Raw genomic sequence first — 72,089 nt, 5'->3', positions numbered from 1 at the left:
GAATTTAACGCAGTGCCTCAAGTCTAAGTATGGACTTGCAGTGTGCCCGCTCTATTAGATATGTGCGGCGTGTCAGCTCTGTGCATACATTCTGTGAAGTATATCAACTCTGGACATAGACTCAGTGCAGGGGCTGAGCTAGAGTGACATGTGCATGGTATACGCGCTTTTCTCAATAGACTGGAAGCAGCGCATCGATTCTGTACTGCATCAACCCAATTCAGTGTACACGCTGTGTAAAGGTTCGCCGTTTTTGTGGATGGAGAGTGCACAGAGTGTGTTGCATGCTTTGGCAGCCCGTGAACTTTACAAATACAAAGCCCTCTACCTCCCCCACCACCCATCAATACACTGGAAAGAGGCGCAGCGAGCACCTTATATTATTACCCTTCTCAACGGCAGTGTACCCGGGGGTCACAAGGATCTTTGGCTCCTGCTTAGCCGGGTAGTGAAGTTCGCAGCTGCTGTGTTTCCCGCCGCCATCAACATAGAGAGAGGACGACACGTTATAAAGAGAAGCAGCCGTACAAATGCACACCTTCTTACTTCAGAGCACAAACAGCGAGAGGTGAAACTACGTCTGCACTGTTTTTAAACATAAACAGTGTTCAATAAACGGATTGTGTTTCAAAAAATAGTTCTTCATATATTCTATTTCTAAAATACACTCTATGCGACATTTTATTGAAAAGTGTTTTGTTAATAATTTCTAACTAATAAATGTGTGAAGTTTTCTTTTTTGTCTATATTCGGCGGTTCGAACACGTCGCAACTACCTCCATACCAATATGGCCGCTCTAGTTGCATACCTCCGAAACCCTAGGTCCTACGTCCATTTCAATGTCTACTGAGTTCGATGTTTAGGAATAGCACGCCAACCCAATGAAAGCCGAGTGGTGGGAATGGCTGCGATCGACTCAAGGTAGATGGAATCGAGCGCCGAAGAGATCGATTAGCGCCGAAACCTCGCTGCACCGGGTTGAAGGAGACGTAAGAGTCCGTGTCAGACATGACATGATAGGATGTTAGAGTGTGAAACTCTAGTGACGGCACGTCCGTAGAATTACGTTAAGCGCTATAAAGAGGTATTTCAGGAACGTCTTGGGTGTTGCAGAATTTACAAGCGACTTTTATATGGCACGATTTGCGACACTTTGAAGTGTGTATGGCAGCTCGTTCAGTTCATGTTTCTGTAAATCCCACATGACAACATTAATCCGTTTTTAAGCCAACACACGTTGATAAAGATGAGCTCGTGTTTCATGTCTTGCTTTCTTTTCCCAAAATGATATACCACACATGAGTTTGTCACACTAATTTGGCAGGGGCCTCATGACCCCCCTCCACCATTTTCAGCAAAGTTACTTCATTGAACACTATACCATGCGTAAAAAACGTAAATTCAAGGAAACACAGGCCAAGTGTGGAAATTGAATCAGTTTAGGAGCGGGCTCCCGATTGTTTGTGTGAATATTTGTGAACCTTTTAATTCACCTATAGTTTTTTTTAAAAGCAATACAACTGTGAGAATCGATTAACGTCAACGGAGCCACTTGCAATAGACAGGAATGAGACATAGTAAGCAAGACACCCTAGCAATGCCCACGGACCGTCATTACAAATCCAGTGCTCGGAAATGCATGCATTTATTAGTGTGATCATGTTGTATAAAACCACCAAGTGTCTCGTCATTGTATGTTGCACGTTGTTGCAGCTTCATTGTGGACGTTTGGAAACACACTGTCCGGCCTCAGAAATTGCCAGTGAAACGTTCTTCCCAAGTAATCTCCAACCATTATGAGACATTTCATATCTTCCAGATGCACACGGAGAAAATCTCAAATTACCTGGAAAAAGACAACACTTCTCAGGGGCAATTGTCCTTGCTGCCCGAATTTCCGAAAGCACATTGCTGTGTTTTCTAGTCTGGCATGGGTTGTTTATTTCGCCCCAATTGGCGTCGAAGGCCACATGCCACACTATTCGTGAAAGGGTAAAAGTGTTTCTCAAACCCTGTTTCATACTTGGTGCACAGCAACACTCGCAAAAAGTTGCAAAGCTCGTGCTCGCGAAAGTTTTGGGTGCAAGGGGTATGTGCGCTAACTCCCGCCAAACTGCTTTGGGCAGTTTTATTTTCCTTTTGGAAAAGAAATTCCCCCAGTCGGAGCACTCGCAACGCGCGCTTTAAACCACCGAAAAACTACTTTTGCACGCTGTCTCGTCAGTCCTCGGTAAACATCGTCTCAATGGAAGGACGCTGCGCAACTATCTACTGAAAGGGGTAGATATCAATTCCCAGTCATACTATTTATTCTTTTCACACCCGCCTACTTTTATATCGCTTTGATAATATCCAGTTTTTATTCCTCTTTTGGAATGTTATTTGTTTTAGCGTGTGGATTATTTGCAATCAGTCAAAACGTTGTACGTTTCCGAATGGTATGCAATACTGCCTTTGTCCTAGCATGTAAAATGTTCTTTAACTGTAGGGCCGGTGCTAGTTTACAATCACACACAACACATATTGAAATTGGCGCAAATATAAAACGGCACATTTTGGGGGATTCACTAGTAATGCGGGTACTTATGAAGCCAACCACATTGCATGCAAAAGTTGGTATTGTTCGACTTTCGTGCATACTTAGTTACAGACATGCGGTTGTTCTGTGGCAGGCAAGTGTGTGGCTTTCTTAAGAACTTGCCCAGACCGACGCTTAAGACATTGATTGCTTCCATCGTCCTAATGATCTGATTTATATATAGCTATTTGCATATGGACTTATGTTGTCCCACTTAACTCCACAATCAGCAAATTGTCAGTATCCTCGCCCCCCCCCCCCGAATACCGCCACTTGAAATAAATACACCCCCGTGTAATTATATTATGAGAGGTCAATGGGAACGAATCGATATTCAGGGCAAGAGTTAAACTATTTTCATAATTTATGAGCACTCTGCTAAAGGTGTAAAATGGCAGAAATCTTAATAGCCCGCCAATGCATATCTAATCGCGGGGATGTTATTCCGTGTAGCAAAAGAGGGGAAAGGCTTTAATCGAACACCGGGTCTTCTGGTATCCGAGAAAGTGTTTTTCCGACAAAGCTGCTTTTATTGATTCGCAATAACGTCCATTTAGGGACCTCCCGTCAGCGTTTTGCAGTTTCGAGTCGTGATCCAGGTTTTCGCTTTGCATAGGACCAGCAGGCACGGCTAAACACGTGCATCTCTGAATAGGCGATGGGAATTGCACACTCGCGTCTTACCTGTCAGAATAAATGACACTTTCCTTCCAACACGAGCCGTCCACAGTATACGGGGTTTTCACATCGCACTGCTATGACGTTGGAACTGTTGCTTGAACGTGTGTATTAACCGTATGACATCTCTATATTTCCAATACTTTGCGTCGGGCAGAGTTTAAACATCAGAGAGGTTGTCTTTGCTCCAGTGTTTTCAGCACGCCCCGGATAAATCGGTTTAGAAGCCATTTCGCTGTGATATTGCGTGTTATTAAACGGCTGTTTATTAAATATTTTGACCACCTTACACAATGTATTATTACCTGGTCCACAAAGAAGGGTCGGCGTGGATCAGAAAGCGATGCGGCTCGGTTGCCGTGCCCGAGCGTTGGCTTCAAGAGCTGGCGGTGTGAGGAGTACACATGAAACACGAGGGCGGGAGGGAAAGATGTATGTCTACCCCCCTCCGTACCCCTGTTCTCCCTGAGCAGAGTTGTAGCGGTGGGGGAGGCTGGGAGTTGCGTGCACGGGATTCTCCAAAACAAACTCCCATGGCACGTGTGCCATATAATTGACCCTAATCTGAGCAAAATGATGGCTGACAGAGGTGGAGATGAAGACGCATCACTCCCTAATAAAGATTATCAGAGGCGGAGGGTGGGGGGGGGGGGGTGATAAGGAAGTTGATTGGTTAACCAGGATTATTGGATGGGTAGACCCTCGAGAAACAAGGCTACTAGAGGTCACTGGGTAAGCGGATATTTCAAAAGCTAAACGGAACTGCCAGGGATGGAGGTGGCTAAGATCACTGGCTGGTCTGTATTGTCAGAGGTGGAGGGGAAGAAAGGTTTTTGGCTAACCTGGACTGTCGGGTGGGGCGATTGGGGGGGAAATGTAAAAGGCCAAGCGGGGTTGTTGAAGGAGGTGGAAGGCAACTGATGAAGCAAGGACGTTAGTGTAAGGTCCCTGTTTAATCGGGGTTGCCAGGGGTGGGTGAAGGAGTCACTGTGTAAGCAGAACAAGGGTAAGCCCTGCCAATTGGGGGGCGACCGGGTTGGGGTGCCGGGGCGCCATGGGTAAATCAGTGTGGCACGGTGGCGGGCCCCACCTGCCCTCCCGACTAACATCAATGACGCAGCGCTTTGTTCTGGAAACGGTGTGGAGCACCAGGAGGGGCGAGTGGGGGTGGGGCAGGCAGTGAACGCTTTTCGGGAATGGGCAGAAACATCACCATCTAAGACCAGCCGGGGATGGGGACAGCATTGCTGCCTCCTCTGTGCTGTGCCTCGCCTTCCTAACCTGCTGGATCTTCGTTTTCCTTCCCATCCACCCTTCAATTTTTAGGGATTTGTGGGGGCGGGGGGAATTGGCAGGTGATCTTATGGGATGGTGATTTGCCCCTTCAGGGTACCCGATGCCCAGCATCGGCCAGTGGTGTGGCCTGGCCGCCTACCCCTGGGGAACTTCAGGCCTGTAGGGCTCAGGTGGGCGGGCTCAGGAGGCATTTGGTGTAGAGCCAGGTTCTGGTGCCTCATGGTACCACTCTCCAAGGGCCTGGGGGTGAAGTGTGGGGTGCTCCTGCCTGGCATGCATCGCTGTAGGACGAAGTGGGCTACCTGACAGGAATGGACCTTATGTGACACTGATGGTATAAACTGCGGTAGATTCATGCTGCCGTTTTTTCTACCTAGAGTGTTTCTTATGATTTGTAAAACATGTTTTTCTATGTTGCATTTTGAGTGTGAAATAATGCAGCCACACTTCTTCCAAAGGCGCCTATGGATATGTTTCTTGCCTATGATTACCGACCCCTGCTCAGCCTACAATCGGAGGTGGGGGGACTAAGACCAAAAGCTAGGAGGGCTCATCAGAGGATTTAGAAGGTTGACACTGGTAAAGCAAGATTGTTGAATGCAGGAGCAGGGAGAGTTTGCGTTATATTCAAAGGTAGGACAGCTGACTAAACCGGATTGTCGTAATTCCAGAGGAAACTGTCACCTAATGATTAGGATTGTCATAAGAGGGGGTACTTTGCTCTTTTCTATGGGCATAGTTGTGTGTGACATGAGTTAGGAGTTCGGGCCATTTGCACACACTGCCATTTGTTTTGCTTTCGCAACGTGCCTGGATATATTACACAGAACTCTTGGCCTTTTTCTCCCCCAGTGCACTGAATGTAAACTCTTTATTTATACCATCGACAAAAGCAATAAATGAATGCAAAAATAATGAACAGGTAAATGAATGTTATACATGTAAAGAATAGAAGAAGTCTAGATAAAATACATCACCATTGACAAAGCAGCAAATAACATCCTCATCTCGTCAGAAGTCACTGAAAAGCCCCGAAACAGTCAAGGAGAGAGATCTCGGCATCAACAGGTCTCGAGCAATGCGTCCATCCTTCAAGGGAAGCTTTCTACTTAACTGCCTCAGTGCCCCTCGTTTTAAGCCCTCTGCAATCACAGGGTGGCACTTTCTATAACCCTCTGACTCTCGAAGTTTCTTCCTGATGGCAGCTCTCATGGGCCACTGGCCGGACTGACCCATGGTAACCTTCAAGGAGCAGAACTCTTCCCTCTCTCAAGAGAACATGAAAACAACTCCATAACTCATTCTCAGTTTTGACAATCCCTGTTAGCGTCATCAGGTACTAGCCAGCACCGGCTTATTCTAGTTTATTCGCGCACCTTCTTTTCAAAGTGTCTTTGGATGAGCAATGAATACTAACGTAAGCAAAGAATAACGCTGAAAACATGTTTACCAGTGGAATAATACGAACAGTGTTGAAAACATGTTTATCATCAAAATAGTTCACCTCCAGTGCAGATTCCACTGAGATATGAAGCCAAATGTCTACTATGGCTTGGTGTGCACCAGAATGCATTGCACACAAGCACCATGTTTTTTTTTAAAGCATTACACCATATCTGAATGGACTTAGTAGAGGTGGAGGGTGAGTACTTGTGTCTGACATACTTGTCAAAGGTGGAAAGTTGGGAAACATGTACCCAGGCTGCTCTCCTTGCCTTTGCAGGCCATGGTGGTTGTAGGTGGAGGTCTCGGCCAGTTCTTGTCATCTCTGGACATTGCTGACAGAGGTGGCAGTCCCTGTTAAGTAGTGTCCTCTGTACATTGCGGTCGAAGGGGAACGTTATCACCAAATTCCTACCCTTTTTTTGTATTGCTGTCAAAGGTGGCAGTATTGTGGTTTCTGTAGATCCCTGCCTCTCTGGGCATTGTTGTCTGATGAATAGATCAAGGAAGACAACCCCTGAATGTTCCTTTCCTTTGGACGTTGCTCTCCTAGGTCCTGATGAGGAGGTCCCTGTAGTTTCCAGGCTTACATGGACATTGTTGGCAGAGGTGGGAGTGAGGAAGACGTATGGAGTCCCCAAATGTAGAGGGTGAGAAATAGAAGTTTGCCACTGCTTTTGTTGTCCTCGCTCAATACTTCAGTCAGAGTTGGGGGGAAATGAGGGAAAGATGGTCCATATGGTTCTATGTTATTTCGCCTCGGTATTTTTCATCGCAGGTTTTTTCATCGGTTTTTTTTCTCGAAAAACTCAGTTTTTTAAAAAAAAAAAAATTTGGGCGGGTTACCCCTCCAAGCCCCCCTTTTTTTTTTTTATTCCCTTGGACCCACAAACATATATTTAATTTTTTAACCCCCCCATCCAAAAAAATGAGTTTTTTTCGAAATAAAAACAGCGATGAAAAAACACGCGATGAAAAATACTGCAGTGAAATGCGTGCATACCATCCATATACTTGCTTGAATGTTTTCTCCGGCCAATAACATTAATTACGATTTATTTCGTAACTTTTAGCCATCAATTATTTTTTACATTTTGATATGGTTTAATATAAAAAAGACCTTACACAAATAGAATCATTGATAACAAAACAATCATATCAGTACAATAAATCATATCAATACATTCAAAATCTTAAAATGACAATTGTATTGATTCATCCAAATTAATAAAAGCCTGTTGTAAAAATCTATATAAAGCAAAAACTAAAGAAACACTATCACCATACATTAAATGAGACCAAGACATGTCACCTAACGGACCTGCCTCTTCAGGAAAAAAAGTATTGAAATGTGAAATTCTTAAGATGCTAAGTGCTGCACAATGGAGAACCACGTTTCTGCGCACCCGTGCGTTCAAGGGTAGGAAGCTGGTTGAGACGAAAGTGCAAATAGATGCTACATGCCTTATTACAAGGAAATATATGTATTTAGGCAGGCATTCCCTTCTCCTAGGATAGTTAGCATTTTCCTTTATAGGTTTTAAAAGACCCTAAGCTATCCAGGGTTTCACACCAATCCAAAGCAAATAGTTTAGACTTCTTCTTGCCTGGATTGGTGATAAGACCGTCCTCATTCGATTGAATTCTGGCTAGGAGTTCGAGTTCAGACATGTATCTTTAAAGGCGTTAATGGAGGACAAATCAACATAAAGAGTTGACTGTGGGAGAGAGAATGTTTGCATGACTAGCCAATTGCCTCCAAGATGCCCTGCAGTGTAAGGAAATCAAACCCAGTTCATGACGTCTAACAGCTTCTGGAATCGACTTTGAAAGTCTCAGGCTTTCTTTCCAAATTACTCCCTGCAGGGTGTCTAGGTAATCGTCGGCTCTACTTTTGCCAGATACAAATTAAGTAATGGGATAAGAGAATATTTGCACAATTTATAATGTAACCTTCTTAACTGTGAAATTAACATAATCCTTCCATTCAGATTTTGGAACCATTCTTGGATAGGTTGTATTCCAAATATCTGATTGAGGAAACTCGCTCCAATCTTTGGTCACCTATCATCCAAAGCATGGTTTGGGGTTTGGTTTTAGTTGTATAAATCACAATTTTGGATTTGGTGCCATTGATCAAAAGATTGTTGTTGACTGCATAATTGAAAAAGAGATTCAGTTTTCTCTGTGCCCCATTGGTATTTTGTCCAAAAAATAAAAAAATCCTCAGCGAAGGCCAGCCAATTTAGTTTAGTAAAATGTCCTAACTTGATGGGAAAAATAGACTCAAGAGATCATTGTCTGTCAATGTCGACGATATACATATTAAAGAGGGTGGGGGCCAAAACACAACCCTGCTTCCAACCAATGAAAGTCTGCATGGGTCTCGACAACGTGCCCTCTTTGTTAGCCTAACTTTGACGCTGGGACCACTATGCAGAGATGCTAACAAGTTGTCCATGTACCAAGGTAAATTCCATGCAAGAAGTTTGTTTCATAAGATGTTCCTATTTACTCTATCAAAGGAACTACGCATGTCCATAGAGATCATCTAAGTAGTGCTGATGGATCCTTTTTTTTTTAATGCTGCTTGGACATGGGCCGTGATAGTGGCATTCGAAGCAGAGCCCATTAAACCCCACCTAAAAACGATAGATTATACCAAGGCGCGTAGCCCATCTATTTTGGTCCCTAAACAACAATAATGCTAATATTTTACTTGATGCGTCAAGTAGGGCAATTGGCCTGTAGTTCAAAGGGTTGTTCGGGTCTCCCTTTTTATAAAGTGGAATAATTATAGACTCAAGCCACGAAGGTGGAAGACGATGAATGGCCAGGATCTCCTTAAACAGCACCCCAAACGGCCTCCACCATAATTGTAGATCACTCTTAATAACGGCTGGAGATAGGACGTCCGGCCTGACGCCCTGGAAGACTTGGCCCTTTTTATTGCCCATAGGATGTCTTCCACAGTCCGAGGATAATCACTGTATGCTCCCAACCTGTCATCCCCATATTTGGCTGGGGGATCCACAACAGGTTTAGTGAACATGGCTGAATAATACTCAATCCAGATCTGCTCAGAAATGGGACCAGCCATATGCTGTTCAAATTTGCCTTTCATAGAATATATAAGGGCCCAAAATCAGGGATGTCATTTGGGGGTTGCTGTGACCCCCTCACCCCCATGCTGCCTCTGTTGTTACCCCTGCTGTCTGCCTTGCGCCCGGGCCCAAAAAATAATATAGTTTTTTAAAAACCTGTATGTGATGGTTTTATTGCAAAAGGCTTAGGGTACTCTTGGGTGCGGGGTCCAAATGGTGTCCCAGAATTACAAGCAGCAAATGTGCTCCAGTTCCCTAGTAAGAGGGCCACAAAATGACACCATATGGAACAAAAAACCCCGCTACATGCCTTGTTGATATAGCCAAGAAATTCAAAGTATTCCTAGCATGTCCCAGGTTCTGTCATCATATGGCCAAATACTCACATCATATGCCAGATATTGCCATAAGATATTGCCATAATATACCCAGTTATTTACACTTAAAAGACGAGGGAAAATGCCAGGGTAATAAAACCATATGCCATGTGTTGTAATATAGAATATGTTCTGGTGTGGAATTCTACTCTTGTAGAATTCCACACCCTGTTGTTCTATAAGTTGTTCACTTACGTGTGGGATTCGAACGGGAGGCAGTTGGAGAAGAGTGTAAGGAAGGTGGGGTCCGCTGGGCTCAGGTTGATCCAATAAAGGAACCTGCACTAAATCCTACGTGTATACCTCGTTACAACACTGGCGACGAGGTGATCAACCTGCACGACCCACATGCCTGAACGAAGCGCCCAGCAGTTTTTCCTCCATGTCCTTCCCAGTGTCGGGTGTCCCCGTTCTGTGGGAGATCACGACACTAGCCAGGCGGCGTCTCCGCGAAGCACGAAGTGCCTCCCAGAACAGACCTCTGTTGCAGCCTCCGAGCCATTGGCTGGACCGTGTGGATTTGAGGGGCCGTGCGCCCTTCACTGGAGGCCTGCGCTCCCCTGCCCTGGGTAGAGCGCGGTGCCGGCACGCTTAGCCCCGCTTACCGGCCATCAGGTGAGGAGGTTTCCCCAAGTGAAGCGCGTTCCTGCTGGACCCTTCATGCGCCTGACTTAACTGGGAAAGGGATTAACTAGACACACCCACGGAGCAGCTCGACCCTTGCTGGTTTCGGCAGCGCGATTGGTTCCCGTATACACGAAGGGAGTGCTCGCGTGCCGATTGGGAGGGGCGTGTCCGTCCTTCAGAGACACTGTCCCCAGACACGCCCGGAACGAAATTTAACCGTTGCTGGGTTGGCAGCAAACTTCACCTCACCGTTCTTGTAACAGTAAGCCTTGCTGGGTGTGAGCTTGTGATCTGCTGTGTCCATTGCTACGTGGTTAAACTCTTGAACTGACATTGAAGCTTCTAGTCCCTGTGGGGTGTTACTGTGAATAGGGTGATTTTGTTTTCTACATCCTCAAGGCATCTAGAAGAACATTGCATTCGTGCACGTTGATTCTGCATTTGACTTGGTCTGTTTCAGTGCCTGACAGATATGCAACACAGCAATGCACACCCCCCAGCCTTTCTCCCTAACCCAGGTGAGCCCCCAATAGCTTGGGATTTGTGGGTAGATACATTTAAGGTGTACCTCAGAGCTGCTGGGGGTGCGAGGTTCACAAACGATAAGGAGGCAGCCTTGCTAAATTGTTTAGGCACTGAAGGACTCAGAATTTTCAGACACCTTCGGGGGCCTGATGTACATGCACCCGCCCCGATGCTGTTCAGGATGTGGTACTGGCCTATGAGACGGCTCGCAGCAAATTGGAAGCCCGTTTTGGAAAAAGGGCTAATGTGGTGCTTGAAAGGTACAATTTTTTTCTCAAGAGCACAGGGTGCCTGGGAGAGTATTGACTCCTATATAACTGCCCTTTGTACTTTGATAGCCACCTGTAAGTTCACGGGTCTCCTAGATGAATACCTCCGCGATCAGGTTATGATGCGGACAAGCAATTCCAGAGTTAGAGAAAGACTGTGGATTGAAAAAGACCCACCTTTGGAGAAAGTTATAGAGAGATCCCGAGCCATGGAGGAATCCAGAAAAAGTGTGAGGGAAATGACAGACAAGAGTGATGTAGTACATGTGGTAATGCCACAGAGGAGTGAAGATTCCAGGAACAAACACAAGGACGCCAAAGCGACGTTTGGTTCTAGGGAAGTGTGGTTGACAGGGGCATGCAGCCGGGTCGAAGGATTGTCCCGCTTCCAATGTAGAATGCAGAAAGTGCAAAGGGAGGGGGCACTATGCCCGCATGTGCAAGAATGCTGCGCCCAACAGAGAGTCCGTGAGAATGGTTGATGCTGTTTGCGACTATGATGATGTCACCATGGTTGGTTATGTAGGTTGTTCCCAGGCTGTTGGTGTGGATGCTAAGGAAGGGTTGCTGTTGAGTGTGGGTCCTGGGAGGAAAAGTGCCTGAGCCACTCTGACAATAAATGGTTTGCCTGTGGAGTTGATGGTGGACACTGGATCCCCCTATACTATGATCCCTCCGGAACTATATATGTCAAAATTCCAGGAGAGAATCACTGATTTATCTCCATCTGACATCAAGCTGTGCGCTTATGGCCGTGTTCCTATTAAGGGTTTGGGTTTTGAGTGGGTTACAATAGAATTTCAGGGACGTAAGACCTGGGGAAACCTCTATGTGGCTCACAAAGGGGATCCGGTTGTTGGATGGGACGAGCAAGCTGCTTTAGATATTTAGATACGCCCTGGAAAAGCGGTCCCCGTGTTGAGCGTGAGTGAAGGTGACAGCAGTGGTGCTAGTCTGTCCGATCTGGCCGTGCCCTTGACGGCAGAGGAACTTGAAGTTAAATTTCCCACAGTATTTACCTCCAAATTGGGCAAGTTGAAGGGTTTTGCCCTCAAGATAATTCTCAAACGGGGTGCCATTCTCAGTGTCCATAGAGTTAGGAGGGTTCCTATAGTGGCTCGTGATGCCTTGAAAGCAGAACTTTCTAAGCTCTCTGAGGCGGGAATCATTGAGGAAGTGGAGTGTTCGGAATGGTTGGCCCTGATGGTGTTGGCACGTAAAGCTGATGGCAATATGAGGATGTGTGTAGACCTGAGAGATCTTAACTCCAACATCTGGGTCGACAGACATCCTTTGACGAATATCAATGAGATGCTCTCTTTGGTTAGTGGGGCTTTGTAGTTCTCCACCTTTGACCTTTCATCGGCGTACCACCAAATAGACCTACATGTTGAGTCGCGCCCCCTTACCTCATTTGTCATCCTTTTCGGTGCGTTCCGTTTTTGTAGAATGCCTTTCGGGTTGGCATCTGCCTCTGCCGTGTTCCAGAGAGTTATGCTAAACCTATTCTCTGGTATCCAGGGGGTAGAGTGTTTTCAAGATGACATTTTGGTTTGGGGTGAGTCTCGTGACAAACATGAGAGTAGGGTTGTGTGAGTGATGGAGGTGCTTAAAAAGAGTGGTCTGACGGTTAAGCTGAGCAAGTGCAAGGTTGGTGTGTCTAGTGTAACTTACCTGGGACATATGTTGGACGCCAAAGGCAATCATCCCAAGGAAGATTTGGTTAAAGTCCTATGTGAAGCCCCTCTCCGGTCAACAAGGAACAGCTGAGGTCTTTTATGGGCCTAGCTGAGTATTATAGCCGATTTTATATCTTCTTATGCTGACAAAACTGTTGGTATGAGGGCCTTACTCAGGAAAGGAGTTCATTTTGAGTGGTCTGATCAATGTCAGAGGGAATTTGAAAAGGGAAGTCGATTTGGCCCCTTCCCTGGGTTCCTTTTGTCCCTCCAGGAAAACTGTGTTGATGGTTGACGCAAATGAGTATGGTGTGGGAGCGGTGTTAGAGCAGAAGGATGGCGGTGTATTCCGTCCTGTGGCTTTTGCATCTAGAGTCCTCAAGGATGCAGAGCAAAGGTATGCAGTGATCGAAAGGGAGGCGTTGGCGGCGGTATGGGCCTCTAAACATTTTAGGACTTTCCTATGGGGTGTTGAATATACCATTCGCACAGACCACAAACCTTTGGTTCATGTTTTGACGACTAAGGGGTTGTCACGGGCCTCATCCAGAATGAGATGGATGGCCGACATGGGTGAATTTAACTTCAGGGTTGAGTATGTTCCAGGTGTGAAGGATGCTGTCGCGGATTGTCTATCGCGTTTTCTGTGTTCTGGTAGTTTTGACGATGTTCAAGAAGTGGTGGATGATGAGCATACTTTGATAGTGAGTGTTGCTCCAGCCGTTGGTGAACAATTGTGGAGTGAGGAATGCACCCGAGACCCGTGTTGATGGATATCAAGACTTCCCTCAGGAGTGGGGTTCAGAATGAGGCCTTATCCAAGCTCTATGGTCATGTTTGGCAGGAATTGTCGAAGGGTCCTTGGGGTGTTGCCAGGGGTTTGAGGTTGATTCCTCCAGTGTCACTCAAAGGGAGGCTAGTGGCTCTTGCGCACGAGGGGCATCTGGTAAGGTCCATGACCAAGAGAAGGCTGAGAGATGTGTACTGGTGGGCCAGGATGGATGAGGATGTGAAGCTGTTTTTAAGGATTGTGCGGGCTGTTCTATTAGTGACCAGAGCAAATCATCCACTTCCGAACCTATCTATCCTGTTGATATTCCTGAGAATGTGTGGTCTAAGGTGGCAGTCGATATAATGGGCCCCATGGAAGGCTTAGCTGGCGGTCTCAGATTCATTGTGGTATTGGTGGATTATACATCAAGGTGGGTGGAGGCCGTGGCTTTGTCTTCCGCGACATCAGAGAAAGTGGTGGGATTCCTTTCCACAGTGTTTGACAGGGAAGGTATTCCTGCTGCTGTGGTTACTGACAACGGGGCACAATTTGTATCCGTTTTTATGCAAGAGTTTTTTGAAAATCTGGGAATACGTCACCATAGAGTTGCATTGTATAATCCAGAAGCGAATGGTCTGGTGGAGCGCATGAGCCGTTTTGTGAAAGGTGCCATACAGTTGGCGTTTGCAAATGACCTCCTGTGGTGTAGTGTTGTTTCGGAGGCTCTTAAGGCGTACAGGTTGATCCCTTCGGCATTCACAGGGTTATCCCCATTCGAGCTGATGCGGGGAAGGAAGCCTGGCTCTAAATTGAGAGTTCTGGCACTGGACGGGGGTTCTCTATCACAGGTTAATATGCAGGAGTTGTTGAGACGGGTGCGTCGAAAGCAGTCGACCTTCTTGCACGGGCAGTTGAAGTGTGCCAAACCTCTTTCTGTGGAGGTTGGTGATCGTGTGGTGATCAAAAACCCTAGGTTTGTAGCCAAAGGGCCTAGTAAATTCATGCAACCTCGTACTGTGGTCAAAACTGGCCGTGGTTATGTGAAACTGGATGACGGAACCAGGTGGAGCCTTAGAAGGGTGGTTGTATTAGATAGGTGTTCCGTGGGGCGGCTGGAAAGTGAGGCCACAGGGGCTAGCGTGGGCGGTGATTGTCCAGGGTTCGTTTCATGTGAGGGTTTTATGGATGGGGGGCTAACCATGTCATCTGGCCCTTCGGTCTCGTGTGATGTGGGTGTTGGGGTACATCAGAGTGGTCACAAGCCGGATGCGGTTCTGATGCCTGTCCAGAATGCGTGTGGCGAGGTTCTGATGCCTGTCCAGAATGCGTGTGGCGAGGTGGAGCAAGATGGTTGTGCTGAATTAGCCTCTGACAGTAGTGCTTCCGTTCCTGTCAAAGTTAAGACTTATCCGGTTAGGGTAAGGAAACTTCCTGCCAAATATAAGGAGTATGTGGTGGGGTCTGTTGCACATTAGTTTTTTTTCTTGGGGGGACACGTTGTACTTTTGTCTCCTTTCAGTCTCTTGCAATATGGTTCTCCTGTTCCCTTTATGCTTTAGCTCATTAGTTTCCCCTCAGGGTGGACTCCGTTGTGCATTTATTCTCTGTTTTTCCTTCCTATTTTCGTCATCCTTCTCTACTTTTCCCTTCCAGTATGGTAGTATATACGGTTTTTAAGAATGGTTGAGTGGTATGGTCTGATTCAGTAAAGAAGGGGTGGGGGTGTTGTAATATAGATTATGTTCTGGTGTGGAATTCTACTTTTGTAGAATTCCACACCCTGTTGTTCTATAAATTGTATAGTTACGTGTGGGATTCGGACGGGAGGCAGTTGGAGAAGAGTGTAAGGAAGGTGGAGTCCGCTGGGCTCATGTTGACCCAATAAAGGAACTTGCACTAAATCCTACGTGTATGCCTCGTTACACCACCATGCTTTGCCATCTAATGTACAGGCAGCATATGTCTAATTGTTTTAAATGTCCAGCTACTCGTATTATTTGCCAGGTGTTTGTCATATTCCAAGCTACTGAAATTCAGCAGTTCCTGCTGCCGGAGTGAAGCCCCTTCCTATACACACTGATATTAACGCTACACATGGTGATACATTCTTGTATGAAATGTATATCATATTACAGTGATATCGCAACCATATTTTTCTTAGTGTACTGAGGAACAAGGCTATGTGATGCCATGTCCTGTTTTGTCACGGGGTGAAAGGTTGCGTCCCATCACTTCCCGTGAGGTCGTGTGATGCCACGTCTGCTAGCCCTGGCATTTTGGTGAAATGACATCCTGGACCAAAATTTATTTAGCATTTTTTTAGGATTTTCACAATATTTTCGTTGTTGTTATTGTCAAATTCAATTTTCAAGGATTTGATAAGGTTTTTGTAACCTTCCTGTATTTTCTTCTTTTTATACTTGAAAACCTCCAAAGGTGCACATTCGCATGACAACTCTCTCAGTAGTCTCCTTATGTGCTTTTTGGCCAAGGCCAACCTAACATCATAGGTGTGTGTGAATATTTTAAGCCCAAATGGCTTTCCTTTCCTAATAAATTCCTTAAAACATCCCAAGATAATTTAGTTGTAGCTTTCAACAGAAAGGAAATCGTCATCAGCAGAGTTATCGCTATCCACAAATTGCATTAACACCTGGCCAAATCTCCTGCAAGCAGTTGCATTCCATTTCACAGTAAGCCCACCTCTAGCAGGAGAGACCATGGCTGTTTTTGGTTGAAAATCATGAAGCTTTACTGATGATTGTAGGCTGAAAGGATTGAATGATCACTGAGCCATGTGTTCTTTACAACTAAAGGTGCGCACAATGCTCTCAAACCTAGTGAAACAAATATCTGAACGATATCGATCCAAGAAAAAACAGTACCCCTGTGCAAGTTGTAAACCTTAACATCAGAAAGCCCGACCCCCAGGTGTACATAAAGGCAGGTCCCAATTCTGCATAAACTAGTCACATATAAGACCTCCAGGAGAGTGACCCAGCAAGGTTAACAAACCATCAGCAGAAAGATCACTTAACCTGGATTCTTCTGCTCAATCTGCATTGAAATCCCCCAATTATAATGTAAGGATGCTCCCGCTCAAGCCAATCTGTAATAATGACTTGTAGGGCTATTTGCAGGTTAGTGAGAGTCATCTTTCCAGGTTTACAATACAGATTTATGAGCAGAGGGTCCATTGCCAGAGTTTCTAGAAAAAAACAGCAAGGAGACCCCCCCCATTAGGAGAACAACCTTCATACAAATCTGCACAAACATTTAAGACAATTGACAGCCCCCGCCCCCCAAAGGGCATCCCTGCTGCCCCTCTAAGAGCCGGATTAGTGAATGTCTTGAAGCCCTCTAGTTCAAAGTGGTCAACGACCATGGGCTCTTGTAACAACATAATATATTGATCTAAAATATTGTTTTCTGTATGAAAAGCCCTGAAAGTATCAGAGAACCTACAATCATTCCAATTTGAAATGTTAAAATTCGAAAGGTTAAAGACTGTCAATGGGTTCTCTTGAATTAGTAAACATTTTTATTGTAGCGGCCAGACATTACCAATCTTGGTCGGGTGCCTTGGCAGGGTCCAAACACGACACCTTATTAACTAGGCTGGAGACATTGCCAATCTGCCGCTCATGTGTTGGGAATGCTGTGCATCAAAAACTCCTTCCTGCTGCACTAATGGGGCAGAAAAGGAGGAAACTTCACCAGGGCTCAAACTCGTACAAATCGAAATCCAAGCTCCTCAAGTTGTTCCGCTGGTCCCAGACCAGCCAACCAAGCTACTATGTTGGAGTAGAAATAACTAACCAATCAATTAGTACCACTCTCTGGAAATGTAACATATTCAATATTACCTGTGTGCAATGATCGCAAAGCCGGAATGGACGAGAAAACGTCCTTGGCACCTGTTCATGGTTATTTCGCTGTTTGCATACACAATATTCTCCCACCCCAAGATCTTTGCGTCATGAGCGCCTTGACGGACCACTTTCGGCGACTGAACAATTGGAGGGGGGCATACAGCCCGTTGTTGCTCCTGTCTTTTCCCCCCAGCCTAGTTGACATCCATAGCATTTCACCCCAAAAAGGAAAAGATGGGGTTTGGGTATCCAAACGCAGTCAAAACCATTTTTTAAAGCCAAGGACATTCTGCTCCTGTCGCGAGTCAACCAGCATTTCACTCACAGAAAAAAGAAGAAAGGTAGTTATTTTCTTCTGGTTTTGTGCATCCACAATCATTTTTAAGGTAGGTGGACTCGTAACATTGGTAGCATTTGCCAAAGAGGTTTGCACACAATTTTCCTGAAGCTCCTATGTGTTTAGATCGATTATTTCCCCTTGATTGGGTAAAGAACGTAGCAATTTCAGAGGCGATTTCCGTTCATTATTATTGGAAGTTGGTAAGTTCTTTGTGGTTTTTTTTTCTTTTCTTTTCTTTTTCTTAAGGCGTTTTCCCTTTCCCTTTTTGTTTTGGACTTTACAGTTTGACAAGAAATGATATCCTGTTGTTTGCAAAATTCCAATCGCATCGCTCCTCCTCCTCACCTCCCTATGGGAATCGAACAGCAGCGCAGAACCACACGACCTAGAGTACCACTCCATTAGTGGTGGTGGGCTGTTCGGTGGAGGACTGCTAACGGGCGTTTGCTGAGTTCCCACAGCCTCAACCACAGTCACTGAAATTTCCAAATCTAGATGGAAACCCACGGTGACCTGAGTCATAACAGGCGACTTTAAGAGATGTTTTAATACAATTGGCACATTATGCTCCACCAGGGGTGTTGCCAGCTCTGGAAAAGATCAGGGGCTAAGCTAATGTCGGGACTCGGGGCTAGGTAGCATTTTGGTTGTAGCTCCTGAGCTTCTATCCGGGGCTACAACCAAAAGACCTGAGGCTATAACCCCCTCAGTCCCCCCCCCCCAGCAATGCCTCTGTGGTCCGCTGCCGTGATCTTACTTGCATTTTCCCGAACAATGTACTTAGTGCTTGAGTCACTTTCGAGACTCAATATTAAGTGCAATGCCGAGACGGATGCTGGCCCCAACAAATCCAAATTTGACAGAATTCTGGAAGTAAAGTAGTCTGCATGACATGGTGTTTTCATAGGCCCTTTCAAAGTAGTGCATTGTGTCAATGAAACGTCCAACCTTATGATATTTCCTGAATCCAAGCCCAGAGTCCTGGCATTTCCCTTCAGGTGAATGGTACACGACCCGGCGGTCAATTCACCAAATCACAACAAAGTCGTAGAAAAGATTAATCTAAAGCAATTCAATCCTGTCCATGTTGTTCCCTACATACGGCACAGATTGAACCTGCACGAGATTGGAGGAGGGTATTGGGTTTTGGCAGTATGGTTCTACATTATTTTGCCGCGGGATTTTTCGTCGCAGGACTTTTCATCGCTGTTTTATGATCGAAAAAAACTCATCGTTTTTGTTTTTTTTGGGGGGGGGGGTTACCCCCCAAACTCCCCTTTTTTTAATTCCCTTTCACCCACAAATATTTATTGAATTTTAAACCTCCCCCAAAAAAAACGGATTTTTTTTTCGATAAAAAAACGGCGATGAAAAGTCCCGCGATGAAAAATCCTGCGGCAAAAGAACGGTATACCGGCAGTATGTAAGCCGTCATGGTTGGAGCAGCTTCTACAGTTTCTGCAGGGTGGGTCACGAGGGCCGCGGGCCGGACACAGTCTCGACCGTTTGACAGAAGCTTGGGCGGCGCCAGCATTGGGCCTGGGAGGGTTGAAGTTTCAGGCTGTGATTATGTCTCTGTTACTGAAGTCGACAGCAGAGTCCCTTGAAAGGATAATGCTGGCTGCGACAACCGTGACTGTTAGACAGAGACCCAAAAAAAAGGAAGGGCGCAGTGTCGGCCTGGGGCACACTATTGTCTCGAGCACCAATGCTAAAGTGGCCCACAGTTGCAAATGGCAAATTCCTTTTGTGACCGACTGTTTGAATAGCACCGCAGGGGGAGTTTTTTGATAGAATATGATGCCAATTGTGTAATTTAAAGAAGATGTATTCTGCAACAATGGTCAAAACTACTAGGCGCATAGTGAAGTAACTCCACAAAGTGGCCCAAATTGGCCAAAAAAGTGGCCCACTTGGACCCAAAAAAACTGGCCCACAGTAGCATTTTTGGTTTGACCATTGCCTTATAGGCCAGACCAAGCCTGGAAGGGAGAGAAAAAAACTGTAAAGGGGTTGGCAGGAGGTGAAAGCGCAGAGTAGGATAAAAGTGAAGGGCCAGAGATGCCGTATATGAATCAGTAGCACATACAGAGCTGAAGGGAGAAACGGGACCAAAAGTGTGAAGCGCGCCAGCCACATACATCTAAGGTGCAAAGGACAGGGGCAAGAGAGAGCGAGACAGAGGGAAAGAGATGGGATGAGAGGTCAAAGGATACATAGAGCCAGACTAAGAAAGGAGTAAGAGAGACAGAGATAGATGAAACTGAAAAGGTGGGAAATTAAGAATGATAGGAGATATGAGCAAGCATAAGGCAAGAGCGTGTGAGCGAAGCTACAGATTGAATGAGAGAAGGGTAGGCTGAGGGAGGGAGTGAGAGAGAGCGAGAGGAAGAGGCATATAGCAGGACGGATAGCTAGAGAGGGAATGAGAGAAAGAGGGAGCGAGAGACGGACACAGAGCTACAGAATTTGCGCATGTAATTTATAACTCGGTCATCCAGTGCAGGCTTTTTGCGTACTGGAAGTTTGTCTCGCTGAGAAGGAAACACCAGAGACGGGGAGTAAGAGAGACGCATACAAAATTGGAGGTGAAATTAGAGAAGAGCAAAAGGATGAACAGAAAAGGGAGATTAAAAGGGGGTGGAAGAGAAAGAACATTGGGAGAGGGTAAGAAAGAAAATTAGGGCGGACGATCTAAGTGACTGAGCCAAAGAGTGAGAGAAGAGGCAGAATGGAAGTGAGAGAGAACCAGGAGACTGCATGAGAGGGAGGGCAAAGAGAGTAATGGGCATAAAGGGAAGAAACTAAACAAAATGTAATGTCAGGATGAGAGGAAAATAAGTGATACGGAAGGAACAGGAATGAGTGATAAAGGACACTAAATAGTAAGGGAATTGAGGAGAAAATGTATCAAGTATGCAAGAGGGAATATGAGAACATAAAAGGGAGTGTGAAAGAGTACGAGTACAAAACGGACATCCAAAGGAGGGAGAGAGAAGGGTGACGGGAGGGATAGAAGGAACAGAGGATGAGTGTGAAGAATTTAGAGATAGTGGAGAGAGCAAGGAATGGCGAGTGATAAGGAATAAAAGAAGGCGGTGCAAATAAAAAAAAAATCCCAAACTAAAAAAAGACATAAGTTTTGATCGGGCCTGGTCCATGCTGTGTAAATTCCATCCTCGGTGATCGTCCACCTGCAAGGAAATAATCTGAGACAGTTGGTTTGATGAGCTGGCTTCTACCCCCCTCTTCATTCCTCTTGCCGCAAAAGCATACTATTCAATTCTTGTAGTGTTGTCCTCCATGGTATGCATTTTCACCCTCCTAGCAAACCAAATGTCATTTTAACCTCCATAGGACACCCCTCAAAAGCATCCAAGGTTGGCCTCCCCATCAAGTATAAATAGGTTTAGTATTATGCATTAGAGTGGGTGAAGGTGGCATCTTGGCATGCCGTCACCCACAGCCAGCCCCTGGGTAAGGGGTTGCTCGGCATAGCACGTGGCTCCCTATGCACATGCCAGCTAACCCCATAACAAGGAATAGGTGGATGGGGGCGGAGGGCACCTGGAAAAAATGTTGCTTCAATGGGGTTTGGCGTAAAAACATTTGAATACCACTGCCCTATGGTTAATCTGACGGCTGTCCTCAGTCCACAATCCAATTATTAGCCACTTTGTTAAATTATATAGCTTCTGAATTGTGGTGAAAGATGCATCTAATGGGCCAAAGGAAGTAGAAATAGCTATTCAGCATCTGGGATCAAAGGAAGTGGGAGTCAACGGCACAATTGGTTTAATGGACCCACGAACTACCAGCTTTCAAAACTGCCATCCAGCCCCCTCAAAATGTTGAGTCTGGCTCTGCCCCTGGACAGATGGAGGTAAGGTAATGTATGCCTGTTTCTTCTAACCCCCGTGTACAGGCTGATCAATATTTAATAAACTGGACGAATTAGCCTCCCATCCCATTTTGGTTGGTAAGTCCAAGGCAAGAGGTGGCAAACCCTCCATGTCGGTAGCTGACGAAGCGGTCATTACTGCTAGAAGGTAAAACTGATGTTGTTGGCAGTGCGCAGAATGGATTAATTAAAGGGCCCTAGAAGATTGCAAAGTAAAATGAGAAGTCACGGAACACATTCATGGAAGAAAAGTCAACCTACTCGGTGCTCCTTCAAGAAGTAAAGTCCACAGCTACACGGTCGCCATGGGCTGCCACAGACCGCACTTTCTCTGCACTTCCATGTGCGCTGTGAGCCGGAAGTGTGCTTTTCAAAGGCAAGCTCCTCCTCTGGCAGGCTCACAGTGCAGTAGAGATGGTAGACAGACTGCACCAGCAACACATAGCCCAAAAGTCCACAATAAATTGAAATGCCTCCACTTTCTCCATCACTTTTTGATTTTAGTTGTGTCTGCCTAAGAGAGAGACGCTATGTTGTGACGTAGATCTCTGCCTGGCCTGTCCATCAGTAGCTAAGCTGCACTTCCATGATGTGGTCCAACAGTGCAGAAACATATCTGGGGTTGCTTGTGTCCATATGGAGGGGGATGTCGCCTAGCAGTTCAGGGCGTTCTCTTCGCACTGATGGAGGGATTAAAGCTTGTTTACATATGACTTGTACCCTCCTGCAATGGCATTGACAGACTAAAAACAATGGTATGGAAGGTTCCCAAGATCAAAATCAATGATTACTCTAAAATCTAGCCGTCAGTTTTTGGTGTGCCAATTAAGTCCTCTCTGGACATTGCTACAATAGATGGGAGTTGGAGGGGGGTGGTCTTTGTGTTTCTTGCCTTGACGTTGTCGATGTTGGAGGGGAGGCAGGGTGGACGTCTGCCGCATTCTTTGTCCCCCCCTATGCACTGCAGTTAGATGTAGAGGTCAGAAGGTCCCTGCAGCTGCATGTCCTCGCTGCACTCTACTGTTGAAGGTAGAGGTTCCATGTCTTCTCTGGATATTGTTGCCAGAAGTAGAGTGGCGTGGGGGAGGGAGGTATCTTGCTGCTTCGCACATCCTTTTCCAGACCTTGTTGCCCTAGATCAAGGGGATGGCGAGATCTCCCTTGCTGCCTTAGTTGTCCTCTGTGGCCATTGCTGTTGTAGTTGGAGGACTCTGGCGTTCCCAATTCTCCCCAGCATTTTTTGCGCTGGAGGTGGAAGTGAGGGCAGTCTTTTTCCTCTGTGCACACTGCTAGCTACCATAGGTAGAGCAGGATTCCCTGTTATCAGTGCTCTTTGCACTCTAAACATTGCTTGAGGGAGATCCCAACCACTCCTGGTCTTCTTTCAAAATTGATGACCGAGTTGGAGGTTAGAGGGTGGTCCTGTGCATCTTTTATCCTCCAATTTTTTCCCACCAGTTACCAGTCAACGCTGGAGACCGGTGTTACCTATTCTGGAAGAAGTCACTGGTGTTCTCAGATTTTGGTGCAGCAGTCCGAGGTGAAGGGGTAGCCTCTTCTTGCTGGCTTTATCTCTTGACACTGCTGTGCGACATGGAGTGAGAAGGTCCGACAGTTGTCGGTACTCCCGGAACACTGCGGTCAGTGTTGGTATGGAGGTCCCCGCATTTATCCGTTGTGTTAGTCCTAGGAGAGGTATGATATCCATTTAGTTATCAGTCTTCTCTGGGCATTGTTGTCATAGGTGGAGGCAAGAGACATCCATTGTTGTTTTCCGTGTGCGGTCTATGGTGTGGTGAGACGGTCACTGCAATTCAGTCATCTCTGGACACTGCTGTCATATGTGCGGAAGAAGGACATAGCATGCGTCCTGGCAGTAGTAATACATTCTATCACATATGAGGGAGGAGGACACTACAAGTATTAGTACTTCCTGGACACACATGCTGTCGTATATGAGGGCACAGCAGTTATTAGTACTTATGGAAACATTGTGTCACATATGAAGGAGGAGGGCACAGTAGGTATTGGTACTGCCTGGACATTCGGCCATATGAGGGAGGAGGACGCAGCATGTATGAGTACTTCCTGGACACTGCCGTCAAATAGCAATGAGGAAAGGAGGGCTCTTTGTTGCTTTGTATCCACTGGTGACTCTGCTGTCCTAGTCGCTGGGATCTCTTCTGTGCACCTGATTGTCCTCTCTGGATACTACGGTCATAGGGGAAGAGGTCGCTGCAGCTATTGGTCCTCTCTGGTCACTCCCGTCCAGTCTGGAAGAAGGGGCTCCCTGCAGTGTTAAGCCTTTCCTAGACACTGCTCTTATAGATGATGGTGAGGGAAGAAGGGAGTGACGCCTCCCCATTGGTTCCTTTGTCCTCTATAGATATTGCTACCATCGTTGGAGATGAAGCGGTCCCTGCAGCTATCGGTCATCTCTAGGTACCTGCAGGAACCGCCGTCCACCTATGACAACAGTCGGTCGCCTCAGGACACTGCTGTCACAGGCGGGCGGAGGTCCCTGCAGCCATCGGCCATCTCTGCACACTGTCATATGTGGATGGAGTTTCCTTAAGCCATGTCATTTCTGGACACTGCTGCTCTAGGTGCATGAAGGGGCTTGGAGCCACGCTTTGCTGTCATAGATGGAGGTGGGGGAGCTGGGGGGGGGGGTGGGCTGCAGCCCTGGACACTGGCTGCATGGACACTGCCCTAGACACTTGTCACTTGTGGGGAGTATCCCTGCGGTAAGTAGCCAGCCCCACAGTGCTGTCATAGATGGAGGTGGGGGGTCCTTGCAGCCCTGGACACTGGCTGCAGAACACTGCCCGGACACTTGTCACATGTGGGGAGTACCGCTTCGGGAAGTAGCCAGCCCCACATTGCTGTCCTAGATGGAGGTGGGGGTGTTTAGGGGGGTGTCCTTGCAGCCCTGGACACTGGCTGCAGGGACAATGCCCTGGACACTGGTCACATGCGGGGAGTACCGCTTCGGGAAGTAGCCAGCCCCACATTGCTGTCCTAGATGGAGGTGGGGGTGTTTAGGGGGGGGGGGGTGTCCTTGCAGCCCTGGACACTGGCTGCAGGGACAATGCCCTGGACACTGGTCACATGCGGGGAGTACCCCTGCGGAAAGTGCCCAGCCCAACATTCCTGTCCTAGATGGAGGTGGGGGTGTTTAGGTGGGGGGGGGGGGGGGGGAGTCCTTGCAGCCCTGGACACTGGCTGCAGGGACACTGCCCTGGCCACTTGTCTTTTTGTGGGGAGCATCCCTGCGGTAAGTAGCCAGCCCCACAGTGCTGTCATAGGTGGAGTCCCTGCAGCCCTGGACACTTGTCACATGTGGGGAGTACCTACTATGGTAAGTAGCCAGCCCCCCGTTGCTGTCATAGGTGGGGGCCTGCAGCCCTGGACACTGGCTGCAGAACACTGCCCTGGACACTTGCCACATGTGGGGAGTACCCCTGCGGAAAGTACCCAGCCCCACATTGCTGTCCTAGATGGAGGTAGGGGTGTTTGGGTGGGGGACGCGGGGGGCTTGCAACACTGGACACTGGCTGCAGAACACTGCCCTGGACACTTGCCACATGTGGGGAGTACCCCTGCGGAAAGTACCCAGCCCCACATTGCTGTCCTAGATGGAGGTGTGGGTGTTTGGGTGGGGGGAGTCCTTGCAGCCCTGGACACTGGCTGCAGGGACACTGCCCTGGCCACTTGTTTTTTTGTGGGGAGCATCCCTGCGGTAAGTATCCAGCCCCACAGTGCTGTCATAGGTGGAGTCCCTGCAGCCCTGGACACTTGTCACATGTGGGGAGTACCCCCTGCGGTAAGTAGCCAGCCCCACATTGCTGTCCTAGATGGAGGTGGGGGTGTGGGTGGGTGCGGGGGGGGGGGGGGGGGGAGTCCTTGCAGCTCTGGACACTGGCTGCAGGACACTGCCCTGGACACTTGCCACTTGTGGGGAGTACCCCCTACGGTAAGTAGCCAGTCCCACAGTGCTTTCGTAGATGGAGGTGGGTGGTCCCTGGAGCACTGGACACTTGCTGCAGGGACACTGCCCTGGACACTTGTCACATATGGGGAGTATAGTTAGCCAGCGCCCCATTGCTGTCATAGGTGGAGGGTCCCTGCAGCCCTGGACACTTGTCACATGTGGGGAGTACCCCCTGCGGTAAGTAGCCAGCCCCACGTTGCTGCCATAACTGGAGGTGGGTAGGTCCCTGTAGTTGTCTCCGGACACTGTTGTCATGGGCAGAGGTGAGGAGGTTCTCCGCTCATTGCCAGTCAGATGGAGGCTGGCCCCGCCCCCTGCCCCTCTCACTGGTTCCCCTGCATCCCGGGACACCCGCGCCCCCACCCCTAATTAGATTAATTAGGCCGCCTCGTCAGCCGGGGATCCGGGGCCAATGGCAGCGCGGGAGGCTGCAGGCCAGTGCTGGAGTGCCGCCGGCGCGGGGATGCGCTGCGGGAGAGGGGCTCAGCCACACTTCCGCGGGGAGGCAATGCGCTGAGAACAAGGGGCAGGCGCTGCAAAGTATAAATAGTGCCCGTGCCGCGGCGCAGCCCTGGCAGAAGAGCGCGGCTCCTCCCTCCCTCCCGCCCGCAGAAGTGTCCAGGTCCCAGGGCTCGTCCCCGCTGGAGCCCGCCCCTGCACCGCAGCGCGGAGGTGGCAGCAGCCGCGGGACCCCCGCAGCCCGGGCTATGGAAGAGCTGACCGCCTTTGTGTCCAAATCGTTTGATCAGAAGGTGAAGGAGAAGAAGGAGGTGATCACGTACCGGGAGGTGCTGGAGAGCGGGCCGGCCCGGGGCCAGGGGGAGGACGGGGCCCGAGGAGCCGGCAGCCGCTCCCCGGCGCTGGAGCTGGACCTCACCATCGAAAGGAGCCGGGACTCCCCGAAACTGACTGACGGTAACTACGGACCTGCCCTGCCCGCTCCGTGGACGGACCGGCCCACGCGGGCCCCCACTCCCGCCCCTGCGGAGGGACCCAGTCCCCCCGCAGCTCCCACTGGCGCGGCCGAGGATGTGGCGGCTCAAAGCGGCTCCGGGCGTCCGCGGAGAGCGCCCAGCCATCGCAGGAACACCTGTGTCCGCAATGTCCCTGCAATACAATAACTTCCATGTGTGTGCATGTAGTGCCTCGTGAAGCCCAGTGGAGCATTGATGTAGTCACGCTATGTTTACATATGTAAACACAACTATCGTGTGTAGTCGGAGCTATGAAATAATTGATAATATATACCTGGCATGTAAGCACGATATTAGCACGATTAGTTTTATACGTTCTAACTGATGTCTCCTGAGATATATATATTTTCGGTGTAATAATCGTTAAAGAAATATGTATGTATTTAGTTATACATATATGTGTATATCTACACATTTTTTATGCTTCCCTATACTTAAGTTTAGAGCATGTGTTGCCGCAATATAGTGTCCTTCCGGAGAGGAATTGTCGGGACGGCGCGGGTAGCCGGGGAACACGTGCGGTGGCCGCATTGTGCATCCCTCTTGTCTGGCATTTAGTGAAACCCCATCACGGTGTGCGTGAAGGGGCCCGAGTGGCGCTCCCCCGCACATGCATGGTGTGGCTGTCAGATTGGCCAGTGCACAACCTTTCGGTAAACAGCCAGAACACGATTGGGGTGGGGGCTGTGGCGGTGGGAAGACACTTGCCGACCCTGTGCACTGCACGGACGTGGGCAGGGGAACACCGCATGGTGGTGAGCACACGGCTACCCTTGTGGTCTTATTGAACCAGAGTACGCCTTGTATCATCGACCCTCAACTCTGCCTGTTTGGAAGCAAAGCTCTTCCTCAGCATCCGAAAACTAAAGTAAACTCCACAGAATCCGATTTGGGCCGCCATTGCAGCAGTTGTGTGGGAGTTTACTGTGTGTGTGAGGTGCCCTGTGCCGCCAGGCCAGCAGCATCCGGCCACGCGAGGGCGGGGTGTGATGTTGGGCTGCGCAGTTCCTGACCCGGGCGACCCTTTCCTTACTCAAACACGAACTCCTTCGCAGATTTGAATGTCAGGGCACTAAGCCGGGGCGCGGGCGGCATCTCTCCTCCCGAGCTATTTACTTTAGACCTGGCCTCGAGTGCCCTCCGTGCCCGGACGGATCTCATTTGCAAACATGAAACAGAAATGGTTTCATAAACAAATGCCCTGCACCGCACCTTGGAACCGTCGGGGTCCTGATGGAATCCATCCCTAAAGCTAAAGTGCAGCAGCAGACTGGGGGGGGGGGTGGCTATTCAGTACATTAATATGTGGCAGGCTCGCCTTATAATATTAATATCCTTGTTTTCAATGGCGCTTAATGCGTATTCCTCCCGCTTCTAAGCGGTACTAAAATAATATCGATCAGGGAGTAGGCCCTGCCGGGTCTCAAACGTGCCATATGCAGGCAGGCCCCATGTCTGAGGCTAGTGCACAAGGTTTCAGACAGGCACGTGGCTATGCGAGTGTGGGGGCATTGCACCGAAGTAGGTTCTAGGAGTAACGTGTCGGACCCCTTGAAAGCTGTTGCATTCGGCTTCGCAGTTTAAGCGGTAAAGTTGTCATTGGCGCTTCCACCTGCAACAGACCCCCGGAGACCCCACCTCTTCCGCGGGGCCAGGCGGAGCCTTCACCCCGAGCCCTGCTGGCTAGGCCTGTGGCTGCGCACCCCGCCTCCCCAAGCCGAGACCACGCTGAGTAACTGAGCGCACGCGACCCGTCCCTGCGGGAGCCATTAGCCTGACATTAGCCCGGGACAGGGTAAAGTGGCCTGGGAGATGGAGCCGTCTCCCGCGCCTTATATTTCAGCTGAATCTGCCCATGTGTTTTGTCGGCATTAATTATTTAGTGAGGGAAAGGGGTTCGCAGCATTTCATGAGGCTTGAGAAGCAACGCTGTACTTGGATGAAATCATTTGTCTGTAACGTTCGCCCATCTTTCTCCAGTGGCCCTTTTTAGGAGTATTATTGTACGAATATTGATTATTTATTTAAACGCACACACACACGAAGCTTTGGGGTGTGCTTTCTAGTGCAGTGTTTTTTTTGGTCACACCGTGCAGTGTCAGCCTGGGTGGTGGGATGCCATGTGTATGTCCAGGCTTTCTTTGGAAGTGGTAACGAGGCCCCGGTTGGCTTACCCGGCCGCATGCAGTGAAGGTGGGACCCGAGGGCACTGGGCCTCGCGCGGCGGCTCGAATGATAAAAGGCGGCGCTGTATCCGCGTGCGTGCTGAGCCCGATGCATTGTGTGCCCCTTACAGTGTCCCCGGAGCTGAAGGAGAGGAAGGAGGACCTGAAGGCGCTCGACGACGAGGGCCAGACCAAGATCAAGCAGCGCAGGAGCCGCACCAACTTCACTCTGGAGCAGCTGAACGAGCTGGAGCGGCTGTTCGACGAGACCCACTACCCCGACGCCTTCATGCGGGAGGAGCTGAGCCAGCGGCTGGGGCTCTCCGAGGCCCGGGTGCAGGTAGGCGCTGCTCCCATATTCCGCACTTGCCTGGCTCCATCACTCACACTCCACCTTTTCTCCTCCCTGGCCCGACATACTCCTCCTGCTGGCCCAGGCCACCCCAGACAATCCCAAACCAACAACCTGCTCACACCAACACTCCACTCTAGTGCAGATGAACAGGCCAGACAACCGTCTCTCTGGTGCACAGCAAGCCTGCGCACACCAACGCTCCACTCCAGTGCACATCAACACACCAGCCAGCCGTCTCTCTAGTGCACAGCAAGCCTGCGCACACCAACGCTCCACTCCAGTGCACATCAACACACCAGCCAGCCGCCTCTCTAGTGCACAGCAAGCCTGCGCACACCAACACCCCACTCCAGTGCACATCAACACACCAGCCAGCCTTCTCTGTAGTGCACAGCAAGCCTGCGCACACCAACACCCCACTCTAGTGCACATTAACACACAAGCCAGCCTTCTCTGTAGTGCACATCAAGCGTGCGCACACCAACACCCCACTCTAGTGCACATTAACACACCAGCCAGCCTTCTCTGTAGTGCACAGCAAGCCTGCGCACACCAACACCCCACTCTAGTGCACATTAACACACCAGCCAGCCTTCTCTGTAGTGCACAGCAAGCCTGCGCACACCAACACCCCACTCTAGTGCACATTAACACACAAGCCAGTGTTCTCTCTGGTGCACAGCAGGCCTGCACACACAACACCCCACACTAGTGCACGATAACACACCTACATTTCGTGAAACACAAGCAACGCGTTTTTTAAAGTAAACGTTTCGCATACACTTTATTCACCGATTTACTTGTTTTGTCTGTAAGGAAAACTGCCGATACTTTCAAGATGACCTACGGGTTCGATTGGTAATGTGGGTGGTGGGAGTCTGACTGGGGGGCGATGTGGCCTCTGTGTATCTAATAATCTCTGGGATTTCAGTTCAACTAGGCCCGGTATACGGGCGTTGTAGAGAAGCCCTCTGTCTCCGTGTAGCGCATAACCCACGCAGGCAACCTTAGTAGTGAAAGCTGTCCCGGGATTCTGATCGCACTGCATGCAAAGGACGCGAGGCCGGAATGGAACGCGTCGGCGGAGCCCTTAGGAACCCCCCTCCCTATAGAGCCACACGTGGGGGGACAGAAGTGGCGGGACTCGCCTGATTTATTCATAAAGCGGCCTGTTTTACAAGCGGCCTGTCCCGAAAGGGGCCGCGTGTGGCCCGGCGGAAGGCGCTGCAGGCCCCGAGCGAGCGAGCGCGGCCGTAACAGATACACTTTCAATGCAGACCCAGGAGGCCGCCATCTGCAGCGAGCGCGGCCCGGCCCCGGGGGACGCGCCCGAGTGTTGCAACACGATAAGGGCTCATGCCGGGCGGATTGCCCCCCCCTCCCAAAGGGCTAGCCAATCCCTCCCTGCTTCAGAAAGATGCGAAGGACATTATCACGCAGACAGTAAATCATACAATCTGTTCTCAACGGGCTGTGTCTGCCACGCAGCCCATTTCTGGTCCTTAAGTCGCTGCTAAACGGTGTCCACCTGTTTTGGTTCCCGTTTAGGACCAAGTGCAACTTGTTTTCACGGGTTCGAATCCCACCAGGGCAAACCCACCGCTTCATCCAGTTGAAGTCCATATAATTAAATTAAAACCCCAATTATTATAGCGCATAGAGGTTGGGGAAGTCCATTTGAAGCGCTCGACAAAAAGCTGTGGTGGTTTGGAAAATTGGCAGTCTTAGCGAGTCACGTGTTGGAGCGGTCGGACTTGGACACGTAGGGGGTGAACCGCTGCCATTATGTGTTGTTCAAACCAAGGGATCTTTTGCGCCCGTTATTAACCGCATTCCCTTTGGTGCTACAACACTGCGTTTAGAGAATTAGACGGTCTGTGCGTCTGCTTAAATCTCACACCCCGAACAGTTGCAGCCTCACGCACGATTGCAAATAATTATAGAAGCACACGCGTGCGTTCTATTTAAAACTCCAACGTATGTGTGTCGGCGTCTTTCATGCGCTTCACATTAGGAATGCTCCCATTTAAATTAAATTGCACATGTATTTGACATAATAGCCTACATGTCTTTACATGCGCGTTTTTCTTATGAATTTGACAAATCTCACAATACACCGAGTCATGAAAGGTCCCGAGCAGCCCCTCTGTTATCACCTTTGTGTTGGCTGCATGCTATGCCATTAGCGAGCGGGTTCACGGGCCGGTGTTGGATGTCGGGGCCTTCGGGGAGCCGGTAATGTGGGAAGACGGCACCGGGGAGGGGAGGGCGAGCTCGAAAGGCCGCTGGGGCAGCAGGAAGGGAGGCGGAGCGGCGGCCCGTCTTCTCCGTGCACGCTTGGATAAAGGCGCTATATAATGAACACATCATTATAATTACCTTGACACTCAGCCACGTGCACCCCCAGCCCTGCTCACCGCTTTGCCTTTCTGCCCTTGTTTCCTGCAGGTTTGGTTCCAGAACCGAAGAGCGAAGTGCCGGAAACAGGAGAACCAACTGCACAAAGGTGCGCGTCCCACCCACATCGGTGTCACTGCATGCCATCCCCTGCCGTGCATGCTGTCGCTGCCCCCTACGCATGTCTTCTGCACGGCATAGCCATGTACTTAGCATGGAGGCATTTCCGCATATATACTTTCTACTTCAGTAATACCCTTTTTTTTACACTAAACGGGTACCATGTTTTTAAAGTATTGGGTTGCTGCTTTGTGTACTGTGTGAAGACGGCGCACACTTTGGTCCTGATTCACAGAAACCTTTTATAATGGCGCAATCCCATAGGAAAACGTTCTGTGAATCAGGCCCTTTGTATAAATGGTTTGCATATTTTCAGTTCTGACCTAAATAAGTATGTTCATCGATTGTGCATGCAATCTATATTTTACATACTTTGCATACAGCAATTACATTTTAAATACGTTGCATAACACACTGTTGTACATGCGTTGCATAAACGTGATACATATATAATTGTGTGTGTGTGTGTGTTTATATCATACATAACTAGATTTTTAGATACTTGTTTTTAATAACGTTATTTTCATGATTTGCGTGGTTTATGACTCTGTTTGGTGTACCTCACACGAACACGCGATATTTGAGTACAGGCAGTTTATTTTCTAAACTTTGCATGAAAGAAAGTTATAATGGGGGGGAGGGGGCACCCAGATCGTACATACAGATGCAGGACATTTGATATGCTGCAAACACGGTTCGTGTGCACATCCTATTTCTAACCTTCTTCATAGAAGTACTCGCTTGGTATAAACATCGCTTATTTTATATTCTATGCATGCATGTAGTGCAGTTTGACCTTTACATGAAAACCATAATGTTTTATGCTTTCTCTGAAAGAACTGCATACTTTGCAGAAAACTACAATTTTTTGGTACATAGTGCATACAATATGTTTCATGCACTGTGCGGGGAAAGCTATATGTATGTGTGTCTACACACACACACATACACAGACACACACACTTTATATACATAGGACGATTTTCATAAAAGACTTAGTTTGACATATTGTGCGTGGACGCACCCTTTGGATATGGGGTCCCCGCAAGCAACACAAATACATTTTTCCCTCTTAGTTTTCATAATTGAAACGGTTTCATTAACGCTGATAAAGAGCACTATCCTTCATATCCATGACGTCATGATTGTGTGCATATATTGCACTGCATTAATACTTTGCATAATTATGCTTCCATTGTTTGAGCAATCTGCACAAAGGCACAGGAGCTGATCTTCCAATTGGATCGCGCCATTGTAAAACCGCCTATTGAAATCAGGCCCACGCTGTTTTGCGGCCCTTGCATGTGTGGGCCTGATTACGACGCGTGGGAATCGTGGCCAGCATTTGGAAGATTTGTGCAAAGGAGCCCGGCGTGTTGGTGTGTGGCGGTTGCAGGTCTGAACTGCTGTCTCTTTGCTTCTTGCAGGGGTCCTGATCGGTGCAGCCAGCCAGTTTGAAGCCTGCCGAGTCGCACCCTATGTCAACGTGGGCGCCCTCAGAATGCCGTTTCAGCAGGCAAGTACAACCCTTGTGTCAGCAGGCAGGTGGGTGGGTCACGGCCCCAGTTTTGAAGGTGGGTGGGCGGCCCGTACCAGGGATACACGCGCCCACACCCCCTCCCCCCACGCATACAGTACCGCCTGACAAATCACACACACCCCCAGCGGGTCCACCGGGACAAGGGCGTGCTCGCGAACCAGTCCGCGGACCCGATTTATTAGCGCCGCTAAAGGAAGCAATTATAAACGGGCGTCGTCACGCCTGCAGTCTGTCACACACGGCGTATGGCTTGCACATGCCCCGTCACATGACCCCGCCCCCAAACCAGACGTCACACAATTTACGTTTGCCCATCATCTTAACATGTCATTTAATACGAAAGATCCAATCACAGCAATATTCGACCTCCTCCCAGACCCATTCCGTAATCCAGTAAGGCACCAGCATTAAGGATTAGGGGGTTCGGCGTGGCACATACGCTGCTCTGCTGCGCCCCCGTTTCATCTGCTTTGCGGACTCGTGTTATCCGCGCGCTGTGCACTGAGCAGCCAGACCAAGGAAGCGCCAAGATTCCACTCTCGCACAACACAATTACAGATGGTTTTCTTATGCACGTTTGGAAATCGCCGACCACGTCGACCGACATATACGTGATGCGCTTTAGTAGACATTGGTCCACAACATGGTGCCACTTTTAACCCCTCCTTCCCCGCACGCGGGGCTATCCATGGCACCGCTTTGTGCAACGTCTTAACTTTTCATCCCTTTTATAACGCACACAGATCTTGTAATGCACGGGTGCATGCTTAAAATGGCGATACCTGGTTGAGCCCTTTCTGTGAAATGCACTTTCCAAAACCCCACATTATTTCATAGAAGGGCTGCCGTGGAATGTTCACATAGAGCATTTTTGACTAAATCAATTTAAAACATGGGACAGCTCAATTTGGCATTTTTTAGTACGCACACGTTTTTTACTGCGACCATTGCGCGCTTTTTCAAATGGTGCAAATTTGTTCAGCGATTTCTGAGAGAAGGGGTTCGACATAGATAACACGTATTTATATATTGGCTGTGTGCGCAGTACGAAACCATCCCTGCTCACAGCACCATGGTATGCGCAGCAACACGCCGTATCACACAGACTCCTTAAGCGCACGTGCGAAGAGGGTGTGATTTCGAACCGGAGTGACTTGCGTAATATGCAATAACGGAGCAGAGGCGGCCCCAGGGCAAGGTGCCTTTACACAAGATTATTGCTGGAAAGAGTGAGGGGTCCTGTGTGATGAAGGGGTGCGGATAGCCGCAAGCACCGGCACTAGGTCCGGCGGCGCTCCTTGGAGGCGTGGGGGTCGGCCAATCGGTCGAGCGGCGGGATGACGACATTATACGGCGTTACCGCTCGGTGCTACCAGAAGTTTCCAGATGGCAGGGTCTCGGGTGAACAAGAACGGGGAGTGAAGTGGTGCTCCCCCTTTTGTCCCAAAGCTCACAAGACTACCTTTGGCAGGAGTAAGACTAGGAACATAAACCAGGGAATGGCCCCAAAGTGGAAGGCAGCCACTTGTTTTTTGCTGCACTATATTTGTGAGGACCTAGCTGACACAACGCCTATTAGCCTGCACCCAAGCATGTCCTCATTTTGATATGACATGGGGTATCTTGACATTTCACGTACTATGTTCCACTCTTCACTACATGGATTCTGTGGATATCTTGTTTCACCTTTGGGTATTTACCCAAAATATGGGAGGCTACATTTTTGCAAACAAAGTGGGGTCTGGGAATCTCTCTACCAGCACGAACACAGCCCAATGACCTGTTCTTGGGTGAATAACCCCTGGGAGAGACTCTACAAAGTCTTTAGCTCACTGTCCTTTTCACAGAGAAGAAATTTCCCCGCATATCAGCCTTTGTCCTGCCCAGGGGCAGTCCAGCGCCGAAATGCTAGGCAATTCTCCTCTGAACAAGAGTTCCATCAGTAACCCCATACACGTGTTTCAGCCTTGTTGGGCATCATCAGTGAGGTGAAACTGTTGCCTCTCTAAGAACAGTGAGCAAGGGGTCCACGTCTGGATTGCCCTGTTAACTTAGGGTGAAACCTCAAAGTTAATGTATGCAAACAAAGGGGGGTCTGGGAATCTCTCTACCAGCACGAACACAGCCCAATGACCTGTTCTTGGGTGAATAACCCCTGGGAGAGACTCTACCAAGTCTTTAGCTCACTGTCCTTGCTCAGCCTCGAAAGAGCGTTCCTCACAAGTCTAGAGCACCCCCCTATTTCTCGAACCCTCGTTCTCTTATTCCCTTTCTGTCTCGCACGCAGATTACCTTACAGACTCTGTCCCCACGCACAAAGCTTCTTTGGACCAAACATTTACAAGTTCAAATAGCAATAGACCTGCATCACCATACAGAAACCGCCTCCTTGAAGGTTTCCTTAAATAGGAACGACCCTATGCAATCCTCTAGTTTTTCCAGGAGCACGTTTCCGCGTCATGCAAGCGTCTTTCAGTCACGCAAACCAATGATTCGCATCCAAAGTCAAACGACATCCGCTTTTGCGGTATATAATCTGTGCCATGCTGACACGCCGTTCACGTACATCCCACGTGTACATGCCCTGCCCATGCCAACATGCTCACGCACTCCTAAAATCCTTGCTGTGTTTACCCATATGCCCCCCCAGGCTCACTGCGATGTGCATAAAGTAATGACTACCAAAGTTCACTTCCACGTGCACGCGTTTCTCGGATGCAAACAAATCCGAAGAATATACAGTGTTCAAAGACTCTTCTATGGTCAAATTCCTGATGAACACAGATGCCACCCCGCCTACCGTCTCCCACGCACTTCTCTCCCCCATACAGACACACCTACTTGACAGTCCTTTCCCCTAAATACATGTGTCCCCTATGCTTAAATGTCCACCTTGCACATATTCACCATTCATACATACATTCCATTCACACATTTCCCAGCCCATACACGCGCTCCCCCACACAACTTCTCATTTTCATTGCCCCATAACCCTCTATTGCCTTGCACACCTTGCTCCTTCTGTGTATATAGCCTCCTGTCTCCACTACTGTGCTCTGACTATACACAAACACCCAGTGCTGTAAGTAGAGTTGAAAAGTGAGGGAGTCTAAAACTATCCCAACACAAAGCTTAGTTGGAGGTGTGACTTAGGAAGCTTAAGTAACCAAGGAACTTGTTAAAAAGTGTTGTTTAGGACCAGTCACAGTTTCCTGTTTACAATAACACATATTGTTGCTTTCCTCATATAATTCTTTGCTAGACAGATTTGAAGAGGCACTGTTGGAATGTCCTTTAGGAAGTTCCTCACATGAGTGGGAGTTCTTGTCCCTAAAGGGGGAGTCTCTCCCGATGAGGTCCCACTTGCCTCGACCCCTAGGGAGGGTATAGCAGAGCGGGCTCCCCTGCCTAGCCTCACTGAGGGGGGTCTGCCCTTCGGACAGAAGGGACGAATTCCTGCGATTCATCACAATGCACATACTCTTCACACTACAAAAACTTCATCTTTACAAATACATCTCCCCAAGTCACCTATTACCAGACATAAAATATCCACCCACGTGTACAAAGCCCTCCACCCCCACCACCAGAATTCAAATCGTGCCCCTTGTGTTGGTGGGTCATTATTCCTTGATAGGGCAGTGCCCTTAGGCTGCGAAGCTGGGGGATAGATCAACACTTCTGGTGTAAACAATCTTGTCTCAAGCCGATGGAGCAATGTGGGTGCTTGTACAGGCAGCAGGAACCATAGCGTCAGTCTACGTTGCCTGTCTGGTCCTCACCACATCAGACATCACTATGAGCCAACATAAGGAAAATAGTAATGCAATTTGGTTCATGTTATCTTCCACTTCTCAAACAGTTGCTCCTGCTCACACTTGAAAACTAGTCAACCTTTTCTTTAGAGGTGGAAACATGGCTTCATTTGGCCCGGGATCTAATATTTCCCACCGTTTTGACCAAAGAATATCAATTCTCTAATAATCACCAGTGGAATATTTTTTAATAATTTCCGTTTACCAGCGCAATCTCCCTCTTTGAAAGTGTCACATGTCGGCTCCCCGCCAAAAATGTTTGATGAATCCTCTGTCTATTAATCTCGGGTCACTTCTTAGTAACTCATTTACATAGACACCCACATCACTATATGTATATTCCCCTATATGTGCCTTCCCAGTACAAATGCTTTATCCTTGCACATATGTTGGTGTTGCAGGCACCATATCGCAATTCTGCATCACACATTTACAAATAATTATGAGCATACTTTCTTGCACAATCTTCTCATAATCCACAACATACTCCTGCCCTACACATTGAAACCGGCGGGATAGTTATGTACATTTATCTTTACTTCCCTTGTCTTACGAGTAAGAAACACCCCATCCATGAAAACACTTTACGCACATCTTCGTTCCTGTATCATCATCCACCCCCAACTGCCATCGTCACTCCTCAGGCACACCACATGTAAGTGCTCCTTTGCTTATTCAGTCCCACACGTTCATTAAGGGACACCGCTCTGCACACTCACTCAATCTCTCACTCACTCAATCGCTCTGACTCTCTGCTTTACTCCGAACTGGGCAGGCACTGGGAGCCAGGCAGGAGAGGCGGGCGAATTTCTATCAAACCTTTTGCTGCAAGGCCACTCCTTATGTTTCTTAATTGCAGGCTCAGACAGCCCTGTAAAAGGGCTCCCTGCAGGGCTTGGATACTGTGATTAAGAGACAAATGGAATCGTGGGTCAATCAAAAGGCAATGTGCCCGCCTCAACTTTTTGTTTCTTTATCAGAGGTGCCAACCCTCTCTGAAAGCCCTTTCACCCAACGGACCCATGAGATGAAAAGTCTGCCTGCAGGGTTTGGTGCATTTTGCTTAGGAAACAAAAAGGCACTACTATCATACTTTTTTGGTACAGCGTCACTTCATTTGTTTTCTTCATCCAAAGCATCGACGCCCTCAGGTAGCCCTTTTTGCTAGAAAGTTCCCAGTGAAAGGGCTGCCTGGCACCTGCAGGGCTATTTGGGGGAGCCCTGAAGAGACCAGGCTTGAGAACAGTTTTTGGAGATTGCCTGTGCTCTGTCCCGATTAGCCCTGGTCCTCATCAACCCCTGCATACCGACACACAAAACCTACAGACCATGTCACTGTTGTCCCATAAACATGGACACCAGTACCCTTTCTGTAGACCAAGCCACCTTCCCACACATGCAGAATCTAGCCTCTGATCTACATTCAGAAAAATATCTACTTAAGCAACACATTCATAATCTTACCCCTTATACTCTCGCTGATGCTATTTCATCTGCATGGTCTGCTTCTTCAATTTTTCTATTACTTCTGTGGTTTCTTTTGTTGTTCATTTTTGGTCTGCAACTTTGGACGCTTTGTCCTGTATCCACCCCCTTTTCACCAAAAGTGAAACCATCTTGTCCATAAAGATGAACGTAGATGGTCTAAGATAAGTGTTGTTGATTACCAACTTTTTCCAATCGTTTTCAGACCTATCCTCATTCCCTTAAACAAGCCAAGGTTGATTCATTTCAGTCCCTTATTCAGTCACAATGTTCTTCTCGTAGATATCGCTTTTGCAACTTGCATACATTATTAACCCCATTTTCTTTCTCCATCTTTTGTGCATAATGATTTTGCAAAGTATTTCTTGGTTGAAAAAAAAAATCGAATGGCATTATTTTGTTCTGACTCCTTGCCTTCTGTTTTCAATTACTGCAATCTGATTCTTTAACCTGTGATTATCCTTTGTCCTCATTTGATTTTATATCTGAAGGGATGTTGGGTCTGTTATTGCTCACTCACATCTTACTGCTGCTCCTTACGATCCACTTCCCGCCTCTTTAATTACAACTGTTCTACCTTCATTTGTTTCTGTGACAGCTACTCTCTTTAAACTTTCTTCATCCCCAGGATCCTTCCCAGATTCATTTAAAGTTGCTACTCTTATTCCTTTATCAAGGAAACCAGCATTGGACCATTTAGAACTTAGAAATGTCCAATCAATCTCTCTCTTCTACTTTATTTGTCTAACTTTTAGAAAAAGTTCTTTACTCTGATTGCTTATCTTTATCTTCACAATCTGTTTCCTCCTTCTCAATTCGCTTTTCATCCAGATCACTTCACTTGGCCTGCTCTCCTCTCTAACTCTATCCTTCCTTCTCGCCACTTGAGGCTACTCTCTATTTTGGTTTAGTTTGATCTTAGTGCTGCTTTTGATACAGTGGATCACCAGACTTTGCTCTATAGGCTTTCACCTTTGTGGATTGGTGGTACTGTTTTACAATGGTTGTCTTCCAATTTGTCTAACCATTCTTTTGTTGTGCCTTGGAAGGGCCTTTCCTCATGGTTTCACCCTTTTTGTGCGTGGGTCCCACAAGGGTTCCGTTTTGGGTCCTCATTTAACTTCTACACTAATCCTCTTTTGGCTGCCAAGATTTCAGATTTTGGATTCTAGGCTTATTTTTGTGTCTGTATTTTTCATCTTTTAATGCTGCAATCCAGCGTTTATCCGCTCATTCTGTGGCAATCAACTCTTGGATGGAAGACGAAGCTTATTTTTCCCTGCCTCTATTTAGATTCAGCTGCCTTCGTTTTTATTTTCTTCCCGTTTAGCTCCCTGTTGGACAACACTCTCGTAATATCAATTGTATGTTTTAATCCTCTTTTTCCTTACAGGCTGTTTAACTTTAAGAAAAAAAAATCTTTTGTTACCTTTTCTCCTAAAATTCTGTTACACACTTTGATCCTTCCAAGTCTTTATTATTGCTGTTCTCTTTGTGCGTCTTCCTAACTATGCCTTTCTTACTCTTCGTTTTACTTTGCATGCTACTATTAAAACTTTGTTTGATTTTCATCCTTCTAATATTTCTCATTTGGCTTGTCTGTGTTGGCTTCCTATTAATTTAAGATTTGAGGGTCATTCTCTGTTTGGTTTTTAAATGCGTTCATGCTTTAGCTCCTGGTTACCTTTTTGTAGTTTTTTTTTTTTTTTTAATTATCCCATAAGACTCCACTTCTCGGGTTCCTTCTTTCGATCCCACATTCTCCATGTGTTCCCCTCATTTTCTGTCATTTCACCTTTGGCACTTTTGGGGAATTCTGTTCCCTTAGTCATTTGTTCTTGTTTACATTTAATTCAGTTTAAGAAATGTTTAAAACTGATTTTGTGCATCATGCTTTTCCTCATGGTGCTAGCTATTGATCTGATTTATTTTGCTTTATCTTTGTATAGTTCTTTATTATATCACGTATTGTCAGCTGATAGATTTGCGTACAGATTAAAAATTGTACAGTGCTGTGGATAAAAGGGCTATTTAAATTGTATGAATAAACACGTCATCAAAGTGTGCACTTGATATTAAATCTCATTGCTGTGTTCTCTCTCTCCCTCTCTCCTTTCTAATAATCGTTACTCTTCGTATATACAAATTTTCCATCCAATTTGCACATGCCACTCCAACATAAAATGAACACTACTTACTATGTGAGGGCTTTGGTATATCGCCTGCCACACATGGGCTGTGCAAGGGGGCATGGCCTGCCCAGGCGAAGAGTGAACACACACAGGCCACATTTTTTAAAATCTCACAGCAAATCATAAATGCACTCCCAAAAATGTGACATTACATATATTACACACTATCAACAATTTCCACATAATACACAACCTATTCTGCTGGCAAGTGGTGCAGGCGGACTATGGCTCCCCGCCCCTCTGGGACGATGCATGATGGTGAGGCCCTGTCCCCTCCCCACTATGCCCTTCACAGGAGGCATCACCGGGAGTCAGCCACCCTTTCTTACTGGGTCCAGCTGCCCCCCGGTCACAGAGTCTCCCAGAAAGGAATCTTTGTCCCCATGGTCCTCCCCCACCGACCCCCCCTGCTCCTCATAAAAACAGGGTGGGCCGGGTGGGAAAAAAACCTGCAGGTGTCTTGAGGGCTCCAGGCGGCAGTGCAGGCATGGCAGGACAAGGTGAAGACCTGTGCTCGCCTCGTCATCCCCCAGGGCACTATTTATGCTCCCAGGATTGGCGCTGTTGCGCCCCTTGCCCCGCTGTGCCTGTGCCCACGAAAAAACGCCTTCCCGTCCCCCCTACTGGGAAGCCGGTTCCGACCGGCATCCGCCTGCACCTTCTCCCCCGTAATTGTGAACTTTTCAATTTTGCACTCCACCTTGCAAACATTCCCTTCTCATAAATGCTGTGTTTCAGTGCCCTTCCCAGAGACGTAGAACGGGTAGTGCCTGAGCACGCAAGGCCCACCCAAACTCTGTGAATGCCTACTCGGCAACGCTGTGTGGGCATTTACAGATGTAAATGTCACTGTGGTGGGCCCAACTACATTAGCTTCAGGCCCCACTTGTTAGATAATCCTGGTTACGCCTCTGGCTTCTGAAAGTGTCTTTTTGTCTTGTAATTATCCCAAATTCACACCCCCATCCCAGCACAGTCTACTCAAGCAACACAGTGGAGTAATGCCCTTTACATGGATGTATTGTAGCCTTGGAATAACACTCACCCCTCCAGTACACCATCCATGTGCGTTTCACTGACTCTGCTCAAAAACACCCATCTGTTAGTTATTTATATGCATATTCATTGCCATACAAAATTCCTCATTTTTAACAAGACGCATTCCACTCAGGTGACCTCCCAGCTTGTGCCTTTTCTATTCGTTAATGCACCCCCAATATCGCATGCTCATCCAATTGTGTACACCTGCTCCTCTGACACCCATATGCATAGCCATGCTTGTTTTGCACCCAATGTAATAATGTGCCATGTTCACAATAATTGATTCCTTCGTACTCTTTCTTCTGTGCCCAACTCTCATTAATCATCGTAAGCAAAGTTGTGCGATTTTACACACTACCTCAGTGCAGCCACTTAATATACACACCATCGTCCTTCCACACACCCTCTCACAAATAGTTTCTCCCCATTCTAATTCTCTTCTTCTCAAAGGTACACTTTCCAGTCATACCAACACGTCCTCTCTAATGCACATTCTCAATACACCTTTGCGACCTCACACTTTTTCCCATGCACACGTCTTCTCATTCACACTTAACCGCATTTGTATACACTAACCCGTGGTTATATTCCTCCCCGCACGTGACCCCAAAATGCATGTTGTAGGCGCACGTAAATAACTTTCACACACACAAAAAAGTATTTTCTATCCCTCTCATTTCAAACGTGCTCCTTTGGTCTCTTGTTCATATTCATTCCCCGTCTTTGACTACTGCAGTGGTGATTTGGCACAGCATTAGAAACATTGATCAACATATTAACAAATACATTCCCCAAACCTCTGCACCCCGTCGTGCCCTCTTTCTCACCCATACATGTCTTCAAATAATCCCCTGCCCATGCATATTACCTTACCGGATACACACTGCCACCTGCACTGCCTTCCATATAATGTTCTTGCCCATCGTATACAATATCTTGTATCTTCTAGCGTTCCCCTCATTTTAAAACGAATTCCCCCATTCACACTGTTACCGTTTCATGCAAACTCCCCTTCATGTACACCCCAGCCCCCATTTTGGCCCCATGCAATAGTTCTGCCCTATGCATTCACGCACAGCCCTTCCCCTCGTGCTCATGTACACTACAGCCGCCTGTTGTATATTCCCCTCTCCTAGGCACGCCCCTTAATTCACTATATTCGTCCCTTTGTGCACAAGTCCCCCAAATCGTGCAAATGTCCAGATTGTGCACTATGTGTCCCTCACAAAGAACCCTTCGTGTACACACCCTCATACGTGCAGAATTTCTCCCGCTAGTGGGCCAAATGCACAACCCTCCATGACACACATTCCTTCCTATCTTTTTTGTGCATTCCTATATTCCTCGTGTATTTCTCTTATCTACTCCCCCTCCCCACAGCCTTCCCCTGTTAACACGACACCTGTTCCCCTTACCGCCTTTTATTCCCGTTGTGTACACCCAAACCAACAAGTATACACATGTGTGTACCATCCCTCACTCTTAGATTGTTATACGCGCATGCACTCCCGCCCTGTGATGTATGCACAAACCTTCCCAGCCAGGTGCCTCTCCAAATGCACACGTCCATCTATGTATATCTGTGCACAAGAATGTTATTGAAATCCTCCACCTGTCATTACAGTTCTTAACCTCTAGCATAACCCCCTTTGTCTTGCACACTCTACCTCTTGTACAGTTTTGTCCACTCCCCCTTGCACAAACCCTATTAATAAACGTATTCTCCCTCAAGCTCACCCGTACTTTCAAGAGAATACCTACTCGTGGAATGATCTTAAAATATCAGTGCATGCATCAACATTGCACCCCTTAAAAAGTACTAACCATTCCCACCTTTGCGCACGCTCCCCACGTGCGCAATCTACACACACGCTCACAGACACAACACTCTCCATTCAGTCCCAGGTGTTAATGCTCTTCTCCTTTTTGTCTTGTCTCCTGGCCGTATACCTTTTAGGATAGTCATTGCAACGTGCCGCCCTTCTCCTTTCAGGTTCAGGCACAGCTGCAGCTGGACAGCGCAGTGGCGCACGCGCACCACCACCTGCACCCGCACCTGGCCGCGCACGCACCCTACATGATGTTCCCCGGGCCGCCCTTCGGACTCCCATTGGCCACGCTGGCGGCGGAGACGGCGTCGGCTGCGTCAGTCGTGGCCGCGGCGGCGGCGGCCAAGACCACGAGCAAGAACTCCAGCATCGCCGACCTGCGGCTCAAGGCCAAGAAGCACGCGGCCGCGCTGGGACTGTGACTGGCAGCGGAAGGGCCCCGCGCCGCTCCTACGTACTTCCGGTGCCCGTATCTGTGAGCCGGAAATGGGCTGCCACTCGGAGAAGGATTGGGTTGTGATCAACGGTCGGCCTGGAAAGACCAAGAAAGGTGGCAAAACAGGCCCAAGCATGGAGATGCTCTGCGCACAGCTAGGTTCCCTGAGGACGAATAAACACCACTCTTCAGGCCTGCTTCCAAATCTGGGAACCTAGGCCATGTTGTGTCTTCACAGCCCTCCATCCAATCCATGGCCCACTGTTCATCTACAAAATGCAGCGAGTGGTGAAATCTTCATCTAGGCAAATTCCTCTGATGCAGTTCTTATTCTGAGGAATCTGCAGTGACGACCTTGTCAGCACATTTCAACCGCTTCCCTCTGATCAATGACCTGAGGTGCGTTTCACTGCTCTTCCTGCACGTGCATCCTGGGTGAACTGTGGCATTGACGCCCACAGCAAGGACAGCCAGCACGACCCCATACGCCATGCTAGGAATATGCAACAGTAAACCACTGACAACAGTTCGTTTCTGTCATCATAGCCCTCATGGGCGAGCACGTATCAAACAATATATTCTTCAATGTTTACCCGGCCACAGGCACTTCCATAGAAACCTGCAGGATAAGGTCCATGCTTGGGACCCCAGGTGCCGATGCTCGTCTATCAACACGTGTGTCCTTGGTAAGCCCAGGAAGGAATGCTCGGCGTTGACGCGCACAGCAAGCCATAGGCCAAAATCCATCCAACAACACAGGAGTACATAGCAACCCCTGGGCCTATGGCATCTAATGCGAGCAGCATCCATGGCAACCCGTGCGTCAACATTCAGCAAAACACTGGCCAATGTGGAATACACGTGGTCTTTCGTGGCACACGGGGGCGTGTGGAAAAACCAACTGCCAATATGTAGAAAATCACGCTGGGGAAAAAAAGAGCAGATTATATTTCTACACAAGATATTCGACAGACGATGGGCAAATAATTGAGTAACTGATCATCGAGTTTTTTTTGTATGTGACAAAAAATGTCACTTGAGGGAGAGAAAAATGATGCGAATAACATTATTTAAGAATCAGATTAAGGAGAAATGCAGCCGGCAAATTCACAGGTTTTGCACTTGACCCTTTTCTGCAAGTTCACTTTACTATGACAAGTTTGATAAGCGAGGCGGGCCCTCCTGTTACCATGAACCAGATCCTCGTGTTTCCCGAGCACTCCTGGAAGAGCGGCTGGGGAAAAAGAACGAGAGAGACACGATGTCTGGGTGAATTTATAAATGAGGAAAAAAAAGACTCCGTGCACAGAACGGAAGAGTTCTGCTTTGCATGTACTTACTTGTATGTCATAGATGGCGTCACTTGAACCACGTGCACTTCACCCTCATGTAGTAGAACGAAATGTGTCAAATCAAATATTTTCAATTTAATTTGGAGCGAAATCTGTGCTCGCAGCAATGGGTTCAGAGCACAGTGCTCTTCACATTGTAGATCCCAGGGGGATGATGTGGGGGTTCGAGGACACTGCTGCTGCGCTTAGCTCCTCGATCCCCAGGTGCACCCCACGGACAGGGCGCGAGCCACCCCTCCTCTCCACGCACCCCAGGTACTGGGCACCGGCAGTAGAACATGTGATAAACAAGCAGCAAAGTTTATTTTGGGTAAATTGCGAACTGATTAATGGGGCGGCTGGCGGTTAACAACAGCGTCTAATTTGGAAAAAGACCTGTGCACCAACCTTGTGATTTATTTTAAATGCACATAAATATTTAATGTGGGGGCATCCCGAAGTCGATATTTTTTAGCCCCGTTTCTTATATATGTAAAATACATTACAACAAAGGCTCTTCACTGAATGAACCGTGAACGGGCTGTGTAAACTATTTGTTCTCCGTGAAAACAAATTATTTATATTTTCTGTATTTTTTTCTATTGCGATTTTAAGTTATTTTGAAACACGAACGAATAATGTTGTTGCATTGCATTTGTTGTAAGTACAATATATTTTATTTCACTCTTGTTGTTTCGCCTTTTTAATGCCGACCTATTCGTATTCAGCCTTTGGCTGTTCGATGCACTATCACGGCCACAGAAACGCCGAAATATGTTATTAAAAGAACTTGATTTTTGGTAAAGCTGAGTTTGCCGTTCCCCTCCACCCCAATTGCTCTGAAGGATGAAATGATGAGTTTAGCCCTGCCGGGCTTCCAACCTGGGACCGATAGCATTCAACCATGTTAACTGAAAGAGCTGTCTAGCCGTCTCACGATTTTACCTTCCGAATTCATATCCGATTGTTTGCATTTGCTAAAGGTTTCTTTTTGCAGCTGGCTTGAAAACGGAAATATGACCACCGAGATGGGGTTGTAATGCATTGACAGACTGCTCTTTGTGTTGCATTTTTGATATGTGCAATAGGGATGGTGAAATGAAAAAAAATATTTAAGCCCCACCCCCAAAATCAGATACCGGAAAAAAAGCGGGGAAGCTTGTAGCTTTCAGTTGATGTCTCCCATGGGAATATTGCTGCCCACTTAAACATTTAGGCACCTAAGCAGACAGAGCGCTTTCGTTACTCTGTCAACAAACAGCAAGGAGCTTTCAGACAGCAGCGTAATATTTTCATAAAGCCAACAATGCACGAACATCGGGTTCTTTAAATGTTAACTACTTGTGATAGACTGTGGAGTGAAAGTAAATCCAGCTGTTGTCAAAGGTATAACACGCGCACACTAGGAGGGGATATTTATTTTGCATTCTGTACGTTTGCTTTAAACAAAAAAACACATTAAATACGTTTATATTAAGTACTGATTTTTGATTTTAGTAGGAGTACAGGAACTGTGGGATAGCTCAGTGGGGTTAAGCGCTTGGTGGTAAATTCAGATCCCACCAGAGAAGACTGCGGGTATGATTTACAAAAGCGTTTTCAATGGGAAATCCCGTTAAAAACGCCTTGCAAATCAGGCCATACTGGTTTCATTACAGGTCTGGTAATAATGAAAATGAGTGTGTTTTAAATGCCTCCTATTTTTATCTAAATACAAATACCACCCAATTGCAGGAATTTATTAGGAGGCCATTCACCCCTTGCAATGTTTTCTATGTTGCCGTATAGTACAGGTTATTCACCCTTTGCAGTATTTGCAATGTACCCAATGCCTTCAATGTCCATGTTTTTCCCAACCTGTAAACGAGCGTTTTTTTTTAATAGGACTTGTTTAAAATACTACCATTCAAAGTCGTTACAAACATTGATTGTGTTAACTATAACATCTATTTATTCAGACACCTGCAGTCACATCTGTTTGTGTTCTGCATGATACAAATGCAATTTAGCCCATCGTTTCAAGCAGGACCTCTGGAGGTACTTGAGGTTGGCTTTTCGTACGTTGGTTGTGTAGCGCGTTTCTGCCGAGATGTAGAGCTCCAAATAAGCATTGCTGTTGTACTGCGCACTTTTCTGCTACACCATCCCCTAGGTTTTAGTCATGATCCGCACGCAGGAAACACGTGTGTTGCATTTGACTAAGCAGTTTGGGTGTTAATCCTATGGGGTGCAATAGGCCCGTGTCTATCACCCTTCCAACTCGTGTACAATAGGGCAGCATTTTGCGTTCCGATGTTTAAAATGGCAGGCCACACAACTGTACTTGGGCTGTCATTACTGGGCTATAAAATAGCAGGCCACATAACCGTACTTTGGCTGTCATTACTGGGCTATAAAATGGCAGGCCACATAACCGTACTTTGGCTGTCATTACTGGGCTATAAAATGGCAGGCCACATAACCGTACTTGGGAGGTCATTACTGGGCTCTAAAATGGCAGGCCACATAACCTTACTTGGGGGGTCATTACTGGGCTATAAAATGGCAGGCCACATAACCGTACTTGGGAGGTCATTACTGGGCTCTAAAATGGCAGGCCTCATAACCATACTCGGGCTGGCCCGGCCGGGCTATCGTCTGCGCAGGCATCCAAAAGGAGACATGGCCTCGCGTGCCAGAAAAAGTGCTGCTAAAAATCTGTCAATTTAGCCACCAAGCACCGAGCCAACAATTACTACCTTTTTATAATTCAGAACCGCGCGCAGGATGAACACAACAAAATGTCAGCACAGCACAAAACACGCAATCCCCGGGAAACGAGGCCCTGTAAGCGTGCCTCTTGATGTCTGCTTGTTATTCATGCCCTCCCCATTACACCCGTGACCCCAGTGTGGGCGGGGAGGGCCTCAGCTGCAGGTGGCGTGCATGGGGGATGATTGGGTTGCCAGTCAGCAAGCACAGACCGACAGGTCTGCACCAGGTCTCCCAGGGCCTGGTAAGCACTGCTGTGAAACGCTATTCCCAGTAAATTAAAACAGTGCAATTATGGGCCCCAGTCCCCCAAGCCAGAATCAATGCGTGAAAGGAGACACCACGGAAAGAGAACACAATGCTTTCAAGAGGCACATGGAGTTTTTACGTGGAGTTTTTTTGTTAGTGTCTTTCATTTGATGTCCAAGTTGACAGTAAACACATAACTTAAACTTAATTTCTGTGACAGGAAAGCACCGAACATTGCGTACTAATGTGACAGGCCGCGAGAGTTCGTTTTTTGGATATGGGATGGACCGGATTACTTCGGGCAAGCTGGCAGAACAGCTAGAAACCATAAACGCAGGCCACGCCGTGACGTGCTGTGTAATGGCCGGGGTACTAGTGAGTAATAGGGTGGGAACAAAGAGGATGGGGGAAGTAGCAGTACACCGGCCTAAACGTGTGAATAAGCCCCAGCCTACGTAACGAATTAAAAGGAAAGGTCGAATGGCGTGTCTGACCTTTTCGGTACCATGTGTTGGGACGCCGAGTTAAGAACGCTATACACAAAGGGCAGTGTCCCATGGGAGCGCCCGACTTCTGCCTGAGATACTAGGGTCTATAGATTGCTGGTCTCGGATGTAAACGCGGCTCCCGAGTGACGCCTCGTGGCCCCACCTCAAGACTGGATCTATACGTCTGTACAGACGCGCCCTCACTGTCTGTGCTATTTCTCTATACAACCTTGCAGAACTTGCCTTCTCTCCCCCGTTCGGTCACCGTACCGTTTTATCTAATATTTGTTTGCACGTTCTTCACAATTTGAAGAAATTGCATTCTTTGTCAAACTAGAACACAACAATGCAGCAGGCCACCGAGTCACCAGCCTACAGCGGATTACCGTATGAACTAGCACATCCCAGCCCCTACAAGGCTACACCCTAGAACGTTTTAGATTAATAAACCCCGAAACCCGAGTATAACACATGAAGTCAAAATCTACATCTTCCTACGTCAACGGCTGGGCTGCAGTGGAGAGCCGTTTCCCTCTTGCCCTGGGCCGCACTCCCCTAGCGATCGCGCGTCTTCTTGGGTTTATTGGTAACCTGCAGGGACAGACGAGCCACAAAGAGGCGTTTCCTGTGGCATCCTCCACAGGATAGAGTTCAGCTGTCCACACACGTTTTGGCGAGAATGTTAACCAGACATAATTAGAGGTAAACATGACGACCATAATTATTTTGGCACAGGAACTATCGAACGAAATGTACAATTTGGAATGGGCAATGGATTATTTTGTTATCTCCACTAGTGGTGTTTTGCTATTTCTCTTTTAAAGTTGCTGTAAATTGCATTTTTAAAAACATTAAAATATTCTCTACTGCTCGCCGGTTTACAGCAGGGAGTTAAACCGTCCCCACTTGACTCAAACTCCGACTGGCTGTGACAAAACGATTACTGCTCTGCAGGAGAACAGGGGTGAGTAGTGAATAAAACTCCTACTGTGCCCCATACTACTGCTAAACCAGCACGGATCGCTATCGCAAAGGTAAAACCAGCACAGCCCCACAGGTAAACAACTTTCTCTCTTTAGGGTGTAGAGGAGCATCCGGGGATCTCTAGCAGTCACCCTGATTACCAGAAAAAGGATACTTTGCACCCAACAAAATCCCTGCCGCAAGAACAGAGGACTCAACCATAGGGCACATTTTACTGCCTTTTATTATCCAACTAAAACGACAGGGATCACACTAGAACAACGTATCATTTCCAGAGCTCTCGCCCTCCAAACGTGTCACCCCGTTTGATAAGGGCAGATGTCACAAGAACCTATCGGGGATGTGGATTGGTCAGTTTAGGGGTTAGTTCGATTATTGGATTGCCACATGTGGTGGCTCCTCCTGGGATCCCTCTACCTACAACAAAAACACAGTTGCAGGAAAGTAAAGAAGCTATTGATCACTGCAACATAATGTCGTAACATGATTGGTAACTATGGATTGGACCGCACGTGTCTTCCCAACATTGGACCTGAGATACCAGGGTCTATAGATTGCTGGTCTCGGATGTAAACGAGACTGGGTGTTCCATTTCAAGGCGATGGGAACGGGCATGGAGGTGCTGTGTGTTCCATCATGTTGCTATCTCTGATCACCTAAGCCTGAGAGAGTACATTCAGTTAACTTTGAACAATACTTGTATCTTTCCACCTCTGGTTTGATGGAAACAGCTTCTTTCCATCTACCTTGATTGAATAGGCATTGTACTGCTCCTCCAGGTCACATGTGTAGTGACCACAAAATTAAGCTCTCATGCTTGTAATTATGAGGATTTTAAACTGAATTCCCCGAAGGTGCCTTATCCTCTTGGTAACTGGAAACCTGTCTTCGCTCGTCCTTGTCTAGGATATGCACTGTCTGTGCTGGAAGCTCTGTCTGCCTGCCTTTGGCTGAATCAGGCTTTCAGCCCCTCCATGTATTCAAAGTCTGTCTCCCATTCCGCACACCTATAGCTTCTATCTTTGTTCTTATGGCTTCCCATGTTAGTTGCAATTAAGCATGTGCAATCTGAATATATATATGTATTCTTGGCATCTTGCTGTTTCTGCTTTGGCTGTGTGTGTGTGTGTGTGTGTGTGTGTGTGTGTGTGTGTGTGTGTGTATATATATATATGTATATATACACACACACACAGACTTTTGGTCATCTACGTGCATGAGTCAAAAGTATTTGTGTCTACCTGCAATAATCTAATGAATGTTTGCATAGCTTTGTGCATGGATGCCTATGTACTTCATGTCTACGTGCACCTATGTCATGATGTCAGTGATGTCATTAACTTCTCGAGTTGGTCAGTTGACCTGTTCGATTGATGGCAACTCTACATCCTCCATATCAGTCGGGTATGGTTTGAATGGCTGTCTGAGAGAGTAACGCTTCTCACATCTAGGATACATCAAGGATGGTGATAAAGGGCCTAGGAATGAGGTGCATCTGTCATTTCTCCGCCTTCAGGCTGCAAGTCGGGTGGGGGTTATGAGGGTTACACTTCAACCTCTGTCCTCAATCCCCCCTCTGGTCGACGATTCGACCACATTACCTAGACGATTCTCTATTCACGTACAATTTCGGGAGCCAAACCTTGTTATTCCTCCGAGGTGTCCATGATACTTTGCTTGGCTGGCCAAACTCCAAGTCAGATAACTGCAGTCTTCAGTAGGGTTGCACCAGACCCATTTTCCCCAATAGTAACGTGTGTTGAAGGGAAATTCGAACATGGTTCCTGCCGGGAACAGAGGACACTGCGTCATCTGTGGTTTTGGTGCATTACTTGTCTTTGTTTCTTCGTCTTCTCCGGTCTCGTAATCTAGTTGTATTTTTATCACTATGGTCTTTTCAGTAGTCTTCCTGCATTGTGATATTGCTACTCTGACACAGAAGGCAATTAACACTAGTAGAAATGCTGCTACCCATACTTTCAGCTCTTTGGCCATCCATGGTGGTATCCATGAGAATACGTATGACAACCAGCCACCGTCCTTCCCTATGGCGTTTGTTTCTGCTTCTATTTTAGCATGTATTTCTGATAGTTGGGTAATGGCCTCTGTCAGGGTCCTATTCTCTTCATCGTGGGCAGGTGTGAATGTACAGCAAGAAGGCCCGATTTTGGCACAAACACCTACTTCCATGGCTGGGAGGAGGTCCAGAACGTAGAACTCCCGCTCTCCCCAATTAGGTGGCAACTGCATGTAGGCCATCAATTTGCAGGCCCAGCAGTGGTCCGTGAGCACTGCAGTACCAAGCTTAATGCCTGGTATCTTTGAGATTTGCTTGCTTTCTTTATTCTCTCCAACCTTCACTGGACCATCATTCTGGACACATAACAAAGCACACTCGAGTGGCAGAATTGGCATAGGACCTGCTTTATTTTCTACCCAGGTGAGCAACTTTGCAGCTGCTTCTGCCATATCTGAACAGAACCACTCTTTCCCAATAAATACGTCCCTACTTATATGAGTGGGATGATGCATTTGCGTGAGTGAAATGTGCAATAATGCAACTGGGATCACTAGCTTGCCTGTGCTCTCCTGTCTGTAGGGGATATTGAACATCCCTCCTCTTCACCAATTGCTCCTTCTCTTCTACCAGTGCTTTCCCTTGGAACTCCATTATTTGTGTGGCTGGTAATGCACTATATCCCTCCTTCAGGATCCTACTTCCTATGCAGATGTGTGTGTTTGATGGAGTATCAAACTCATTTATATTTGTAAAATATGCTGCACGCTTCGCTTCTGCGGCTTTATTGCGATAGGAGACCAAGTCCTCCCCCTTCGTGTGTGCTTGGCACTTCACGACCGCTATGGCTGATGCGAGTTGTAGCACGTCTGAGTCTGCCCAGTATGGGTGTGTGCTGCACTGGTGTGCTATCAGAAGCCCCTCCTCTGCCATTGTGACAGTCCAGCGTGTGCTGTAGATGTCACATAGGCCGAATTGGAGTACAATGTGACTTCCTGGTACTTGCGCACTTCTAATGCCATTATGAGAGCCACTAATTCTACTGCTTGCGCAGAAAAATGACCCATTTCATTTACAGACCAAGCGACAGTGTATAAAGGAAATCTCGCGCTTGCTACTACTTCAGTCGTTACGTCTGATGTAATTTTCACCACTGCCTCCCCAGTACATCTTTCCTCAATTGCCTGATCTATCGTTGGGACTCGTCAATATGAAGTAATTCTCCCCCACCGTAGGAATGTCATCATACTGTTCCATGTATGTAGTACAGTCTTGCACATAGTCTCGCTTTTCCACTGGTTCAGCTAGGAATGGAGCTGGGTTTAGAATTCTTCATCTTACTACTTTTATCGCTGGATTCGAGAGAATTACCTCATATCCAGATGCTCTCGGGGTAGTCAACATGCTTTTAAGTTTTTTGAGGATCACGAAGAGGGCATGTTACACATAGTGTGGCGCTGCACCCCATTGTGATACTCGCCAACTTTTCAATTGCAAATGTAGCAGCAGCTGAGCTTGTTCACATGGGTAATGTCCTCTCATCACTGGGTCTAAGCATCCACTATAGTAAGCCATTTGCTGGTGTCCTAAGACTTTCTTTTGTGCGAGTACCACAGTTATCACTACTCTGTAAAAATGTAATGCGGTCCTTTGCTTCATCCTTAGCAGTTCACCTTATGTACTTTAAAATCAAAAGGTAAGGATAAAGTAACTTATAATGGTAACAAACAACAAACAAAGAAGCATCATCCTAAATATGAGATTGTCATTCTCCCATTTGTGACATTGACTATGTTAGCATGGAGTGTGTCTAGAGATGGTACTGGGAGTACTCAAGTAGGCCGAGTGCCCTTCGCCTCGTCTGGCAGGTAGAGCCTCTAATATTTCATCTGGCATAGGTCAAGAAACCCCCAGATTTCACAAAGAAGGCTTGCACTCTGTCCTGCACAAAGTGAGTCACCTTCTCGGTCAACAACAGAAACCAGATTCGTGCCCACTAGTCCTCCACTGTGGGAGGTCTCAACACCCTCCAGCAGGCTGCAATTGCATCTTTAGCCATCATGAGTATTGTGCTCAGGATGGGCCCATTCTAGTTGGACATTGACACTTTTTTGCCCCCAGGTGGCACCCAGAAGACAAATGACTGGGTCCAGTGGACGTGATTGTACTGTAACATCGTTGAGTGTAACCAGCACCTCTATCAAGTATCGCATGAACTTGGGGGTACGCCACCATATGTGCAGATAAGTACCCTCACCTCCACACCCCCAACATCACAGTCTGCCAATCCCTTGCTTCATGTGTTTTTTTCTATCTGTGGTTAAGTAGTCCCTTGCTAAAAATGTAGACCCTTTTCCAGATATTACACACTTTGTGTAGATCTACGCAGCCCCCTCCATATCTCCTTCCAAGTCTCCTCTGGTATTTTCACCCCCAGTTCTTTGCACCCAATACAGACATAAGACTGATTGTTCTCGCATTTTTTAGCACCCACACATGCATACAGATGGGATATTAACCCCTCAGAATTGCCAGAGGAGAACATCTCCAATACCATGAGTGACCTTGTGGCTGCTTTCTTATGTGGCTGCATTGCCCCATGCTGTATTTGCCAATACTGGAAGCGTTCTTTTTCCCATGCCCCAAACGTTGACTTGCAAGATTCAAAGGACCGTATTTGGCCCTTTCGAAAGGTCTTGTATGAACTCACATCCACCTGCTCTCCATCTAGGAAAGGACACAATGTCCTAGGCCAGGGGGAAGACGACCTTAAAATGGATCGGCATGATCTGGGAGGGAAATATTGAGAGGCCCAGCTTGGAGACCGCCCCAGCCCACACTTGCATGGTTGGTAACTCAAGGGCCTTCCCACCCTCTGGAGCCATGGCATATATCTAAGAGGCTTCCCTGCCACATCCTCCTCCAAAGCGATTACACCCCTTGTTTGTGCACAAGTTCACCCACTCATGTATTGCTCTCAGCTGTGCAGCTTGCAAGTGGTGCTTAATGCTTGGTAGTGCTAGACCCCCTTTATCCCTAGGCCTGTAAAGTGTTGGCCTCGCTTCATGGCCCTTCAGTTTTGCCAAATGAAATATAAGATCTCCTGCTGCATTCTCCTGAGTGCTTGAGCAAGGATTGCTACCGGCAGAGCTTGATAATTGTATACCAGACTGGGCAGGACATTCCTCTTTATTGTGGCAACTGTGAGAAACCTGACAGTGTCTCACCCACTAGTCCCCGGGAATCTGTCATGCAGGTGGCTTGGACACGTCCATTGCTTTTGGGTCTAGTTCCTGGGGGTGGACCAGTGCGGGAGGATCACCTGGATGGGGTGGGGGGTCTTTGGGGAGTGGAAGTGGGACACTGAAGGGTGAGACCGGGTATCCTCTTCCTTGTGACACCTTCTCACCATCCTATCCGGTAGGATTCATAGAAACTCAACCCCCCCCCTTTCCCGACACAAACACTTTCTCGCAGACAGTTCATCATGAGCGACAACGGACTAACACCAGAGCCGTATACCTGACCTCTCCCAACACAAGGGTCAGGCAGAGTCAGGCAATTACTAATAACTACACACACCTGACTTCATCACACTTCCATGCACGAATAAAAGGTGGAGCACAAAAGCACACTGGGAGCAAGGCAAAATGCACAAGGAAGCAGCAATTCTGAGATGGCAGTTTAAACTGAGGAGGAAGGTGGCGAGACCAGGGAGGATGACACAGAGGGACTTGACCATGTCCTTTTCATGAAAGGGTCGCGACTTTCAAGAAGCCTCAAGGAAAAGAAAAATAAGATAATGAATCACAGCTGATGAACGGTGTAGCATGTGTCAAAGGTACACAGGGCCCTCTTGCATTGATAGCCAAGGCGGGGAGATGCAATTGCCACTGTGGGACTGCCCTTGACTCCGACAGCAAAGCAACACCAACAAGTTCAGCACAGCCGGTGAGTAGGGAAAAACTGATAGCAGACCGGACTGTGTTATGCTCAAGGTTGCAAGCATCAACACACTACGACCTCTCCAGCTAATCCAGAATAGGGCAGCACGAATTATCCTTGGCCTTAAACCCAGAGACTGTATCTCTCCTGCCCTAAAAAGTCTTCACTGACTCCCAGTTGCTGCACGGATTAAATTCAAATCCCTCTGTATCATCCACAAGGCTGTCTGGGCCTGGGGACCCCATTATCTTCAACTTTATCTCACTAAATATTCCCCCTCCAGACCTTTACGCCCCTCTGGCACTAACTCTTTGTGTATAAAGCTCTTTGCTAAACGGAGGGCAGGAGGTCGATCGCTTTCGTCAGCTGGCTCCCTACTTTGGAACAGCCTCCCCCTCCTTCTACGGTTCCATGTCATTTAATTGCGGGATGTTTTTTCGTGGGGTTTTTTACTGCGATTTATTTTATGAAAAAACCCATTGAATTTTTTTAAAATTATTTTTTGGGGGTTCTCCTCCAACCCCCCCATTTTCTAAAAAATTCGATGAGTTTATTCGAAAAAGACATCGCGGTAAAAAACATCCCGCGATGAAAGGACGTTGTACCCCCTCTAAGCCTTCAGCAGAACTTGATCAAATTCCGGAAGTTCCTCAAGACCTTCCTCTTTACCTCCTCCTTCCCATCTCCTCTACTATGCCAAACTCACATTTGCTGTGATTGGTGTCTGGGGCCCTTATGCATTCTAGGGGCGCCTGACCTCCCACAACCAATCACCCCAGCTTCTGTCTACACTCAGCACTTGCCTTGGCACTCCCTCCGCCTGGAGGCATGCACTTCACCCAACGCAGCTCCTGGCAGTGTAGCACTTACCTCACCATGCACTTCGTCTTTTGCTGACTCACGAGCCTGGACACTCAAGCACCTATCACCTCTGCCCATTTCCTTGCTGCACTTTCATTTTCTGAATCACTCACAAGGCATAGTAGGTTCGTCCTTCTCCTTCCCTCCCTCTGTTTGTTTCAATTTGTATCACTCGTTTCCCCCCTTGCCCTGTGGGTGCTTTGAAACAGTATGTACTAGCTGTATAAGCGCCTAACAAGCAACCAATAAATAAATAAAAGAAAGAACTTGTGCACGATCAAACTTTATGAAACCCAGTTACGTACCAGATAAAGAGTGGTCCGGCGCCACATGGGTGCTCACTCGAACTGTGATCACTTGTGTCTGTCTTACTTTGATGACCATGGCTTCCTTACACAACCTTTACAAACTGTGAAATTGCTGGTCATACCCACGACTGCAGATGAGACCTAACCGCTGCAAACAACTCTGGGTAATTTGCGTGATAAAGCACCAAACTGTGTGCTGTCAGACATATGCCCAAGTACTTTAATGTCCCCACCAGAAGGGAGCAGTTTTCTATAGGTGTTCAATGGTTCCCTTTCTACTTTCAATATTGGGTGCTTCGCTCTTATCATGGTTCACCTTAAATACTAAAGTTCACAGAATATCTCAAGAATTTGAAGGAGCAAGGGAATCGAGGTATCCACCTTGGTCAATGTTGGCATAGCATCATCTGCAAACGGGGCAATGTTATGGGTTCCATCCCGTTATGGAAGACCCTTGATATCCTCCTCCTTCGCTTATCTTTGTTTCCAGGGGCTCCACCACCAAGGTGAAAAGCAGTGGTGAGAGGAGGCAACCCTGCCTGGTTCCCCTGGTCAAAGCAAATCCAAAGGAGAGGAGTCTATACATGAACACTCTGGCCACCAGCCAGTTATAACATTTCCCCCAAATTTAACATATCCAGGCCCTCGGAGAGAAAGGGCCATTGAACGTAGTCCAACACCTTCTTAGAGTCCAGACTCAGGAGAAATGCAGGATTGCGAGCCCTGTGCACTAGATCAGTAAGGCTATTGACCTTTTTAACATTATTAGAGCCCTGTCTCTCCCTAACAAAGCTGGCCTGGTGTTCCCACAACAAGTACAGAAGGACTTTATCCAGTCTGGCTGCCAGTATCTTGGCGTAGATCTTTATAACTGTATTCAAGACCACAATAGGGTGATAAGAGATGCACACAGTGGAATCCTTGTCCTTCTTTGGTATTAGCCATATTTTGGCCTCTCCCATGTGCTAGAAGAGCGTCCCGGTGAGAACATCGTGTTGAATAGGCTATGGAGGGGGGACAGTATACTGTTGGCAGATTGTAAAAGGACGCCGTGAAGCCACCTTTAGGGGAAAAATGGCACTCAAGATCTCCTCCTCATTATTCTATTGGTTGAGCTGGGCCTGCTGCTCTGCCGCAAGCTGAGGCTTGGGACATCTATCAAAGAAACCCTCCATCTTTACGTGTTCTTTGTGTTTAGGCACTTAAAGGGTCCTATAATACCAATTGAATTACTCTAGAATATCTTTGCTTGAGTGTAACATGTGCCCTTTATCCCCTCGTATCCCAACTATTTGACCTGAACTAATCTTTTGCCGGAGCTTCCAGGCTTTGATCTTCCCCGCCTTGTGGCCCTCCTCAAAGTACTTTTGCTTTGGATGGGCCATTGCAGATTCAACCATGGCTGCCTCCTTAATGTTGACCTGCCTCCTCACCATCTGCAATGCACGCAATGCCTTCTGTATGCCTGTTTGCCTGCTTCACGCTCTAGCTTTCACCTCCTGGTTAAGAAAGAGGGCATAGTCACTCCTCAATTTATTAAGTGCTGAAGCTTTGGCAATCCATATGTACTGCATGTAAGCCATAAATGCATCTCATCTAATTGTCTCCCCTACCTGGCCCTCTCGGTTATTGCTAAAGACCCTAATGGCCTTGCCTACCGCTGTGCATATTAATGGTTTATTAAGCAGGTACAAGTTAAGCTTCCATTGTCTGGGTTTGGAGTCACAGGATTGCAGCTTTGGGGCATAATCTGAGCAATCTGTGTTCCTTATCCCGATCTTTCCCACAGTTGGAATTAAGTCCATGCCCACCCAAAAGTAGTCAAATGTGGGGTACATGCAGTGTGAGTGAGAAAAAAAAGTGTAATCCTTAGCGGTGGGATGTGCCTGTCACCATGCATCTACCAAGTTGCTGTTTAATAAGATCCCTGGATGTCCTAGTGCAGGGGTGCACAACTGATTTTGACAGAGGGCCGAAAGTACCTTACATGAGGGCTATAGTGGGCCGAAAAGTAAATGTGGGCGGGGCGGTAGGCAGGGCGTGGCAGGAGGCTTTTTAAACCCCCAATTTGTACTAAACACATGGAAAAAGAATGTTTTTGAGGGGTAACGATTTTTATTTGCATTTCAAACTTACATTTTGTACTACACATTTTCCATTGTTATAATTTATTTCTATTTAGTTATTGTATCTCGCCTGTTTAATTAACTTATATATATTTTATTGACCCTAGATACACTATGCCCCATGTCCCCCTCACCCCAACCAAACACTATGTCCCATGGCCCCCTCACCCCCAACCAAACACTATGCCCCATGGCCCCCTCACCCCCAACCAAACGCTATGCCCCATGGCCCCCTCACCCCCAACCAAACATTATGCCCCATGGCCCTCTCACCCCCAACCAAACACTATGCCCCATGTCCCTCTCGCCCCCAACCAAAAACTATGCCCCATGTCCCCCTCACCCCCAACCAAACACGCCCCATGTCCCTCACCCCCAACCAAACACTATGCCCCGTGGCCCCCTCACCCCCAACCAAACACTATGCCCCATGGCCCTCACCCCCAACCAAACACTATGCCATATTGTCCCTCACCCCCAACCAAACACTATGCCCCATGGCCCCCTCACCCCAACCAAACACTATGCCCCATGGCCCCCTCACCCCAACCAAACACTATGCCCCATGTCCCCCTCACCCCCAACCAAACACTATGCCCCATGTCCCCCTCACCCCCAACCAAACACTATGCCCCATGTCCCTCACCCCCAACCAAACACTATGCCCCGTGGCCCCCTCACCCCCAACCAAACACTATGCCCCATGGCCCTCACCCCCAACCAAACACTATGCCCCATGTCCCTCACCCCCAACCAAACCCCCCAACTCAGCACACACACAAACATGCACCAATACAGACCCGAACCCCCACCCCCAACTCAGCACACACACACAAACATGCACCCATACCGACCCGAACCCCCCCACCCCCCAACTCAGCACACACACAAACATGCACCCATACAGACCCGAACCCCCCACCTCAGCACACACACAAACATGCACCCATACAGACCTGAACCCCCCACCTCAGCACACACACACAAACATGCACCCATACAGACCCGAACCCCCCACCCCCCAAATCAGCACACACACAAACATGCACCCATACAGACCCGAACCCCCCACCCCCCCAACTCCAAACCCCCACCCCAACTCAGCACACACACTCAAGCATGCACCCATACAGACCCGAACCCCCCACCCCCCCAACTCAGCACACAAACATGCACCCATACAGACCCAAACACCCCACCCCCCAAATCAGCAAACTCTCAAACAAGCACCCATACAGACCCGAACCTCCACCCCCCAACTCAGCACGCAAAAAACATTCAAATCAAAACATTCATACACATCCGACACCCCCCGACCCCCGCATCTCAACATACACACAAAATACATTCAAATACAAACATTCACACCCCCCCACATCTCAATACACACAAAATACATTCACATACAAACATTCACACCCCCCCCACATCTCAACATACACACAAAATACATTCATACACATCCGACACACCCCCCACCCCCGCATCTCAACATACACACAAAATACATTCAAACACAAACATTCATACACATCCGACACACCCCTCTCACCCCCGCATCTCAACATACACACAAAAAACATTCAAACACAAACATTCATACACATCCGACACACCCCCCACCCCCGCATCTCAACTTACACACAAAAAACATTCAAACACAAACATTCATACACATCCGACACACACCCCCCGCAACATACACACACAAACATAAAGCAAAACAAACCCGACACACAAACACAAACAGACCACTTACCGGAGACGTGCTGGAAGGCAGGCAGGTAAGCAGCAGGTAAGCTGGAATCTTACTACGGCTGGCGTGGTCCAAAGCTGAAATGCCTTCCGGCATCAAGCCTTATGGACCACGCCAGCCGTAGTGCTGGCCCTCCATTGGTGCAGCACACACGCATTACGTGGCTCGTAGGAGCGACGTGATGCGTGTGTGTGCTGAGCCAATGAGGGCCAGTGTTTTCACCGGCCCGGAAGACAACAAAGACTTTCCTAATGGAGGGCGGCCGCGGGCCGCCCTCCATTAGGAAAGTCTTTGTGCCTCGCGGGTCGGTCAAAAGGGCATGGCGGGCCGCAACTGGCCCGCGGGCCGTATGTTGTGCACCCATGTCCTAGTGCCTCTCGTACTGGCCTTTTGGATGTGTCCCAGTTTGGATCGAGGTTAAGTCTGGGCAGGTTAAGGACCCCTCCAAGTAGTATGTGCCCCATTGCAAATGCCAGCAGCTCTCCTAGGGATACACAAAGGAAGCCATTTTGCCCCATGTTCGGCCCATATATTGCCACTAGGGATACCTCCACTCCCCCAGTATCCCAGCTATAAATAGGTACCTACCCTTCCTGTCTACCTTAGTCTTATCCACGTGACCGTGAACTCCTCCACTCACTAAGGTACCCACTCCCATAGTTTTTATATCTAACAACCTGTCTCACGCAACCACAACTACTCGAAACCTATTCAAAACGGCCACCGGCGCACAATGACGTCCTCACGCTCTACATGCCATTTTTACAAAATAAAAACAAGCAGGGAACACAGGAAATCACACTACTGCGATCCTGGTGCCTCGCGGATGCTCTGGTAAGCAATTGAGCACGTAAGAATATATTGTGTATTGCACTTTAGACAGAAATGATGCACTCTTGGGAATCCCACCTAACTAGTGGCATATTTAAATACAGGGCACCAGAACAAGAACCCTTGAAACAATGAATGAGCAAGAAAGTAAGGTAGGATTTGTAGTAAATACTTCATTTGCTTTACTTGACCTGGATTACAGAAAAATAAGAGTACATTTAGTTGAACATGAATGTATTGCAAATTCACACAAGGGTTCCAGACCAGAAAATGCAACGATAATTATAATGGACTAATGGTGTCCAAGTACAGAAGCAAAAGCCTGGTAATTATGACAATGTAACTATCAATGAATTGACAATATTTTGGAAACCAAACATTTCTTTGAAAAATGTTCACAACGATTATGATTTCCTGTTTATATTATTCTTCCTTTTAGAAAGTGGCCCTGAAGATGGGTCACTAGGACCGAAATGCATTGGACTTTGATTTTTATAGGCCTTTTCTTTCTTTGTAATAAAACATCCACAAATGCATTTGTACTACAGAATTATCTTATTCTATATACAAAAAGGAAACCCATATAAAAATAGACTCAAAGAATAACGATGGGGGTGGCCACCAGGGGGCGCAGAGATGAACAAACTCTCTGCGTGAGCTCCGTCAGCAGCACCCCGGAAGATGAGTTGAGCCCCCTCTTCCTGGTACCCCCCTGTGAACATTCGATGAGATACTGTTGGCGGAACACCCCCCCTCGGCCTGGGAAAAAATCCCGAGGAGAAACGGACCCCCACACCCCCCGAAACAGCCGGAGGAAGAAGGGCCCTCGAGACGACGCCACCACATGCACAGGCAGCGTGTCAACGAGACCTGAGACCCCGCGTGTAGGCCCCGCGGAGTCGCACTACGCCGACAGGGACCAGCTTCTGGCCCATACGAAGAGAAGGGGAGGGCCCACACCCTCGGTGCCCGGAGACAGCATCCCTGAACGTTGCAGCGCAGAAGATCTACTGGCCTCCGTAACACCATCCCCCCCGACACGACTCCCCAGAGGGAAGCTGCCGCGGAGCCACATTACGCGGTGCGGAGATCGCTTCCCTCTGAACTCCAAGACACACAGGTACGTCGCCGACCGCCACAGACCCCACTCCTCCATGATGAATGGGCTGAACCCGAGACTAATCGAGGCCTAGACACCCACGTGTTGTGAAGTGTGTAGAGGCCCGGGTGGACGCTTTCTGCCGGCCTCCTCTATTGGACTCCCTCGCCCTCACAGGGACTGTCATCAGGGACCTGCGGTGTCCTCTGCTTTATCCGGCACCTCAAGTGGAGCAGCGTGCACTTGCGCCCGGACCCAGACATGAATAGGGGAGTGGGCCACAGTGCGGACCTTGGACGGTGCGGCAGACACCCAGACCCAGGCCGACCCCCGCCCCCAGGGGCCCACAGTGTGACACAGATGAGGAAGTAGACGACGGTGTGAACCCACGACGACACGTGTAATCCAGCAACAGCGGTCTCCGACCTTCCGGCGTCCTCTTAAAGGGGCGCATTACTTCATTACGCCCTCACCATCGTACCTCCGCTGGAACAAGGAAGCCTTGGACACCGTTCTGCGAAAGAATCCTACGACGCCGGGGCTCCCTACGACGTACCAGTAGCAGAAGCCATTACCATCCTGTTCACCCCACGCACTGCCCGTTCCACCCAGCCATCGGAAACGCTTATGACTGCTAAACACAGGCTGTTGCACTTCGCCTACGCCCCTGCTTCACCTGCACCTTCTGAGCCCCCAATGGCGAACAGCAACACCACGGGGAATGACCTGGCGGCGGCGACAAAATGAGACATCGCTGCCCTTCTGGGTGAAATAAAGAACTTGGGCACTAACATAGGAGGCAAAATAGACAGGATTACGCAGCGACTTAACAGCATGGAGGATAGACTCGAAGGAGTGGAGAACAATCAAGCCTCCATTGATACTCTCGAAACACAGCTCGATCATAGGATGACGGAGTTAGAATGCCGAGGAGAGGACTTTAAGCTTAAGCTTGATGATCTAGAAAACAGAGAGAGACGTAACAATATCCGCATTTTTGGTATTCCGGAAAGAGAAGGCAAAACAGAGGCGGACCTCATGGAAACTCTACACAATATTATTAAGCTTCTCACAGGTGATGATGAGGTGGACGAACCAATCACAGAACAAATTCACAGAGCGGGAGGCCCTTCGGGCGGACCGCGATCAGTCCTGGCCAGATTCCATCACTTTCGGGACCTGGCTCGAAAAAGCCAGGAAAAGTGACACGATCACACTAGGAGGATCCCAGATTGCGATCTATCAGGACTTATCTTCGCTGACGCTGGCTCTCAGAAGGATGTGTGGCCCCCTCACTAAGAAGCTTAAGGACAAAAATGTCAGATACAGGTGGGGCTACCCTTTCTCGCTAATGTTTGAATACGAAGGAACCAGACATAGACTAAGATCCGAAAAGGAGATAAAAGCATGCATCTGCGACCTTCTTGGCCCCCCTGACGGCGATCCTAATCGAGACGAGAAACAAAGAGAAGATCGAGAATGACATACTCAGGGTGCTCGGAGGAAGAGGGTGAAGGGATCGCGGAAATTCCGAAGAGGCAACCTTTCCCCAGAGTGGGAAAACTGAAGACTTCACAATACCGGTAAGATCAAACCAAAGCAGTGAACTATATTGCACATGTAATAAGTGTTGACATTGATACAACCCCGCGACCCTAATGACTACAATTAGGGGGGGACCATGAAAGGGCTCAACTCTAACAATGATGGCATATTTGGACAAGGGGCGTGATGTAACGGCCCCTATGGGTGGTTCGATACCGACTCGGTGTCCTTGCCCGGGTACGATCGAACGCCACCAACCAGAAATGGGTAAAGAAAAGGGGAAATACAAGGAATGGTTAAAGAACTTTGTAATGGTCAATGCAGTACTCAACGTCTCGTATACATACCAGCGCCGCGTGGGATCTAGAGCAGACATGCATCAACGAGCAGTCAATAGCAGTCATCTTCCTTTGAACGCAATCAATGGCAGCCAACACTGATGCGGGGCATGCCACCCCACTGAGAGTAGGGACACTCAATTTTAAAGGCCTTAATTCTCCGATGAAAAGATCCCTAGTGGCCAGAGAATTCCACAGGGCCAAGCTTGATATTCTTCTCCTGCAAGAAACCAAGTACATGAAAGGCGAGGAACGGCGAATCTTACCGAAACGGGTCTGAATCGAATTTTGGGGCTCCGGTCCATTACGAAAGGGGGGAGTCGGGATTCTCATCAGAAAGGGCACCAAATTTGAACTCGCCAAGTCATGGTCCGATGTAGAGGGCAGAGCACTTCTAGTGAGTGGCCACATTGGGAAAATAAATGTAACCATTGCGACCCTCTACTCCCCAAATACAGATCAATCCAGATTCCTCACTAAAACTGTCCCGAAGGTTCTACTCGAGGTGCCCGGCCATGTCATTCTAGGTGGCGATTTCAATCAATGGGCCGATCCTGTCAGAGACCGTAAGCCCGGCAATCCCAATGTAAAACTCAACGACAGAACCGATCAAACCGGGCTTGCTGCCATGATGGAAACGTACAACATGAGGGATGTGTGGAGAGACCAACACCCAGACGAACAAGGCTTCACTTTCTACTCTGCCCCCCATAATACATACACCAGAATAGACTACCTATACGTAACTAACGAGCTCGCAGAGATGGTATCACATTCAGAGATTACCCCGATCTCTTGGTCTGACCACGACATGGTCCGCACAGACATCCAATGGATAAACTTACCTGTCAAGAGTGGAAAATGGCGATGCAATGAGACCCTCTGGAAAGACGTGACCTTTAAGGCTGAGATGGAGTCTGAAATCACACAGTTTTTCGACACTAACGACAATGGCGAAGTATCTAAGCAAACTGTATGGGAAGCCGCTAAAGCCACCTGGCGAGGGATCCTGATAAGGGAAGGCGTGTCGAAAAAAAGAGAGAGAAACATTAGTCCAACAACTGGGGAGAATCAGAATCCGACCGAGCAAAACTGAACGAAGCAAGGGGAAAAAGAAACAAACAAACTCTTACAACACGAACAGATTGCATGCAAGCTGAGATTTTTGAAGGAAAAATTCTATGAGAAGGGAGACAAGGCAGATGCACTTCTTGCCGCCAGGCTTCCGAGAACAAAGAGCCGAACGAAGGGTACTAAATATATCCGATGACGCCTCCTCCAATTCACGCCCTTGCCCCACTATCCAAGAAAGCTTTGCCAACTTTTATGAAGCTTTATATTCCTCCGAGTCAGACTCCGACTAACCAGAAATAGAATCTTACCTGACTTCAATACACATGCCCCTTATCCCCTCCCTAGATGTCGAACTGCTGGAATCCCCCATAACTGATTTGGAAGTTCAGGCTGCTATCCAGAGGCTCACTTTAGGCAAGTCACCGGGAGAAGACGGCTACACAGCCAGATTCTACAAAACCTTTAGTTCTCTCCTCACCCCCTTCTTAACGGAACTTTTCAACGAAATCATCGATACTGGTAAACTCCCCGACTCCTTTGACAGGGCTCTCATCACAGTATTCCCCAAAGATGGGAGGGACCCGACAAAATGCAGCTCTTACCGTCCCATTTCACTACTCAATTTAGATGCAAAGATCTATGCAAGGGTACTGGCTGCAAGGCTCGAAACACTAATGCCCCAACTTATACACTCTGACCAGGTTGGGTTCATACTGGGGAGACAGGGGGCCGACACAATGCGCAAGACCCTACATTTGATTTATGCATCCCAAACCATGGGCAACGACCCTACTCTCCTATCCATAGACGCAGAGAAAGCTTTCGATGGGGTCGAATGGGGATTCCTAAAAGCGGTGCTGCGTAAGGTTGGAATGGGCCCGAGGTTCAGAAGGGCAATACAAGCGGTATACACAGACCCTAGAGCGGCAAGATTTGTGAATGGCGAATACTCTAGATGGTTCAACCTGGAAAGAGGGACTCGTCAGGGGTGCTCCCTCTCCGCGATCCTCTTCGCCCTCTCCCTAGAGCCCCTAGCGATGGTAATAAGGACTGACCCAACAGTGGAGGGTATTCACCTGGGAACGACAGAATATAAAGTGGCACTTTACGCGGATGATATCCTCCTCCACGTCACCAACCCTATGGCCTCGGTCCCCCGAGCTCTCTTCCTACTGGATGAATATGGCAAACTCTCAGGGTCCAAGGTGAATAAAACAGAAATCTACCCTCTTTCCACTCCAAGGTCAGGAAGAGGCTAACAACACCAAAATTTCCACGCTGGGCCTCAATATTGAACATGCAAAACTGTGATACCTAGGGATATTGATCACTAAACATCTTGACGATCTTTATGAGGCGAACTTCCCTCCTTTACTACAGCAGTTCCGGGCCGACCTGGTGAGATGGAAGAAGCTCACAATTTCATGGCTGGGTCGACTCAATGCAATCAAAATGGTGTCCCTTCCCCGATTCCTGTACCCTTTCCAAATGCTACCGATCAGAATTCCAGCCAGCTTCTTCGTTGACATTGAAAGGGCCATCCTCAAATTTCTCTGGCAAGGAAAGAAAGCAAGGGTCTCGTATAAGACTCTAACACTCCCAAAAGAAAAAGGAGGTGTTGGCCTCCCCAACCTGCAAAAATACTACGAAGCTTCCCAACTTAGAGTCCTGATCCCCCACCTACGCAACCTCACAAGCTTACAATAGGTCATCATGGATAATCATTACTTCGCACCAGCCACGGTGTCAGAATGGCTCTGGTCCCCCATACGGAGGATCTCCAGGAAGATCAAAGATCACCCAATACTCAGTACCATATGGGAAATTTGGACTCCGGGCAGGAATATGCTCAACTTCACCACATGGCCCTCCCCTCTGAGCCATCTATGGTCACCCGGAATCAACGACCACATCCCGAATGTTGAAAGGTTCCAAACATGGTACGAAGCTGGACTAGAGAGAGTTGGACAACTACAGAGAAAGGACTCTTTCATATCCCTTCCAGAATTAACTGAAGCCCTTGGAATTGGCCCCCTGTCCACATTCCACTACATTCAAATAAAAGGCGTTTTGACGACAGAGGTGGAAAAAGTACCTGATGAGGGACTTCACACCCTTCAAGAAGATATTGGACTCGAGAACAGAGATAAAGGGCCTAATATCAGCGATGTATAAAGAATTGATAGAAAGTGAGGGGGGGAACACTGACCTATTGAGAAACAAATGGGGAAGAGACTTTGGTGAACAGTTCACCACAGAGTTATGGGGAACCATATGCAAAGCAGCTACGCAAACTTCCATTGCGAACCAATACAGACTTCACGCCATCAAATTACTCCATAGGTGGCAATATGATCCCATCAAACTATCTAAGATGTTCCAAACTACCAGTCCTGAATGCTGGAGAGGATGTGGAGAAAACGCAGATTACTGGCACATGTGGTGGAGCTGTACTCATTTAACAGTCTTCTGGAACAAGGTCCTGGGCTGGACAAAAGAAATCGATGGCATCACCAGAACGTTCGATCCCTATTTTATTCTATTTGGCCTCGAAAAAAATGATGACGACTGGACTAGAGTGAGAGACCTGCCCCCACAGTTACTGCTAGCAGCTCGAGCCGTGCTTGGTACGAAATGGAAATCAACTTTACTGCCCACCAAAAACGAATGGGCTAACGTCGCCACCAATATATGCATAATGGAGCATATCACAGCATCTTTCCATGGAAGGTCAGCACAGGTAGAGGGCCTATGGATGGACTACAAAACCAAATATCTCCCCAACTGACTCTTATCGAGGTCCACCATCGACCCCTCCTGTGTAAACCTGAAAATAAAAATAGGAAGCGACCCGCCATGATGCGACACCCTACTCTCACCGATGAAGCTGTCACTTTGACAAATGAGAGACCATGACTGCCATTTGTAAAACGCTGCAATGATCGAACTGAATGCTGCATGACCAACTGGGGGGTGGGGGGTGGGACGGGGGAATGGTGAAGTCAGGTACTCATACAGGACTTAATCAGAGACAATGGGCTTGTCAATACGAGCATCTGCTGTTATTGAGCTTCACTGATTTGTCTTGTATATCAAAGCCTTAAAGTCTTTCTTTTTTCTGTTTTTGTACCATGACTTCTGTTTGTAAACAGAATAAAGACAAATTAAAAAAAAAAAAAAGAATAACGATGAACTTAGAGTGAGAACTCACACAGGTCCTTCCAGCTGTTTGGTTTACCATACCCAGACAAACATTTTCCTTAATAACATAAATGAAACATGGTTCTTATGGCACTTCCTTCACATACCTGAGCTTCAGAGTTTCGTTATTCGCCACACTTTGCATTTGCAATTTGTGTCATCCTGCTGCAAATAATTTCTGAGATCTCTTCAGTGTTATTCACTTGGAAAGCTCTTATTCAACCCCACGTATTGATACAATTAGCTTCTCTGCTTTTTTTTTTCAAATTCTTTTTTATTAGGTTTTGTCAAACAGAAAAAAAACATGAGTACACAATGACATTAGGAGTCCTATCCTCTGGGATGCGGCATGACATTTGACAGTAAGTGACACAATGGTTACAGAAGATTTGTACCACCCATCGTTCGGACACACCGGGTGCTCAGGCTCTCCCTTTTTCCTGGTTTCGATGTTTATTCTTCCCACTTCCCACATATTTTCTGGAACTTCTGGGGGCAACCTTTTGCGTTGTAGATTCGTCTTCAATGTCTGCTTTCTTTTAGCTTCACATACTGCCTCAAGTTGTTATGCATCGTGTTATGTTATTTGGCATTTGTATAGTGCTCCATATACCATTGATATGACCTCAAAGATCTGGTAGGTTGAACGCCCTCGGGGACCGTAGCCCTGGTCAGTTGAGAGAGTAATGTGTCTTAGGGTGCTTGGGTGCACCAGTTATGTGTGCAGCTGATGCAATTTGCCTCCTGGTAGCTGCAACCTAGCATTAGGTGTGGTGGTATTAGTATCAGTTGAATGTGTGCAGTCTGGAGGGTGGACACCAAGACTGGGTTTTGGCTGCGTTAGGCCTGTGTAGGACGCTTATGTGTGCAGCTACGCTGGTTTGTCATGGGATGTAGCTGCATTTTATTAGAATGATGAGATGTTCATGGGGTAATGTTCGTATGTAAGCAGCTAGGCCGCAATTGATTGAGGGGTGTAGCTGGACTCTAATTGTGTGATGGTGTAGAGTAGATAGTAAGCATAGTGATATGAGAGGCGAGTGTTTGGGTGGAGTTGGGATCTAAGGAGTTCGCTATTCCAGATTGCAGGCGTGTGTTTGCTAAATTGTGACTTAGTGAGTGCATTCAGAGGCGTTATTGCTTGATTGCTTTCAGATGGTCATTATCGGCATTGTGGGAAGAACCATGTTTTTAGAGCTTTGCAGAACTTCATATAGTCTTGGGTGTGTGTGGGGGGAGCAAGTTCCACAGAGTTGGGGCCCGGGTTGAGAAGGCGGATCCTCCTATCTTGACAGAGTTAGAGGTTGGAATCACTAGAAGGAGGGAAGTGCTAGATCTTAGGTGCGAGATGAGAGGTATGGTTTCATCTTTTCTTGTAGGTAAAATGGGACGGTTTTATGCACTGCTCGGTGAGTGATGCATAGGGTCTTGAAGGTGGCCTTTCATCCGACTGGGAGCCAGTGGAGGGTTTGGAGAGCTGGTGAGATGTGGTCTCTTTGACCCAGGGCAAGGAGTAATTTTGTGGTAGCGTTTTGGGCTCTTTGGAGTTTGTTGAGTTGGTATGCCGGAGCTCCTAGGTATAGCGAGTTGGCATAGTCCAGTCTCGACATTACAATGGACAGAACTGCGGCAAGTCTGTTCGGTTAGGAGAGGTAGAGAAAAATGTGTCTGAGAAGTTTGAGGTGGTAGAGACAACTTTTCGACATGTTGTTGATCTGACGGGAGAGGGTTAGTCCTGAGACCATAGTGCAGCCTATGTTTTTCACTATATCGGGGGTGGGAGGGAGGTGGGCTGAGGGACAGGGCCATGGGAGAGGATGTGGTAGAAGGGCGGTATTGCTGCACACCATGATCTCAATTTTATCAGGGTTCAATAGGAGGTGGTTTATTGTCAACCAACGGTCAATATCGCGGAGATGGGCTTCAAGGTCTGGAAGGGGGTTGGTGCCTGATTTGGGAATTCTTAGGATAATTTGTGTATCATCAGCGTAGTTGTAACAGGAGATGTTGTGAATGCAGATTATTCCTGGGAGAGTGGTCATATAGAGGTTGAGCAGTTGAGAGAATAGGGGATAGGGTTATTTGTTTCCTGTTGCTGAGGAAGGAGGCGATCCATTTGAGAGCAGTGCCACGGATTCCTAGGGAGTGTAGGTGGTCAAGGAGGATTGAATGGTTAACCGTGTCAAAGGCTACAGAGAGATCAAGGAGAATCAGTACTGCACAGCCTTCAGAGTCTGCAGTAACTTTGAGATGATCACAGATCGAGATCATGTCATGACCCACAGAACGCGCCCCATCTGGTCTTCCTGGTCCTTGTCACGGCGGGCCTTGCAGTCATTGTTTCTCCCAACATGGCCGTATCGCGTGACACGCCTCGCACCAGCATTCACGGCAGACGTAGTACGTACCATAAATATGCCACACCCCCGCAGCCCCATGCGTCTCAATGCTATTGCGAAGTAGCGACCAGACGTGTGCTCCGTAGCTCGCGGTATTGTTTCCCTTGCTTCTTCCACTCTAACCCAATTCTAGTCCCTTTCCTTCCTTTCTTGATTCCTGGACTCGTGTGCTAGTTGCGCACCCTGTTATTTCCTGGATTCCCGGATCCCTGCATCCCGGTACTTGAACGCACGCTGGAGTCGGAAGAGACTCGTGCAGCCTTATTCAAGATTCGAGCAGTACGCAAGAACGCATCGATCAAGAAATCCAGCAAAGATCGAACTCGGGTGAGAAGTGGAGGAACTCCTTGACAGTTTGATACGCCAACCGACCGAACTCGATATGGACATGGAAGCGGTCGTCTAGGACCTGATGCGTGGCATGCAAGAGCTATCAACCGAGGTACAGAATCTAAAGGCGGAAAACGCCGGTCTCAAACAACTAGTTCTATCCCGCGATTCTGCCACAAAAGAAAGTGTATTGCTGGACGGTATAGTGGACAAATATGATGGCTCACCAAAAACCCTTCGAGGATTCCTGGATTCATGTTTGGTTCACTTTACTTTTAAGCCCTACTACTTTTCAACTCCCAGGGCTAAAGTGGGCTTCATAATTTCCCACCTTTCAGGAAACGCCTTAACCTGGGCCACGCCCCTCGTTAATTCCGGCGACGTCCTTCTAGATGACTATGATGGCTTCATACAAGCCCTTAAGACCATGTTTGACCGTCCAGAACAGGTCTATAGTGCCCAGGAATGCCTGTTAGACGTTCAGCAAGGATCCCAGGATATGCTCACTTATGTTACCCTATTCAAGCAGTTAGTCAAGGAAGCTGATTGGTCCCTGGAGGCGAGTTTTACCCTTTTCAGGAGAGGACTGAACGAGGAGATTAAGGATGAGTTGGCCAGAGTGGCTCGCCCAAACTCATTCCAGGCACTTAT

The 72,089-nt window shown here is 47.9% G+C and overlaps 2 protein-coding genes across 3 annotated transcripts in view; one reads left to right on the top strand and one right to left on the bottom strand.

Moving 5' to 3' along the window:
* Nucleotides 1-483, bottom strand: part of RSRC1 (arginine and serine rich coiled-coil 1) — a 1,885,372-nt gene extending 1,884,889 nt beyond the window's left edge. Inside the window, exon 1 of the mRNA XM_069618446.1 lies at nucleotides 388-483. The gene's annotated coding sequence lies outside the window, so the exon portion shown is untranslated. The remainder of the gene's footprint in view (nucleotides 1-387) is intronic.
* A 25,529-nt stretch (nucleotides 484-26,012) lies between these two features.
* SHOX2 (SHOX homeobox 2) lies at nucleotides 26,013-45,825 on the top strand. 2 transcript variants are annotated; one of them, XM_069618448.1, is made up of 5 exons: nucleotides 26,013-26,371; nucleotides 28,727-28,935; nucleotides 31,399-31,456; nucleotides 32,895-32,983; nucleotides 43,534-45,825. In XM_069618448.1, the coding sequence occupies exons 1-5, from the start codon at nucleotides 26,164-26,166 to the stop codon at nucleotides 43,789-43,791; spliced, it is 822 nt and encodes a 273-aa protein (XP_069474549.1). In that variant the 5' UTR covers nucleotides 26,013-26,163; the 3' UTR covers nucleotides 43,792-45,825. The 2 variants fall into 2 exon arrangements, with proteins under 2 accessions (XP_069474549.1, XP_069474548.1); XM_069618447.1 differs by having other exon boundaries at nucleotides 43,498-43,927.
* Nucleotides 45,826-72,089: the final 26,264 nt, after the last annotated feature.

Source organism: Ambystoma mexicanum, chromosome 10, assembly GCF_040938575.1.
Source record: "Ambystoma mexicanum isolate Mex_15411 chromosome 10, UKY_AmexF1_1, whole genome shotgun sequence".
NCBI lineage: Eukaryota > Metazoa > Chordata > Amphibia > Caudata > Ambystomatidae > Ambystoma > Ambystoma mexicanum.
Note: the sequence above shows the minus strand (reverse complement) of the source record. Positions and strands in the feature narration are given on the sequence as shown.

Excerpts from the sequence above, each read along its gene's own strand:
- SHOX2 (XM_069618447.1), top strand. The coding sequence starts at position 26,164 with ATGGAAGAGCTGACCGCCTTTGTGTCCAAATCGTTTGATCAGAAGGTG. Across the intron at positions 28,936-31,398 it reads TCTCCGAGGCCCGGGTGCAG|GTTTGGTTCCAGAACCGAAG; the intron begins GTAGGCGCTGCT and ends TGTTTCCTGCAG. Across the intron at positions 31,457-32,894 it reads GGAGAACCAACTGCACAAAG|GGGTCCTGATCGGTGCAGCC; the intron begins GTGCGCGTCCCA and ends TGCTTCTTGCAG.